Source organism: Castanea sativa, chromosome 1, assembly GCF_040712315.1.
Source record: "Castanea sativa cultivar Marrone di Chiusa Pesio chromosome 1, ASM4071231v1".
Classification (NCBI taxonomy): Eukaryota; Viridiplantae; Streptophyta; class Magnoliopsida; order Fagales; family Fagaceae; genus Castanea; species Castanea sativa.
In genome coordinates, this window is record NC_134013.1 from 2657777 (window position 1) to 2729055 (window position 71279).

The window sequence follows — 71279 nt, forward strand, 5'->3', positions numbered from 1 at the left end:
AGGCTGTACATGTAATTTATGTCATGTTGGCTCAATTTCAAACCGTATATTTGGTTCAGCCTGTTGACGCAACTAACTACCCGATAAAAGTTGGGAGAAAGTTGGTCTGGACACAAGCCATAGAACCTAAGTGTATCGATTAAAAGGGCATCCACTGGAAATCTAACCCCGCCCTCTAGAATAGACATTAAAGGGAAAAAGGCAGTATTGGAGCCCCTGTAAAGCAAAAATTCGCTCTCATGGCAATATGCCACATCTACATCCTCAAGGATGTTGAACGTTTGCCTAAAGGTGACTAGAGACGCCTCAGTGTTCAGAAGGTGAGCGAAGCCCATTCTAGACACCAAGGTTGAAGAGCAGAACTAAAGTAAAAGAGAAAGAGGTAAAAGACTTACTTCGGGCTCTAAGGGAGAGGAATATTCTAGGCTGAGGGATTAACACCAGATGAATGCTCGGCAGAGAGAGGGTTCAGAGAATGGAGATCGTAAAAACAAAGGGGGTCCTGAAGTGCCCTATTTATAGGAACCATGAGAGACGGGGTTGGTACTGATCAATAAATGGGGAGCAAGAAATCTCACTAATCCCCACTCCAACTGTCGCACGCATGCCGCTTTGGTTTACGAACCATCGCGCAATGATAAGAGTCTGAGACAGCGGTCACGTAACGCACGACTTTTTAGGGGCGCATTAAATGATTTTTCTGAACCGCTCCAAATCCTTGTCTGTTCAGTATCTCAGATAATGCTTGTCCCTTAACCTTGACCCGTGCCCGAGTCAAGGGAGGGCTAATGTATGGGACGCTATTCATTTGCGGGCCCAATACTCACTAAAGCCCATCTCAACAATGCCACGTACACAAAGCTCACGAATCGTTGGGATTCGAGTTCTAGAACTATCATGTTTGAAGATCACTTGTGAAACCGGGCCTATGAGTACCGTCCGAAAGATCCTTGGCACCTAACTTGGAATAGGGGGAACACCGATGACACGTTGTAAATGCAAAATCCTGTCTGTTCGGAGAATATGACCACCCGGAAGGTTGGATCCCCATGAGTCCAATAAAGGCTTCGAGAACATCCCTGCCGAGCAGTACAGCCATCAATGGAACCAGTTCCAATGCCACTCTCATTTCCTCTCACTCCCAACTAAACCCCCACTTAATGTTAACAGTATTGGACCCCTCTTTCCACCCACCAGGGGAACAATCATGGCCACTCCACTAAGTATGGCTATAAATAGGCAAGAAAAACTCAGTTAAGGGGACTGGCAATTCTGGGGTGAGAAGTTGTAGAGCGAAGAGTCATCACTAGGAAAAAAAAAGAAGGTACTAGAGGAAGGTTAAGCTACAGAGCCAAGCACAGCATCACCCATAGTAGAAAATCCAAAAGCCCACCATACAAATAGATTGTGAGCCCAAATACCTCTTAGGCCCACTAGTCGTATCTGGGTGCGTACAAGTTCTATTACCTATTTTGAGAAACTGAAACTAGTGTTGATTTGTTATGTTAACTTGTTTCTTGATTGACCCTGTAAATACTAGAATAAGAAATGGAATAAAAAATGGCTGATTTTTGAACTTTGTTCATTGAGTTGTTGGCTCATTGTTGGATTCAGATATGCTTTACAGTACTTGAGTGCTGGAATTTACATTGTGCAATTCAAAACTTTAATTGAACAATCTCATTGCTAAGCTGACAGTTTCTAAGGTTACATTAGTACTATCATTTATTTGCCAATAGCTAGCTTGTATTACTCTTAAAAGGTTGTTGGAATATTTTTATATGAAATACAATATTTTAAATATTAATTAATTTCTGACTTAAGTGATTTAAAATTTATACCTTTTAAATTCTTTTTATCAGCAAAATCTATCATTTGATAGCTTTTATCTTTGTGCTCAATTTAATGAGCATAAAATGCTCAAACGGTTTATCACTTTTATGGCTATCAATCCTTTAGTAATTTTCAAACGCTTTGAATACAAAAGCGTCATAAACTTTAATTTGATTTAAACATGATTTAATGACCAGTTGACACATATCTTTTCTATATATACAGCCCTATATGCCCGGCCATCATATAGAGATAGAGAAGAGAAACTTTTATCCATGTATATTTTCATGCAATAGCAAACCATCCATATATTTACTTTGGTAGTTTTCTCATCTTTGTATATACTATATTTCTAGGTAAAAGAAAAGTATTATTGAGAGCTTGCTATCCTACAAACAGTGTAGGCTTGAAGATGAATAGCGAAGGTGGTTGGGTTGTTGTATCCTAGGGTAGCACGTTGTTGATGCCCACTTTGGCAAGGAGGCCCGATAATAGGAAGAAGCCTAACAATATGGGAAAGAATAAAGAAGAAGAGTTAGTAAATTGAGAAGAAAACCATTTAGCCCAAATGGCAGAAATAATGGACCATAGGCCTAAAAAATAGCAAAATGGCTTCAAAAAAAGCAAGCAGACCAAAAGGAGCCCAAAGAAAGAAGTAGTAAACTCATGGACATTATGAGAAATGGAAAGCAAGCAAGAATGGGCAGAAGGAGCCTGAAGGAAGGAACTAAGGGTTGGTGGAAAAACTCATAAACCCCGAAAGTAAAAGATATGGTAATTTGGGTTGAGGAAGCCCAAAAGACTTAGTAAAAGCTCATGGGAATGAAGGATTGGAATGCCCAAGGAAATTAAGCTGGTCGAGAATGCCCAAAAGAATAAAATGGGCCAAGGAAGCCCAAAACAACAAGATTACATGCCCAATGATAATGTTGGGCTACTGGAATTGAGCAGAATGAAAGCATATAATAGGTCCAAAAGAGGCCTATCAAGCACAAGTCAAATAATAGCATGGTAGGAATAACAAGATGGTATGGTAGGAGTGTCGACCGACCCACAAAGAGGGTAAGGAATGGATTGAAGAAGGAAAGGCACATGATTAAGTAAGACCCAGCTCAGGAAAGAAGTAAGACAGAATGAAAGCTCAAAGACCCATCCATGCCACAAAAGGTTACGAATGAGTAGCAGAACGTGCAGACAAGCCCTCAGGTCATTGCAAACGCATGAACAACAGACAAGCTATGGACACACATGGAAATAGAGCACGCACAAGACTTAGGCGCCACCAATTTGTACCTAGCCAATACAAGAGTAGTGGGCCATGGGTTAGAAGTAAGAGAGGGTATGGTTTGGCGGTAGGGAGAAGGGAAAAGCCTATTTTGGAGTTTCTGCTTAAGCTCTTTTAGGAGGAAATGTCCTGCTGAGATAACGTACCACCCAAAAAAGGAAAAGATAAGTTGGAATCACTAGGTGCATGCCATGGGGATAGTGAGAGAGAATGCCTTCCCTTATCCGGATGGGAATGCCACGATGAGTAAGAAAATAAAATAAGATTCTTTTGTCTAGAAACGGGATGTGGCACAGCCAGCACAGGTAAGTGTTAATGGCTGGGTAGCCAACAGACTAGTGGGTGGTCTGGGAAGGACACCCATACCAGGAAACTAGATATTGAGTAAACCTTTTAAAAAAATAAAATTGAAGTCATGTTTGATTTAATTACAAGTTTGCTATAGCTTGAATTATGGAGTAGTTTATAATGGAAACTAGATTTCGTGTAATTTTTAAAAAAAATAAAATTGAAGTCATGCTTGATTTAATTACAAGATTGCCACAACTTGAATTACATGGTACTTTATATCATGGAAACTAGGTATCGTGTAAATTTTTTTTTTTTTTTTTTAAATTGAAGTCATGTTTGATTCAATTACAAGTTTGCCACAGCTTGAATTACACAGTGCTTTATATAATGGAAACTAGATATCGTGTAAATTTTTTTAAAAATAAAATTGAAGTCATGTTTGATTTAATTACAAGTTTGCCACAGCTTAAATTACATTGTACTTTATATCATGGAAACTAGATATCATGAAATTTTTTTAAAAAAATAAAATTGAAGTCATATTTGATTTAATTACAAGTTTGCCACAGCTTGAATTACACTATACTTTATATCATGGAAACTAGATATTGTGTAAATTTTTTTAAAAATAAAATTGAAGTCATGTTTAATTTAATTATAAGTTTGCAACAGCTTAAATTACACAGTATTTTATATCATGGAAACTAGATATCATGTAATTTTTTGAAAAAATAAAATTGAAGTCATGTTTGATTTAATTACAAGTTTGTTACAACTTGAATTACAAAGTACTTTACATCATGGAAACTAGATATCGTGTAAATTTTATTATAAAAAAAAATTGAAGTCATGTTTGATTTAATTACAAGATTCCACAGCTTGAACTACACAACACTTTATATCATGGAAACTAGACATCATGTAAATTTTTTTAAAAATAAAATTGAAGTCATGTTTGATTTAATTACAAGTTTTCCATAGCTTGAACTACACAGCACTTTATATCATGGAAACTAGACATCGTGTAAATTTTTTTTAAAATAAAATTGAAGTCATGTTTGATTTAATTACAAGTTTTCCACAGTTTGAACTACACAACACTTTATATCATGGAAACAAAATATCATGTAAATTTTTTAAGAAATGAAATTGAAGTCATGTTTGATTGAATTACAAGTTTTCCATAGCTTGAATTACATAGTACTTTATATCATGGAAACTAGATATCATGTAAATTTTTTTTAATAAAATAAAATTGAAGTCATGCTTGATTTAATTGCGAGTTTGCCACAACTTGAATTACGCAGTACTTTACATCATGGAAACTAGATATTGTGTAATTTTTTTTTAAAATAAAATTGAAGTAATGTTTGATTTAATTACAAGTTTGCCACAGTTTGAATTACACAATACTTTACATCATGGAAACTAGATATTGTGTAAATTTTTTAAAAATAAAATTGAAGTCATGTTTGATTTAATTACGAATTTGCCACACCTTGAATTACTCAGTACTTTATATCATGAAAACTAGACATCGTGTAAATTTTGCCACAGCTTGAATTACACAGCACTTTACATCATGGAAACTAGATATCATGTAAAAAAATTAATAAAAAAAAATTGAAGTCATGCTTGATTTAATTACAAGTTTGTCATAGCTTGAATTACACAGTACTTTACATCATGGAAACTAGATATCATGTAAATTTTTTTAAAAATAAAATTGAAGTCATATTTAATTTAATTACAAGTTTGCCATAGCTTAAATTACACGGTATTTTACGTTATGGAAAATTTTTAAAAAGCTTTATTTACAAGTTTGCCACCGTTTTAATTACTCTCTCTCTCTCTCTCTCTCTCTCTCTCTCTCTCTCTCTCTCTCTCTCTCTCTCTCTCTCTCTCTCTCTCTCTCTCTCTCTCTCTCTCAGAATCAGTTGTTTCCTGAAATCTGTGAGGTGATCACTACAAATCTTGAAGCTCAAGCAATCTTGATCAGAGCCCTGTTTAATTTTTACTAATGTTTCGGGTATCGTAGTTTCTTGAACCATATGAATGGTCTTGTTTGTTTGCTATCAATGTCTTTGTTTGTTTATCAAAAAAAAAAAAAAAGTCTTTGAATTGAAGAAGCATTTTCAATGAAATATATGATATGTTCGGTAAAATGTATTTGCCAAATTAATAAGAAATGAAAAGATTTGATGATTGCATGTGCGAAGATTTATATATAGACAATCTAAATAAATAAATAAAAAGCTAAATATATGATTATTGATCTGAACGGTACGTGGACTTTGGCATTGCATGTTGGCTTCGGCTTAGAGGCATGATCTTGGATTGACCCATCCAATGTTCAACACTACTTGAGAATAAAGTTTCATTAAAGAAAAATTTAAAGCCACTAAAGAAAAGAAAACCTTTTTCTAAGATTTTTTTTTTTTTGGTTAAAATGTAAAACTAACCATTTAAGTTTCTTCAGATTTCATTTCAATATTCTAATTTTGCTTTCGTTCATTTCAGTACTCTAATTTTCAAGTTTAATTAATTAAGTCTTTTCCATAAACTTTTAATATATATTGAGGTTTATTTTTCAATTTTTAAAATTTTTCTTCAATTTTTTTAAATTAAAAAAAATTCAAGCAATATTGAAATATAATTTCCTTTTTTTTTTTCAGAAAATTTTTACCAAAGTTGACGAAAAGACTTTAATTGAATAAAGTTGAAACTTAGAAGAACGAAATGAATGAAAAAAAAAATTAAAGAACTGAAATAAAATCTGAAGAAACTTAGAAGATCAGTTTTGTATTTTAGTTTTTTTTTTTTTTTTAAGATGAAAATTGGTTAGCTAAAATTAAGTTTCAATCAGTTCTTAGGGAGCCAAATTTTGGACAGTCTACCATTAGAGCATTTGCAACTCACACGGTATATGTCATATTTTGCCAAGATTTACAATTTTAACAAAAAAAAGTCAACAACTGGTCTATTAAAACTAAAAAAATTTGTAATACTGCTATGGTACTATCGCAAATTTATAATAATAATGCAGTAACATTCTAAATTCAAAAATTATTATTTTATTATGCATACAAAAATTTGATAATAAAATAATTTTTTAAATAATAAAATAGAATTAGATAAAATTATTGAAGGGAATGCTGTTAGAAAGATGATACGACTGGTACAAAAACTTTCCAGCTAGTGGACAAAATTTCCCACAAAGCCTTAGAAAGATGATACAAAGCCTTAGAAAGATGATACGACTGGTACAAAAACTTTCCACCTAGTGGACAAAATTTCCCACAAAGCCTATGGCCCACTCATTTTCTTTCGGTGCAAAAGGGGCCCAAGGCCCAAGAAAACTAATCACATTACACTTTCCTGTCAGCCTCTGTGTCGCATCTCCAAAATATGACCGTTTATTTTTTATTGGTAGGGTTTGTTTGAATATAATTTATTGTTTAAAATTAAAAATATTGTAATAAAATAATTTTTAAATATGTAAATAGTGTTATATAATTTATTTTTAATTTTTTTTTAATAAAGTACTTGTGGGTCTAATATACAATGCGTGAATAATGAATAGTGCTGAACAGTGCTGAATAGTAACTTTATCTCCCGCATAGTGTAATCACGTGCACGAACAATACTGGTTACTGTTTATAAACAATAATCGTAACGGTGAAACTTCTCGTAAAAAAGAAAAAGAAAAAGAAAAAGAAAGAAACGCAAACTCAAAACGCAAACTTCTATCCAAACACTCCCTTAGAATTTTTCTTTTATGTTCTATATAAGCTGAAGCAGATAGCCAGTACACAAATCAGATTAAAATTTTTATTTTTCTTTGGTTAAATAAATAATTAACCCTACATCTACAAGCGTCTTACAGTAATTTCAGAATGAGCTGGTGGTGGACTAGATCTGTTGGCGCTGCAATGGTATAAACTCCCTCACTCTTCCTAAATACACCAAGGCTTGCTATTATGAATTTTGTACACCAACACATATGCTAACCCTTTCTCCATGAATTTTACAATGAAATATGAGGAAGATTAAATTAACTTATTGTGACCACCTTAATAAAAATGTTGAACATCCTGACTTGAAAATTACAAATAGTTGGGTTCAACAAAAATAAATGTAATGCTACATTTACAACATTTTCACAATAATTTTACAACAAATCCAATGTGATAAACTGTTACCGATTCTAATTGGGCTCTGTGGGGAGTAAAAGGACCCAAGTGGGCATTTGGGCCTTTGAGCTCTAGTAAGGAGGGCCGATCTGTTCTTGAGTTTAGAATTTGTTAGCACTGCGAATTGGCCCATACGCCGAGGGTCCGAGGACACATCCGAGGGTGAGTTTCTCCTCGGACAGACACAAGAGAACTCGAAGATTCACTAGGAAGGTCAAGGCAGAATTCTGGAAAGACTGTTAGTTAAAAGGGGGAAACCCTGAACCTTCTAAATACACCGATGTTAGAAAAATATCAAGAGCAAAGGCTGTCACCTCCACATTAAAGACTCTATACCTACCTCCCTGGCCGCATTAATGCGGAAGTGACCCCTGAACAGTAGAACTGAAACTTCTGATCACTATTCAAAGACACTAAGAGAAGAAATATCTAGAGGGGGGTTTGAGCAACAGGTGGATAAAGCATCAGGAAAGGAAGTATTTAAGGGGGGTGAAGGCCAAAGAAAAGGGGAGCAGTCGGGAGCTAAGAAAGAAATTAAGAATTGTAATCTTTAAGAAAGAAAGAGAAATAATACAGAAGTAATCCTCGGCTCACGTCCGAGGAGGTCCATCTGCAATTATCATTCATCATTTACAAGTTTTTGCACCCTATAGCCCGTTATCAAGTTCTCAGTACTTCTAATCTAGATTTCAAGCCCACACTCTACAAATTTCATTGTTTAAGGCTCATTGGGCCTGAGCCCATAATAATCTTTGGGTCCAGGTGCAATTGTGCACTTACAGGCTCAATACTGATATTATTTTTTTACCTACCAACTTTTTGCATAAGATTTATTATAAAAATATTATGGACGAAATATTACTCCAAAATTAATTCTGCCCCAGTCATAATATTTAATCCCTTTTATAAAATTAAAAAAAAAACTTAAATAACAATAATAAATATTAGCCCAAATAACAACAAACATAAACTAAGCAAAAACAAGATAAGACAAAACAATAACAAGTGATTTAATTATTCAACAAAAAGTCTACCATAAAACAAAAAGATAAAAATTACTAAACATTCAAATTTGTAGTTTCTTTAACCTATCCAATAAAAATGATCTCTAATTTCATTTTTCTCTAAAAAATAGTACTAAGAAAAATAATGTGGTTTTCAGTTCTCATTGATGGTAATAACAGTTATATTTTTTTTAGCTGTGAAGTCATAACAATTTTACTCTCCTTCGTAATTCGATTCATAATTGTAACAAATATTCAAGTTATTGCTTTATTAAATTTTGTATAATTTAAATTTATTAGTAACCATCTTAAAAACAATTCTTAGAACAGCCACCAGTTTTAAATTAGTCAATATGAAAGAATGTCGGTGGAATAGTGCTCTTGTTAATCCCTTCCAACGTGGCTGACATTTCTATATTTCAAACTTGATAGTTGATAAATTGACGCACATCGGAAAGGTTTTCATTTTTCAAGAAGTTTTGCAAACAAAAAGCAATTCTGACACTCGCATGCGCAGAATATGTCGACATTTTGATCCCAATCCCCATTGTATTTAACGAAAAATCTTGGTTAGTATAGTCTGTCATGGCCTATGTCATTTATGCGGACCGTCTTCTTTCTTATTCTGGAATTTTCTTTTGTGTTTTATATAAGTTGAAGCAGATAGCCAGTACACAAATCAGATTAGAATATTTATTCTTCTTTGGCTAAATAACTAGTTAAGCTTACATATCTACAAGCCTCTTACTTACAGTAATTTCAGAATGAGCTGGTGGTGGGCTAGATCTGTTGGCGCTGCAAAGGTATAAACAACCTCACTCTTTTTTTTCTTTTTTCTTTTTTGATTTGCCCTCACTCTTTATATATACACCAAGACTTTGCTATTATGCATTTTGTACACCAACACATATGCTAACTCTTTCTCTATGTATTTTACAGAAGAAATATGAGGAAGATTATGAAGCACCACGAAGCTACCGAAGTGTAGGCTTAGTGATTGGTGTGACTGGCATTGTAGGCAACAGCTTAGCTGAAATCTTGCCACTCTCTGATACCCCAGGTGGGCCTTGGAAAGTCTATGGTGTAGCACGTCGTCCACGCCCAAATTGGAATAAAGACCACCCAGTTGAGTACATCCAATGCGATGTCTCTGACCCAGAAGAAACCCAAACCAAACTTTCCCAACTAGCAGATGTCACACACATCTTCTATGTCACATGGGCTAGTCGGCCCACTGAGGCCCAAAACTGTGAAACCAACGGTATTATGTTCCGTAACGTGCTACGTGCGGTGATCCCTCATGCACCAAATCTCAAACACATATGTCTACAAACAGGTGCCAAACACTACTTAGGACCCTTCGAAACCTTTGGCAAAATTGAACATCATAGCCCACCTTTTTTGGAGGATATGCCACGTTTAAATGTGCCCAATTTTTATTACACTCAGGAAGATATTTTGTTTGAGGAAGTTAAGAATAAAGAAGGTTTGACTTGGTCAGTTCATAGGCCTACTACCATATTTGGGTTTTCACCCTATAGTTTGATGAATATAATTGGCACGCTTTGTGTATATGCGGCTATATGTAAGCACGAGGGGCTTACTTTGAAATTCCCTGGAGGCAAAGAGGCTTGGGAGTATTATTATGTGGCTTCGGATGCTGATCTTATTTCTGAGCAACAAATTTGGGCTGTGGTAGATCCAAATGCGAGGAACAAAGCATTTAATTGTAACAATGGGGATGTGTTTAAGTGGAAGCATCTTTGGAAGGTGTTGGCTGAACAATTTGGGATTGAGAATTATGGGTTTGTGGAGGGTGAGAAAGTTAGTTTGGTAGAGTTGATGAAGGATAAAGGTCCAGTGTGGGACAAGATTGTGAGAGAGAATCAGTTGCAACCTACAAAGTTGGAAGAAGTTGGAGTTTGGTGGTTTGTGGATGTAGTACTGAAGGGAGGGGATTACGTGGATAGTATGAATAAAAGTAAGAAGCATGGATTCTTGGGGTTTAGGAACTCCAAGGATTCGATGATTACTTGGATAGATAAGATGAAAACTTACAAGATTGTACCTTAAAAGAAGAAAATGTGAATATCCTTGTTGGATAATTACTTGTAGGAATGGAAGTTTTTGCTGTCGTTTGATAATAAAATAACCATGCGATAGAAGCACTATTTAAATCCAATTTTTTATTTGTGTTTTTGTTGTGGACTTTTATGGGGGTGTGCAAATTTGTCTATAACCCTTTCGTCATAAATTTTCTTGTAACGTGTATGATATGTACAATAAAATGTATTTGCGTGATAGAAAAGAAAAGTGTAGTGCATATATGTATTGCTTTTTAAAGTTTTGTTGAGATAGTAATTTGTGATTAATCTAACATCAATTTTATAGGAGCCCACCACTGACACAATATTGTGCATGGATAAGCATGTGCTTCTAGACAATTTGAAAAGAACTTTATTCCGTGGTCACATAGAAGGAAAAGGTTTTGTGGCCAAAGGGAGGATAGGTTTTCTAGCTCAAACAAATAGACTAGACAAACAAAAGAACGGAAATAAATGAAAATTTAAAATACAAGTGACAGAAAGGTCCTATTTGATCATACTCCAAACCAACCTCCATGAATGAATTTAGCTACGATTAGGCTAAGGTTTTGGTTTGTATATGTGATGGCACAAGATTAAAACCCAAGTCTTGAATGGGGCGTATATCATGCTTTTGTAGAACATATGATATTGAGTTCTATTACCTATTTTGAGAAACTAAGACTAGTGTTGATTTGTTATGTTAACTTGTTTCTTGACTGACCCTATAAATACTGGAATAAGAAATGGAATACATTAATCCTCAAAATGGTTGATCTTTGAACTTTCATTGAGTTGTTGGCTCATTGTTGGATTCAAATATGCTTTACAGTACTTGAGTGCTTGAATTTACATTGTGCAATTCAAAACTTTACTTGAGTGCTTGAATCCCAGTTTCTAAGGTTACCTTAGTACTATCATTTATTTGCTAATAGCTAGTATTACTCTTAAAAGGTTGTTGGAATATTTTTATATAAAATACAATATTTTAAATTTTAATTAAATTGCTGACTTAAGTGATTTAAAATCTATACCTTTTAAATTCTTTTTATCAGCAAAATCTGTCATTTGACAGCTTTTATCTTTTGTGCTCAATTTAATGAGCATAAAATGCTTAAGCTGTTTATCACTTTTATGGCCATCAATCCTTTAATAATTTTCAAACTTTTTGAATACAAAAACATCATAAAGTTTAATTTGATTTAAACATGATTTAATGACCAGTTGGTACACATCTTTTCTGCATATTCAGCCCTATATGTCCGGCCATCATATAGAGATATAGAAGAGAAACTTTATCAATGTATATTTTCATGCAATAGAAAACTATCCATATATTTACTTTGTTAGTTTTCTCATTTTCTACGAAAATAATATATCTTTGTATATACTATATTTCTGGGTAAAAAAAAAGTATTATTAAGAGCTTCATATCCTATAAGCGATGTAGGCTTGAAGGATAATTAATGAAGGTGGTTGGGTTGTTGTATTCTGGGAACAACACGCATAATGTTTAGTCTACTACATTGAAAATCTCATAGACGCGTGTATTGTCTCAAGATAGTGACATTGTCCATGCCTCAACCCCGCCATCTAAAAATGTATATTAATTGACGGTAAATTATTTCTTGTTATGAGATTTTTTTTTGAGGAGGGGGGGTTATGAGATTATTTTAAAGTATCATCAAGGTAACATCTCTCCACTATTCTCTAATTTTATGGTAAATCTAATTTATGTGAATTTTAGTCATTTATATGATATGTTGAATGTAATGAAATTCAATTTATTTATCAATTATTATTCTCATGAGCAACAAAGGTTTCCAAGGTACCAATGAAGTTTGAATTCACCCAACGCTTAAAAAAAAAACTCTGATTCATTGGTGATTGTTTTAATAAAAAAATTTGTTACCTTCCTTTGCAATTACCTAGAACACTTTGTTTTTGTTTTGATCTTAATTTTATGAATTTCTCTTTTTAAAATTTTGACTGCTGAAAAGTTATTGCAATGTATTGATATTGTAAATTGTAGAGTTTGAGATACTTGTATGCCTTTTGGTATGTTAAATTGAAGTTTTCTATATGAAATATATGTTCATTGTTATGGAATAGTAATATAGATATAATGTTCAAACACATTGTATCACTATCTATTATATAGTACAGCAAATTATTGATGCATCTATGCAAGTTGATTTATTTATTTGTCCTCCCCCCCACCCAATAACCTTTGTGGTGCTATTGTGCAGTGGATTATAATGTTTGCAGTAAGTTCATCATTTTGTATCTTTAGAATTGTTCATCCTTGGTTTTGTTGCCTAGATGTTAGGTGAATGGCGTTATAGGAAGGACCTGTGGACTTGAAACTCTTGTTATTGATGTGTTGAGTGAGTATTGAATCAGTGATCAGCCTATACAATTTTCTTATTTGTTTATTTGATTGCTTGATTTATTTTTTTATTTGTTGTATTTTATTTTTACGAACCAAAAAATGGGTAGGGGGCAACCTAATTTTTATTTGTTGTATTAGACTTTCTTTTAGAGAGAAAAGGAAATTAAATCTTTGCTTGGCGTTAGGTAATGGATCGACTTCATTTGTCCATCAAATTAAATCTTTGTTTGGCATTAGAAATGTCTGTGGGAGTACAAAATATTTATCAGATGTTGTAGCTCTAATATTGGCAAGGGATAGAGACAAGTCTAGTGGTATTTATTTTTGTGCTTATATTATGTGGTACTCTTTTTTTTTTTTTTTTTTTTTTTTTTTTTTTTTTTTGTGTCCTACATGAATGAATTAATATAATAACATTTGCTATAACATGCACGCCTTTGCTTTTATGGACTTCTAATATTTTACAAACAAAGTTGTCCCTTTTTGTATGTTTATTGCCTACAAATTTGTTCTTCACCTAATGCTATAGAGATTGGAGACAGTATGTCATTAAGTAATTCAATTTCAACGTTTATGTAAACTCAAACCTCAGTCATTAAGTTTATCAACCTCATGCTCCAGAAGCATTTGATTTCCTTCGCTTGCCTCATAGATTTATGTTTGGTCTTCAGCTGTTAAGTTGGCAACATTTCTTTATTTTTACAAACAAAAATGCTGGGAACATCCAAATGATTAATTTGGGCATAAACATTGTTGTAAACAAGCCGAACCAGTATTAAAACTTCAAAGTTCGTTCATTTAATTTTATTTCAAAAACTATCTAAACTTGAACTTATTATCAAACAATATTATATGTTCAAGCTTAGTTCATTTTCTTCTAGGACAATTCGAGCTTGTTAATGAACTACTTAATTCACTTATTCTCTTCTTATGTACAACAAAGCCATGACTAAAATATTTATTCCTTCATAATTCTATAAATTTTTATTACAAATAAACTGATTAGATACCCCAAATAATAATTTGATATCATATGATTCTATTTACAAATTTTTACAATCACATTTCAAGTCTATAAAAAACATATTTTTAGACAAATGTACACAATATTACCTAAGCATTTCATTTGTCACTTAAGATCAAAGCAACGAAAATGGGAAAAAAAAAGTATAATGTTTTATAATTTAAGTATGTAGAAAACATTCTCATTAAAAATAAAAAAATAAAAACTATTGAAAACATTATATGATTTTTTTTTATTTTTTGTTTAGTTCTCATTAATAATTTCTTCATATTTAAACTATTAATGAGAACGTTTTCAAATGTTTTAATATGATGTACAACACTATATCATTTTATTTTATTTTTAGAAGGACTATATCTTATGGCTTTACCTAAAAAATAAAAAATAAAATTGAAGTCACCGCTTTAATACCGTGTAAACACTGTTTTTCTCTCTCTCAGTCTCTCGTTCTTTGCTCTGTGTCTTTAAGCATCAGAATGAGTTGTTAATAGAAATCTGTGAGGGATCACTACAAATCTCGAAGCTAAAGCAATCTTGATTCTTGATCAAGAGCCCTGTTTAATTTTTACTATGTTTTGGGCATCTAGTTTCATGAACTATATGAATGGTTTTGTTTGTTTGCTATCAATGTCTTTGAATTGCAGAAGCATTTTGTATGAAACTGAAATTTAATTACTAGTCGTCCAGTCTTGCTTTTGGTTGATTTAGACATACCTTGAAGCCCAACTTGGAGTTGGTTGAGTCATTGGGGTTTTCCAGTACTAGCCTTGGCAAAATGCCTAACAAAGACCCACGTTTGCTTGAAAGTGATGCATACAATGTGGTTGAGTGCTTTAGAACTCATGGTTTCAGAGATCAGCAAATATCAGATTTGACCATGAAGCATCCAACATTTTATTTATTCAATGCACATAAGATTATTAAGCCAAAGTTTGAGTTTTTCAAATATTTGGGCTTGTCAGATCAGAACTTGAAATTGCAAAGGTTATTTAAAACAGATTATTGTCTGTGAAGATCTTTATTTTTGGATGAATCTGTGTGAAGATCATCTGATCCATCGTAAAAATTAATAACCTTCTAATTTGTATTTTTGTCAACGTCACTAGATATGTCAAGATTGATAATTGTCCTTATAAAACAGGGGAAAAAAAAAAAAAAAAAAACTAGATATCTATGCGATTTTCTTTCCTTTGTTTAACAGGGAAACAAAAGTTTGTGTTGTATTTCAACTGACATTTTTCTTGAAGTGAAAATTTTCTTTTTTTTGTCCCGTAATCCAGTATAATATGCTTAGAGAGTGTCTGGCTTTTGCTTATTTTATTTTTGCTTTACTTTTTGTCATACATATTAATATAAAGTTACTAAAAACTATATTTTTTTAAATGAACACTATACAAATAACTTATCACAAATAAACTGTTTTCAAACACAATCTTATTATTGAGCAACAATTTTGGGCAAAATGAAGAGTTTAATTGTAAGAATGGAGATGTGTTTAAGTGGAAGCATTTTTAAATTGGGATTGAGGAGTATTGTATGGGCTTCAAGAGGAGGGTGAGAGAGTGAGCATGCAATGGTACAGCCCTAGAAGGTCTTTTTCTTATAATAAGTCTAGCCTCCGTGTTGTTATTTCTGATATTTGCAGGGCTGATTGTTCTTATGTTGTTCCTTAGTTTTTTCCGTTAATGAAAGTCCAAATTATTAACAAACAAAAAAAACTATAATTCATCAGGTCCAATCCATAAAGACTAAGATTTGGATCGGTTCATGTACATAATTTTTTTTGTGCTTAGAATGAGATATTTTGACCTATTTATGATTTTTTTTTTCAATATATATAAAAAAATAGCTATAATCTACATGAAGAATATCAGTTAAAATATCGCAGATATTTCTACATTTCAAATAACTTGATGTAACCTAGCTTGGAAAGGTTTTCTACCTGACTATGCACATGTATTATGGCTCGTGCCATTAATGTCTAGACTGTCTTCTTTTGGATTTTAGAATTTTCGTTTATGCTCTATATAAAGTTGAACCAGGCTGTGAATACGTGTTATGGCTCGTGCCATCTATATCTAGACTGTCTTCTTTTGGATTTTGGAATTTTCTTTTCATGTTCTGTATAAATAAAGTTGAACCAGATTATCAAAAAAGAAAAGTTGAACCAGAAAGCCGGTAAACAAAACAAATTCAAATATCTACAGTGTTTTTCTTTTGCTAAAAATTAAGCTTCTATGATTCTATCTAGAAGCCTCTTATTATAGTTCCCAATACCCAATTTCTTCATCCATTTCTTTTTTTATCTACAGTAGTTTCAAAATGAACTGGTAGTTGGCTAAGTTTATTGGCGCTGCAAAGGTATAAATTCCCTTACTCTTTTTATACATGCGAACACATGCTATTATGAATTTTGTACAAGGATTTAGAAAACGAAAAAGGACCAACAATAGTTCCATTAATCCATTAGCAGTTTTTTTTTTCATCGAAACTATAGGGTTTAGCTTTAATTTTTATAATTACAGGGTTTAATTTGATCACCTTGAAAGTTTAAACTTATTTAGAGTTTTGAATAAATATCTACCTAATTATTTTTGTTTTACTCATCAATTGATTTGAAGAAGAAAATTAGATGATATATCTCATTCTTAGCAAATAAACTACCAAAAAAAAAACGAAGAACAAGCCGACACCCAATTCCTTATATATAGCCACGTACTTCTCCTACGTTAATCCAACTAAAAATAATGAGCTGATTATCAGATTATGGTAACAACATTACAACAGCAAAATATCATTCTAATTCTTTCATTATGAATTTTACAGGAGAAATATGATGAGGATTATAAAGCACCATGAAGTTACCAAAGTGTAGGCTTAGTGATTGGTGTGACTGGCATTGCAGGCAACAGCCTAGCTAAAATCTTACCACTCTCAGATAACCCAGGTGGGCCTTCGAAAGTCTATGGTGTGGCACATCGACCATGCCCAAATTGGAACAAAGACTACCTAATTTAGTACATCCAGTGCGATGTCTCTGACCCTAATGAAACTCAAACCAAGCTTTCCAAGCTCACCGATGTGACCCACATCTTCTATGTCACATGGGCTAATCGGCCCGCTGAGGCCCAAAACTGTGAAACCAACGGTACCATGTTCTGCAATGTTCTATGGGCAGTGATTCTCCACGCACCGAACCTCAAACACATCTGTCTCCTAATAGGTGCCAAACACTATTTAGGACCATTCGAATCCTTTGGCAAAATCAAACCCTATATCCCACCTTTTACTGAGAACATATCACATTTGAAGGTGCCAATTTTTATTACACTCAAGAAGATATTTCATTACAGGAAGTTAAGAATAAAGAGGGGTTAACTTATTTGGTCCATAGGGCTAATACTATATTTGGGTTTTCACTTTGTAGTTTGATGAATATAATTGTTACACTTTGTGTGTATGCGGCTATATGTAAGCATGAGGGGATTCCTTTGAAGTTCCTTGGGAGCAAAGAGGCTTGGGAGAATTACTCTATGGCTTCAAATGCTAATCTTATTGTTGAGCAACAAATTTGGGTTGTGGTCAATCCTAAAGCGAGAAATGAAGCTTTTAATTGTAATAACGGGGATGTATTCAAGTGGAGGCATCTTTGGAAAGTGTTGGCTAACAAATTTGGGATTGAGAAATGAGAATTATGGATTTCAGGAGGGTGAGAAAGTTAGCTTGGTGGAGTTGATGAAGGATAAAGGTCAGGTGTAAGATGAGATTGTGATAGAGAATCAGCTACAACCCACTAAATTGGAGGACGTTGGTGTGTGGTGGTTTGTGGATTTGATGCATGTGATAGGAGATTTTGTTGATAGTATGAATAAGAGTAAGGAGTATGGATTCTTGGATTTTAGGAACTCTGAGAGATCATTGATTGCTTGGATAGATAAGATGAAGATTTACAAGATTGTGCCTTGAAACAGGGCCGGCTTAGCTCAATACAATTTGAAGCTTAAGGCAATATGCCAAGAACTTTAAATATGTCTTTTTTTTTTATTTAAATATTCCTTAATAATATTTAGTTTGAAAATAATATATCCCCAAAACATTTGGGAGCTTTCTCTGGTAGGGGGCCCTAGGCTAGGCCTAAGCAAAATGTGAATAAATGTTAGATACGCTCGTCTTGTTGCCTGGTGCGTTGGTCTCCTCCCCCTCATGATCATTACAAAGTGAACTTCAACGCAACTTTCTTTGAAGAAACCGGGTCAGCAGGTGTTGGTGTAGTTGTTCGTGACTATGTTGGACAGATTATTGGAGCTTTGTGGAAGAATATTGGCTCAGTTCAGTCTGTTGAAATGGCTGAAGCTATGGCGGCTCGAAGGGCGGTGATGTTTGCTGCAGAGTTGTGTGTGTTTAGAGTGATTATTGAAGGTGGTTGTAGTAGGGTTATTGCTGCCTTGAAGGGCTTTGGTCGCTGCCGTACTTTGTTTGGTTACATTATTGATGAATCTAAGCGAATTGGAGTTACGTTGATGAGTTGTTTGTTTCAACATGTTCGGCGTGAGGGGCATAGGTTAGCTCATTGTTTAGCTAAAAAAGCAGTTTTATTTGTAGATACTGATGTATGGGTAGAATCTCTGCCTGAGGATGTGGAAAATTTTTTCCATTTGGATTTGCCTTGAACTTGTGTTGTTTTCTTAATAATATTTCGCTTACCTTTGTCTCAAAAAAAAAATTATAAAACTCCAAATAAGCATTTATTTAGTATTAATAAACCATCAATAAAAACAAATACACAAAATTATTATTTTTTAAGATATTACAATGCAATTATTTATGAAAATGAAACTCTCTATTTTTTTAAAATCTTTGAAATCATTATATGGTTAATAATCTATAAATCATTATCCACAATAGACTAGCACATGGCAATGGTTCATGGGTGAGGTGTTACACTGTTAGTCACACAGGACTCTAACTCACCACTATAGACAAGCATTGTACACACAAGCACTCAACAACTGACCAATAAATTTTAAAATTACAAATAATCTCTTTAATTATTTTTTTAAAAAAATAATCTCTTTAACTTTTTAAAGAGAGAAATGTTAGGGACACACACTTTTGTACAATTTTGTGCCACAACTCACCACATGGTGAGTTATTATTAGTTAGAGTGTATTAGTGGGTCATGTGGGGACACAATCTAACCAATCACCACTCGCCATGTGGTGAGTTGTGTCCAAAGTGTGTGTCCCTAGCATTTCTCTTTTAAAAAACACAATCAGATGCACAGCACATGACCATGGTCTATGGGTGAGGTGTTACACTGTTAGTATCCATTTGGATACAATTATTTCAACGTTTGCGTTTTCCTCTTTTGCGTTTTCCTTTTTTTTTTTTTTTTTTGGCACGCATTTTAGGAGACAAAGGCTACTGATCATGCACTGTGCATGAACAGTAGTTGCAATATTTGACTTTTCAGCATATCAATGGGTCCCATGCACTGTTTACGGGACCCACAAACTTCACTTTTTAGCAACTTTTTCATTAAAAATGGGTCCTACGGCACTATTCACACATTTAAAAATTATTTTGCTCCAGTGTTTTCAGTTTTTAATTTTCAGCAAAATAAGTTCTATCCAAACGAACTCTTAGTCACACAGGACTCTAAATCACCATTATAGACAAGCACTATATACACAAGCACTCAACAACTAACCAATAAAAAAAAATTTGGGTTAATCAAGTGCATATATAAAACAATAAACAATAATTACAAACTGACCACAGAGGCCAAAGTATTGACAACACGTCTATAATAATACAGTCCATTCATATCAACATCAAGCAAAACATTTAAATCATTAGAGGGAGAGGTATCAAACACGACAAAAATTTCCATCATGGAACAACCCTTCTTAGCCAAAAAGTCAACGCATTTATTCGCCTCTCTAAACGCATGCCCCACCCAAACCTGCCTAATTTGGCCATGAGAGACTTGCAATCGCACAGTAAAGTACGAGTCCAAATCTTCTGTCTCATCAATTGTGCTCCACTTCATGTTCCACCAATAAAACTTGAACAACTGACCCCACTCATTAAATGAGATAACTCTGACTTTAATACTCACGTAGCTCACGTTACTAGCATTAACATTAGAATCCCTTTCTTTTTTTTCATCCACGGGTTTTGGTTTTTTTTTTTTTTTTTCATGTGGTTGACGTTAACAAGAAAGTGACTTTGAGTTTTGTCTCTTGCTGTAGCTTTTGTTTTTTATTTGGACTCTTCCCTTTTTTTTTTTTTGGTAAACTTTGGACTCTTGCTACTGCTTTCTCCCAAAGTTTTAGTCTACTGCCACAGAGGTACCTTTTGTTGAAATTCTTAAATGTTTTGTAATCTTAGTGACTAAAGTATTGGACTATTCTTTAGGCTTAATAAAGTATTGGACTATTCTTATTGGACTATTCTTGTTGGCGTTCAACTGTGACTATCTGAATACTCACAAACCTACTATACTTTGGCATCAAATCCGTCAAGCTCAATACCTTTCCTTTTATCAGTAATTTTGATTCTAGTGGTTTTTTTTTTTTTTTCCTTTAATACTATGAGTTTAAAGCATAATGTTTCTGTTTCTGCAGAATTGGTATGGTTCCCCTGTTTTTGTTTATGTAGAAACTGTTTTTCCTGCATATGATTTTTTGTTCCTGTAGAATAGGTCCGGTTTCATAAAAAAAAAAAAAATATATATATATATATATATATATATATATATATATATATATATATATATATATATATATCTATCTATTAAGACATATCTGAACTTATCTCAATTGAAACACAAAACCAAAATATATTAGTCCAAACATTCCCAGTAGATATCCATTAATCCAATCAGTCCTTATCAAATAGAGTTCGATAAAATAATAAAATCTATAATTTAAATAAAATGTTATCTATATATTCAAATCAAATTATAATCTCTACAATAAAATATATATCAGAGAGCTTCTATGGAGGAGTTTTCCGTCCCAGTCACTCATATAAGAATTTGAACAAACATTTAAGAATTTCAACAAAAGGTACCTCTGTGGCGGTGGAGTAAAACTTTGGGAGAAAGCTGTAGTAAGAGTCCAATGTTTACCCAAAAAAAAAAAAGAAAAAAAAAAAGGAAAGAGTCCAAATCAAAAACAAAAGCTGCAGCAAGAGACAAAACTCAAAGTCCCTTTCTTGCTAACGTCAACCACACGAAAAAAAAAATAATAAAAAAATAAAAATAAAAAACCAAAAGCCGGAAACAGAGAGAAGAAACAAAAGCTACAGAAGAAAAAAAAAAAAAAGAAAAAAAAAAGGAATTCTAACGTTAACGCCAATAAGGTGAGAAGTCAGAGTTATTTCATTTAAGGAGAGAGGTTAATTGTCCAAGTTTTATTGGTGGAATATGAAGTAGAGCACAATTGATGAGACAAAAAATTTGGACCCGTAAAGTGGCATAACTTCTATCAGGACATTAGTTTGAACTATTGAGCATCTCCACAGCTTGCGCCATTGCAATATTGATGCCAAGGTGACTGACCAATAAATTTTAAAGTTGCAAATATTCTCTTTGATTATTTAAAAATAATAATCTCTCTAACTTCTTAAAAAACACAATCAGATGCACGGCACATGGCCATGTCCATGGGTGAGGTGTTCCACTGTTAGTCACACAGGACTCTAACTCACCACTATTATTTAAAAAATAAAAATAAAAATAAAAACTATTAGCTTTATTTAAGAGAGAAAGAGAAGATATGAGTCACATACTCTGACTCACAAGACTCTCTCTTTCTCTTTTCTATTTTCGGATGTGGAGTGTGGAGCTCTTTCATCTCTGCCTCCCTTTCAATTGTCTTCGCAACACGTATGATCAAATCTAAGTTAATCAACAATCACTAGAGATTCAGATACGAGAGGGATAAAATATTCTAATCCTAAAAAATAAAGAGAGATTAGATATATTTACCAAGTTTGGGCCGTGCTGCGGTGGACTGGTGGTGGCATTAGGCGTGGTGCTGGTCTACTTCTGCTACACTGCTATCTGCTGTTCTGCCGCAGCTCAACTCCTCCTAGGTTTGAGGTCTTCTGCCGCCGTAAGTTAGGTTTTTTTTTTTTTTTTAGTGTCTTGCTTGCTTAGAAATCTCCCCCTTTTTTTTTTTTTTTTTTTAAATTTTATTATATTTGTGTCTTGCCGTAATTTGGGTGTTCTACTCTTAAGCTAGTTAGATCTCTTTGCTCGTTAGAATTGGCTTTGATTTTTTTTTTCTTCCGTCTTGCATGTGTTTGTTTTGGGGGTGGTGTTTGGCGTTTTGTTGTTGGGCTAATTTCTTTTATAACTTTTAAAAATATTAATAATATTGTTAAGGTAGCAAATTACAATTTTATTGAAATAAATTGTTAATAGTAATATATTATGTGTCTGTTTAGAATTCAATTATTTCATTGAAATTAAAAAATTTTTGTTGAAAATTTTGTAGATAAAAGTAAAAATTAGCCGAAATAGTACAGTTAGACTCATAAATAGTATTAAAATGTATAGTAGGACTATGAACAGTAGCAAAAATAAGCTGAATAATAAAATAAACTGACAAAAAATAAGTCATTCAAATAGACATGATATATGATCTGTTTAGGATCCGAAATAGTACAGTGAGACTTATAAATAATAATAAAAATTACCGTGTGGCTCATAAATAGTAACAAAAATAAATTAAATAATAAAATAAGTTGACTATTTTAAGTAAAGTAAAAGGCACACTATATATATATACTATTTATTTTTTTAAAAATCCCCCCGGGGCGGCGTCCAACTATAGCTCCAACGCGGGGCCTAGTACAGTATGTCATGGCTCATGTCATTTATGTTGACTATCTTTTTTCTGATGCTGAAATTTTCTTTTATGTTCTATATAAGTTGAAGCAGATAGCCACTGCACAAATCAGATTAGAATATATATTTTTCTTTGGCTAAATAAATAGTTAAGCTTACATCTACAAGCCTCTTACTTACAGTAATTTCATAATGAGCTGGTGGTGGGCTAGATCTTGTTGGCGCTGCAAAGGTATAAACTCCCTCACTCTTTCTATATACACCAAGTCTGGTAGATAAAAATAAAAATTAATTGAAATAGTACAGTTAGACTTATAAATAGTATCAAAAAATGTAGTGGAGTCATAAATAGTAGCAAAAATAAGTTAAATAGTAAAATAAACTGACAAAAAATAAGTCATTCAAATAGACACGATATAGGGTCTGTTTAGGATCAGCTTATTTTGCTGAAACTGAAAATTTTTGTTGAAAATATTGTAAATAAAGGTAAAAGTTAATTGAAATAGTATAGTGAGACTTATGAATAGCACAAAAAAGTACAGTATGGCTCATAAATAGTAACAAAAATAAATTAAATAGTAAAATAAGTTGACTTTTTAAGCTAGAACTAAAGTCACACTACCTATATACTATTTTTTTTTTTTAATCCCCCCAGGGGCGGCGTCCAACTATAGCTCCAACGCGGGGCCTAGTACAGTATGTCATGGCTCATGTCATTTATGTTGACTATCTTTTTTCTGATTGTAAAATTTTCTTTTATGTTCTATATAAGTTGAAGCAGATAGCCAGAATACAAATCAGATTAGAATATTTATTTTTCTTTGGCTAAATAAATAGTTAAGCTTACATCTACAAGCCTCTTACTTACAGTAATTTCAGAATGAGCTGGTGGTGGGCTAGATCTGTTGGCGCTGCAAAGGTATAAACTCCCTCACTCTTTCTATATGAGTTTACATTTGGTCCGTTCTTGGCGTAAAACCAAGAGTTTACGCCTCCAATAAGATAGTGACATGTTAGCATTTTATTAAAAGATGTATACAAACATTCACACACAATACCTGGTCACAATATCATATCTAAAATAATAATAAAAAAATAAAAACAAACAAAACAAAATCCAGTCCTCTCCCGTTCAAACCAGATCTCCACTCCACTCCGCCTCACAAACCATCGGAATCACCATGGATCAAAATTCGTGGTGGAGCTTTATTACTACGCCATTACATGAGCCACAAACAGTGACTGTCAAGCGCAAAATCATCTCATCTCTCTCTTCGAAATTATTCAAAATAATCAAAACCATAACCTTAAACTCCCACTCATCAGAGGCTTAGTGAGGGTCTATAAGGTGACCTGAAAAAAACGTTGCATCCATCAGATCTCGAACAAAGGACCCAGCACCATGGCCATCTTCCTCATCATTTTTGTTTTAATTTATAAATTTTATCATTTTGGTTTAAACAAGCTGATGAGATTTTGTTCTGTTATTGATATCGGTGTTTATAGATTTTTGGGTTTGGTTACTTCTTTGAGATGAGCACTAGAACTGAGATGGGTCTTATGGCTTCTTTTTTTTTTTGGGGTAAATTATGCTCAGTGGAGTGGCGGCTCCGGTGCTGTGGCAGCATGTGTGGTGGGGTGGGGTAGGGCTATGGAGGTTTGGTTTGAACGTGAGGAGGAGGGTTGAGTTTTGGTTTTGTTTTGAATCTGATATTGAAAGTCATTGCGTTTGAGTTGTATTCATATTTTGGTAAAATGATGACATGGCACTAGCTCATTGGAGGGCGTAAAAACTTGGCTTTACGCCAAATCCTGACTGAATTTAAACTGTTTCTATATACACCAAGACTTTGCTATAATGAATTTTGTACACTAACACATATGCTAACTCTTTCTCTATGAATTTTACAGAAGAAAGATGAGGAAGATTATGAAGCACCACGAAGCTACCAAAGTGTAGGCTTAGTGATTGGTGTGACTGGCATTGTGGGCAACAGCTTAGCTGAAATCTTGCCACTCTCTGATACCCCAGGTGGGCCTTGGAAAGTCTATGGTGTGGCACGTCGTCCACGCCCAAATTGGAACAAAGACCACCCAGTTGATTACATCCAATGCGATGTCTCTAATCCAAAAGAAACCCAAACCAAACTTTCCCAACTCACTGATGTCACACACATCTTCTATGTCACATGGGCTAGTCGGCCCACTGAGGCCCAAAACTGTGAAACCAACGGTATCATGTTCCGTAACGTGCTACATGCAGTGATCCCTCATGCGCCAAATCTTAAACACATATGTCTACAAACCGGTGTCAAACACTATGTAGGACCCTTCGAAACCTTTGGCAAAATTGAACTTCATAGCCTACCTTTTATGGAGGACGTGCCACGTTTGAACGTACCCAATTTTTATTACACTCAGGAAGATATTTTGTTTGAGGAAGTTAAGAATAAAGAAGGTTTAACTTGGTCAGTCCATAGACCGACTACCATATTCGGGTTTTCACCTTATAGTTTGATGAATATAATTGGCACACTTTGTGTGTATGCAGCTATATGTAAGCACGAGGGGCTTACTTTGAAATTCCCTGGAAGCAAAGAGGCTTGGGAGTATTATTATGTGGCTTCGGATGCTGATCTTATTGCTGAGCAACAAATTTGGGCTGTGGTAGATTCTAATGCGAGGAATGAAGCATTTAATTGTAACAATGGAGATGTGTTTAAGTGGAAGCATCTTTGGAAGGTGTTGGCTGAGCAATTTAGGATTGAGAATTATGGGTTTGTAGAAGGTGAGAAAGTTAGCTTGGTAGAGTCGATGAAAGATAAAGGTCTAGTGTGGGACAAAATTGTGAGAGAGAATCAGTTGCAACCTACAAAGTTGGAGGAAGTTGGAGTTTGGTGGTTTGTGGATGTAATGCTGAAGGGAGGGGATTACATGGATAGTATGAATAAGAGTAAGAAGCATGGATTCTTGGGGTTTAGGAACTCCAAGGATTCGATGATTACTTGGATAGATAAGATGAAAGCTTCCAAGATTGTGCCTTAAAAGAAGAAAATGTGAATATCCTTGTTGGATATGGAATGTTTTTGCTGCTGTTTGATACAATAATCATCCAAGGGAAACATGTTTTAAATCCTTTTTCTTGTTGTAAATTTTCCTGTAATGACATGTATAATATAATGTATTTTCCTAATAAGAAAACAATAGTATTGTACATACATAGATTACTTTCTTTTTTTTTTTTTTTTATACTTTTAAGGTTATAATTTGTGATAAGTCTACCATTAATTTTATACAAGTCCATCGCTTACACAAAATGTTCACACCAATAACAACTCACCATGATAAATTGTGAAGTTATGTGTATTTATGGGCTTTCTAAAGAGAAAGACTGTCTATGTGGTAATATAGAAGACAGGCAAAGGTTTTGAGGCCCAATGGAGGTTAAGTGTCCTAAGTCACGCACATGGACTTGAAAAACAAAAGACCATGTTACTTAAATGCATATCACACTATGATGCCATTGTTGCCAGAGTAAAGACTTCAGCTAGTAACTGATTATGCGCTTGAAAGAAATACACTTTCATATTTCTTCATCCATTAAATGTAATCCATAATTGTTAGAAGCTAAGGAATTACATTTCCTCCATCATAGATCACCTTGAGGATGAGGTACTTGCTTCCCACTAGAATTACAGCTCTTTTGAATCCATTCTCCTCTTTGCAACCAAGCCAAAGCCTATCTAATTTGCTAGTCCATCGACATGCATTAACCAAAACTTTGGCAATGATGTTATTGATCACATTGTTCAAACTCAATAGGTCTGTAATTTACTAAAGATTCAGGATTGTTGGTTTCAGGTTAAAGGATTTCGGCAAATGAGCAGAATGTAGAAAGCTAAATCAGCTACGCTCAACAAGTTGATAAAAGATAATGCAGAAAGAATTTTTTGTGATGAAATGGTTTGGTCATATATGGCATGATTCAAATAAATGTAAAGAAAATTAGATAGAGAAAAGTAGATTGTTTATTTTAGAGGATAAAGCTTTGTGAGCGTTGCACATTCCAATTGTTCAAGTGAAATAGTTGAATTGTACATAGCTTATAGCATGCTTTCCGTACAAATGAGGCTGATGTAAGATTTGAACTTATTTATACTGGACTACCTAAAAATTTCCCCTTTCTATGTGCATGGGAATTGGAGTGAAGACCTTTTCTTAAAATTAGGACTAATCCATACACACTCTTTGTGAAATTGTGTTTTGAAAACACGATTTCAGTTATAATTGTAAAACATGATTTCAACTGACATGGCATTGTGCGTCACGCACACCCAATGTGTACTATTACCATTCTAAAATTAGAGATACCAAGAGCAACCAGACGAAATTGTGTGCAGTAAAACATGGAATTATTATTGTTATTTTGATGAAAAGCCGAACGTGAGCTTATTATTGCTTTGCAAATGGACTATGGAAGTATAATCCTAGAGTTGAACTGTATTTTTTTGTGATTTCCGTGCTAACATTACAACATTATTTCAACTTTGTCTGCTCTTTTTTTGGATTGCAGGAAATTATTGAATAAGCCGTTGAAGGTGGTCACTTGATACACCTACCTTACCTTTTGGCCCTCTCAAGGGAATACAACATGAGATAGCTCATGATTAATATTAGTTTCCACTATTTTTGTATCAATGATTTGTTTGGGATTGGAGGGCATAAATATCCGTCAAAGTGTTTGCCTCCACTTCCTAGGTGGTCACTCAATACACCTATCATTAGGGGTGTCAATTCGGATTAGCATGTTGGGTTTGTGTCGTGTTGAGGTAGGGATATTTGACTAAATGGCTCAACCTTAACCCAATTCATTTAATAATCGTGTTAAGATCCTTCAACTTTAACACAACCTATTAATAAGGCGGGTTGACCCGACCCAACCCATGTGACACACTTAATAAATGAGTCGTGTTGGGTTGACACAAATGTAACACAATCCATTTTAACCTGCATAACATTAAATATAACATCCATCTAAAAATAATTTTTTTACATCCCAAAAGTAGTGCATACACTTCAAGTCTTCATCCATATTCAAAATAATATAGTTCAACAAAAATATAACATTCATATAGAAATAAGTTCTTTACACTCCAAAAGAAGTGCATACACTTTAGAGAGAGAGAGAGAGAGAGAGCAATAACTAGTTTGAGAGTTGACACTTTGAGTTTGAGAATTGGGCGTGAGAAGAGTAGTACGGCTGAAATTAAAAAAAATAAAATAAATAAGAAGAAGAAGAAGATATTTATAAGAAGGTTTAGAGATTTATGGTTTGTAGGGTTTAGAGATCTAGGGTTTGTAAAGTTTCAATTTTTAATTATATTCCTTGTAAATTTTTGTAATTACTCACTTTTAAAAAAAATTTTAAAATATATGTTGGATATAAAAGGTATTTGACAAATCTAAAATAAAATGAATATTTATTTGTTATACGAGTTAAACGGGTTGTGTTAAGTGAGTCATTTCAAGTTGACAAAAATAAATTGGCATGTCAAACGTGTCTATTGCAGGTTACATAGGTTGACCTGCTTATGACACATTTCTTATCGTGTCGCTTTCGGGTTGACCTATTTATAACCCAAACCCATTAAGGCCTAACCCTAACCTGAAAAAACCAGCGTCAGGTTCGTGTCGTGTTGCGGGTTGGGTCGAACATTGAGACCCCTACCTATCATGTTAGCCACCTTAGTTTTTCCCTCTACTGGTCAATGATATGAACTATTTATTTTTGACACTATATTAGGGATCATTTTGACACATTAAACAAACGTTATGAACCAAAATGATGGTTATACCTAAAATTAAATGAATAAACTATTAATACTCATTTTGTTTGCAACTCAACTTTCCCAAGCTTGGGTAAGCTTCATTTCTAATTTTAATAATAAAAGAAAGAACTTGAAAATCGGAAAAGTTCTTAACAAATCTAAACTAAAAAAATTAAAGCAGTAGATTTTTGTAGATTTCAATTAGCTCAATTGATAAAATATTTTAATCTCGAATATGAGATTTGGTGTTTAATGGCTTACATCAAAAACCAATTAATGGCTTGCCATAATAAAAAGCAATCATCACTTCTTCATTAATGCGGCCAGAGAGTTAGCTGTAGGGCATTTAATGCGGTGGTAGCAGCTTTCTCTTTAGATATTTTGCAATTTTCTTTTGTCCAATACCCTGGTGGTGCATATCCTTATCAACAAAGTCCCATGGGATGTTGCCTTTAGACGGCAGACAATCCATTCTGACCTCCGCTTAGCTGAGCCGAGGAAGTATTCTTCATCAGACCACCTTCTCGAATGATCATGATTAGACTTTACCTCCCTATATACCAACATGGATCCTTAGTAAGATATTTATCCATCCTCGGACTGCTTAACATCCTCGAATTGGGCATCTGGCCCAATATGTATATAAATACGTACTCTTGTACCTATCTCCCTCACACTAATCATTGTGATTATGATCTATACATGAGTTCACATATATAATATGTAACAAAGTAAGAGTTAATTCAGATTATAATGTTTGCAATGGCAGGCATATATTGTTTTTGCACTTTGAAAAATTTAGAAAAAATGAAATATAGGCAACAAGAGTGCAGATTTTACCCTGCAATTTATTAAAGTGAACGAAAATCAGAAGCATACAATGGACTGCACTTGAATTCTTGTCTCTTGGCCATGTGACAGTTTTTCCTCATGAACAAGTCCAGTAATCCTACATCAAGGGGGCAATCAACACAAACAACTAACACAAATCACTAAACCAAAATTACCCTAACCATTGTTTGCTTTATAAAACTATGGTTTTTTTTTTTTTTGCATCAAACGAGTAGCTTCAAGGATAGGGATTATTCTTTTACCAATTGTGCCTATCTTTAAGATTTAATAATATGAATATTGAATTAGCTAGGTGCACTACTACGTGTGATTTGATCAAGAAATACACTAGATGAGAGTTCGAAAAAGTGCCAATGATGAAGCTAAAGTACAGCTAGCCGAATTATATTTTAAAGTCAAAATTAACCAAGAATATCCAAGGAAAGGAAAAAAAAAGATAATGCAGCACTCAACAAAACTTTAATTAAGAAGAAAAACAGTGACTTAAGGGCAATCAAGAGAAAATTTTGATTAGACAAGAAGTTCAACCATCTTCAATATGATGCACTTGTTGGAATAAGTGCCAATAACGAAGCTAAGCCGCAGCCAGTAATATACTATTTAGGATTTAAAATTAAATAACTGCAGGTGTGTGCCAAAATATAATGCAGCAATCAGCAAAACTAAGATGAATAAATAAGACAATGACTTACAGCCTACAGGTAATCAAGAGAAAAAATAGGGACTAATTTGGATTCCTTGACTCACAGAGTATTTGAAACCATTTTCCAATTCCATCAACCGTTGAGGTCACTCTCCCTAGATTCCTGCTAATCATTGTGCTCCTCACCACATTCGAAGTACTCCTCAGAATCAGAGTCACCACGGGCCATAAATTCTACAAGCCTTTCAATCCTTTTTGGGTGTGGCACTTCATTAGAGCTTCCTTCTCCACTACGTTCTGCCCCATCATAATTGTAACGGGTTCACTTTTCTTTGTTACCTTCTGCTAGCATTGCTGAATTGTCGAAATTATGATTGTGAACACCCAAGTCCTCATAAGGAATGATGTTGGTGTTGCTACTCTGAGCCATAGTATGGTTGAGAACTTCTATGTCTTTCTTGTGTACCATACGGAGCCCGCATTTCTTCACCTCTACGTTTGAACCATGGATTTCAATTTTAATGCCAATTTGACTGAATTCATTTCCTTCACATATCTTCTGTAATTTTATGTCTTCCTCATAGTATTGAGGAAGCAAATAAAGTAGCCAACTATGATCTGATAAACCAACAGTTCTCCCAATGCCTGGAGTAGACAGTACTTTTCCATTCACTGTCAATTGACAAGATAATGAACAGCAGTCGTCGATTTGGTGATGTGGAAGAGAACAAAATACAACACATATAGCAATCCCCATCAACTCATCAAAAAAATGAGAAGAAGGTTCTTTTATATTCACTTTATCCCCCATACTTTGATAGCTAAACCACTTTGGAATCACACTTCCAGGAATAATGATGTCATATCTCCTATCAATATATTTAAGATAAAACTATCTTCAATAGAGAGTCCCTGAGACATACAAAGTAGGTTGTTTATTACACACACACACACACACACACCTGAAGGTGCTTTCTTATCACTGCAAAAAACATGTCAATGACACCTTCATTGTTAGCCAGTTTACTACAATTTGAAAAATAAAGCACTGCTTCACATAAAGAATCAGGTTTTAGTAGACCTGGTAACATTTCTAATGAGGTACAACCATGTCCCCAAATCCCTATGATACTTAATGGAAGCTTTGGCAATGATCGAAGACTCTTGTAATTCTCCAAAAATATCTTTCTCAACTTACATAGTTGACTGATGCTATTAGGAAGGCAAACAAAACTATTTTTTCTTAGATCTATTTCTTTTAAAGAGAGCAAGCAACCAATATCATTGGGAATTGCCTTGAGATCACAATTGCTTAGATTCAGTTTAGTCAAAGAACACAAACTCAATAAAGAGGACAATCTCACTGGATTTTGACTTTTTGGCCTTGTAGAAAAAGGGAGGAAATCATACCAAGATGTAGATTGAAATGATGATAACCCCTTACATCCACTGAAAGATAGCACTTTCAGATTTTTTAAGCAACCCATGGAAGAAGGCACCTCTCTTATAGCGGTTCCACTCACATCCAACTCCTCTACACTCTCAACATTCCCTACAATCTCAAGTAGTCTCTCAAGTTTTGAGCATCCGGAGATATTCACGTATTTAAGCAACTTCAAATTAAAAATGGTGCTTGGTAAACACATAAGACTTTTGCAATATCTTACATTCAATAAAGCGAGGCCGGTCAAATGCCCAATTGATGTGGGTAGTTTTGTAATAGGAGTTCCATCCAAGTAAAGTTCCAATACATGTTGCATGTTTCCTCCAAAATCTGGAATCTTTTTAATTTTTGAGCATCCAGAAAGAATAAGAGTTTCAAGAGACTCCATTTCAAATTTGTTTGGAAGAGTTTTTAAGTTTTTGCAGCCTTTTAAACTAAGAAGAGTCAGCTTGTTATGAACTCCAATTGATGGGTGCAACCTAGATTAATTTAAACAATCTTCAAGAACCAATTTCTCAAGGACTAGGACTTTGGTGAAGATAGGAGTTTCACTAAGTTTTAGAGGCTTGCGTAATCGGATGGATTTTAACCTCTGAAATGACTGTTAAAAGACAAAAATAAATGAATAAATAAATAAATTCCACAAAACCTTATAGTTTAATGAAACTTAAAAAAAAAATTGTGTTAGTGCCTAAATTACCTTTGATTGGAAACTTGATGGAAAATATTTTGAAGGGTACATGTCCCAATCAAGAATTCTTAAGCCACTAGGAAGATGTTTGGGATCATGCAAAAGGTAAACATTATCAATTATGAGCAATTTAAGATGTAGCATCTTTGAAAATGATTCAGGATTCCAATGTGCCTCTTCTAGTGTTGAAAACTTCAAACCAATGCATTGAATTGCTTCTGTTTCCTAATAATCATGTACAAAAAGGGATTAGTGACTTGCAAATGTACTGTTACAACATTTTTTAAACTATTGTAAGTCAAACTATTTTCAATAATATAATAAGGTACATGCCTAAGTTTTCTAAATAGCTGCTTACCATATTTTTTGTTAGTACATCGTCAATGTCCTTAAACAACCACAATTTGCTATGCTTTCCAGGATCTTTAGGACACTCTTGATGAACTATGTTCCTTCCCATTGCTTGTAGTAAATCATGCATCCATATAGTTTCCTCCATTTTTATGAGAGATTTATCTATAAGAACCCCTAATCCAGCATTAGGGTAAAGGCCAAGATAATCTAGTTTTTCTATTATATCATTTTTGAGTCCATGATTAAAAAAACATGCAATATGTAGGAATATTTCCTTCTCTACTTCATCTAGTCCATCAAAACTTATTTTAAGTACTTGAAGAATTTCACTCATAGGAAATTCTTTAAACCTATTTAATATAATTTTCCATTGATCGATATCTCTACTAAACAAAAAGGAACCAAAAATCTCAATAACTAGAGGAAGTCTGTTTGCATAATGCACAACCTCTTTGGACATCTCTAGAAAATCATTGGGAGGATGATCTATTTTAAAAGCTTTCAAACTAAGAAGACGAAGAGCTTCATCAACATTCAATCCTTCAACTTCGTATATTTTATCTACTTCAAGTATACGTAGCAAATGCTTATCCCTTGTAGTTATGATAACTCTACTACCAGAACCAAACCAATTATGCTTCCCAACTAACCTTTTTAACTGGTCTAATTGATTTACATCATCAAGAACAAGAAGAATTCTTTTATGATGTAATCTATTCTTGATCACAAAAACTCCCACATTAACATCTTGTATACTCATACTTTCATTTAATATGTTTCTAATAAGTTGTTGTTGCAATGGAATTAAACCATCTTTTTCACAAACCTCCCTAACATTAGAGAGAAAGCAACAACCTTCAAACTTCTCAGAAACCATATGAAAAACAACTCTTGCAAGAGTTGTTTTTCCTATTCCCCCCATCCCCCAAAGCCCTATAATGCGAACATCATTGGACCCTATAGCCAAACATGACTCCAATTCCTTCACTCGAGATTCTATTCCTATAAGGTCTTCAATATCTTCTGAGAATGCATAACTCAATTTATGTCATAACTCTCCCACAATATTTTGGATAAATTGTGCCTCAGACCTACAATGAAGAGTGAATGATAATTAGTGAGTACCACCCATAAATAGGCCCAAATTAGAAAGAAAGTAGACACCCAATGATTTATTTTGTTGGCTAAAACAAGAAAATGTAAATAACTTGGTGCAAGTAAAAATGGAAAGAAATACAAAAATGTAAATTAATTAGATCAAGTCAAAATAGAAAGAAGTGTAAACATCTAAGTCACTTTACTTAAAGTTCAAAACAAGGCTTACAATTAGAAGAGTATTTATTTGAACATTTAAAAGCAAGTAATATGTCAAATTGGATTACCTATCTAGTAGGTGCCAGCCACTGAGATTTACCACTTCTCTTAAAGCAACTCTCCAGGTTTGTACCTTCTGTATGAAGTCCTTGAAATGTTCTTCAGGTTTGAAAAAGGCTTCGGCAAAAATGCATGTTTGTTTTTGAACATTAGTTGAATCTAAATCATAAAAATTTGGAAAAACTGTTGTTTTCATCTCTTTCATGCATTCCATGATCTTTACAAGTTCATCCAAGCACCATGTTGAAGATGCATAGTTTCTTGAGAGAATGACAATCACAAATATTGATTCTTTTATTGCTTTCAAGAGCTTTGGTGAAATAGATTTTCCTTTCTCAAGCTTTTCCTTATCTCTAAAGATGACTATGCCCTTTTGTTTCAAAGCAACACAAAGATGGTCCGTAAAACTATTGCGGGTGTCCTCACCTCTAAAACTAAGAAAGACGTCATATTTTCATTGTGGTGCTGAAGATGAATATGATGACAAAGAGGAGACCTTTTAAGTGCTAATGGAAGACATTGGAAATATGTTGGCAAATCTTGAACTACAAAAAAGATTTTTGAAAAAGTACTTTCAATTAAAATTGAAAAAAAAATTACAAGGGAAAAAAAAAAAAAAAAAAAAAAAGAGAAGAAGAGAACAATTTGATGTTGAATCTTTATTTCTTTGAGTGAAAGTATTGAATAAAAGAGATGGACGTGTGTGAAAGTGAAAACTTACAAATATGAGAAATGAATTTGTAGCAGTGTTTGTAAAACTCAATATTCTAAGAGATAGTGAGCCTATCACTATCTCTTAGAAAGAAGTAACAACACAATTCAATTCCTATTATATGATTTCTTGTTTAATAAAGGAATGATCACCATTCTTTCTTTTGTTTGCGAGTTTGTGAGAGAGAGGTGGGAGGCATTACTAAAACTAAGGTCATCACAAAATTCACAACAATCTTACGACTACACTCAATTTGCTACTAACTCACACATGGGCCATTAAAAAAAAGTTATAGTGATATGCCCAAGTGACGGGTTGTAGTGAAATTGGGTATTGTAAATTCTTGTGAATTTTGAGGTGATCCTAGAATTGTTGGCCATTCACATCCCTCGATCGATCGAAAATTTGAAAAAAAATCAAATTTTTGAAAAACAATGCATTTTAATGCAGAAACTCCTCAAAGCATAGTATTTTATGAATGAAAAGCATGAGTATGAGATGAAAATTTTTTCAAAAACCCTTGAATTTAACCCTCATTATCCAAAAGTAAGATTTTCAATCAATTTGTCCTCAAAAACACTTTAAACACATTTTGCATCAAAATCAAGGTTCTTTCAATCTCAGATGGCCACAACAAGATCACACACAATAACATGTACCAAGTTTAGCAAAGAGTAACTTGCGTAATGCATGCAACTAGTAATAACTTGAGATATATGTGAGGTGATATGTGAATAGTAATCAAGCACAATTTCTACAAAATTCATCACATAAACTTGAAAGAGACTATCACCTAAAGAGTTACATCATATAACTCCCACATCTCCTAGAATAAAAGCTTACAATCATGTAAGTTTCTTGAATTTGCCTCATAAAGTACACACTAATTTTATTTGTTTCGAAACTTATTAAAATAGCCAAGATAATGTATATACCAATTTTATTTGATTATGAACTTATTATAGCCCAATAATGTACACACCAATTTTATTATTTAAATCGAGGCTACACCTTATGTTCTTTTTGTACATGTGCTACACTTTCTTGAGCACAAAATTATATGATATGCACTAAGGTGTTCATGATTGGCTAGTAAACTGTGGTCAGATGATTATTTATGCCTTTCTCATTAAGTTCAAGTCCAGCAATCAAAGGCATGTGACTTCAATATCAAGATCATGTGATAAAAAACTATAGACAATTCCCGCACAACATGCACTACAAAGCTCAAACTAGTAAAGTGCAATAAAGTAAGCTCATCCAAGTTAAACAAAGTACATAAACATGTTATGCAAAGATGGTTTGGCCAACCTTGATTTCAAAATCCAAGAAAGATAGTGCAAAACACATTTGTTTTTTCTTTTTTTTTCTTTAAAAAAAAAAAAACAAAAACAACTTAGCATGAAATGCATGAATGTTATGCAATGCAAATCTTAAAAACAAAAAACAAACCAAAACAATAAAAGAAGAATGGTCATAAAGAGTAGAAAAATTAAGCACAAGGATCATGTCAGAAAGACTCAATTAGATTGAGCCTTTTGCATCCAAAGTTTTTTAGATGCAGCTCTAGCATTGGAGTTATTATTCTGATTAGAATGATGAGCAACTCCAAGATTGGAATAAAGGTTTAAACCCTTTACCAATTCACCAATAAGTATCATAGGATCTTGTGCTTGAGGCACAAATACTTTTGGCTTATTTGCTCGCTTAGTAGCTTGCAACTTAAAACAATTTGGGCAAATGTGCCTAGACTTTCCACAAAAATAACAAACCCATGCAGGTCTATCATGCAACTTATCCTTAGGAGGGTTAGGAGTCTTAGGCTTATACTCTTTGAAATCAACCCTAATCTTCCTAGAAGGAGCAACTTCCACTGGTTTGACAATCTCACTCACGGAGGACTCAAAAGAATGAACAAAGTTTGTGAAATGTGTTTAGGCACAAAGAGGCTTTCTACAAAACCTAAACCAATTTTGTCTAATGGAGACTTCTGAACATTTAGCATGTGATCAAGTTTGGAACTAGCAGACCTATTTGTTTGTTTTCTAGCAACAAATAATTCAAGTTCCAAGTTCTTAACTTTATCAAGCAATAGCATGTTCTCATTCTTCACATTATTTAACAATTCATTAACATCAAACAATTTCAACAACAAATTTTTCTTATCAAGTTTAAAAGATACAATTTTCTTTAAGCCTAAATCAACATTCATAGCATCCTTTGTAGCAACCTTGCAAAGCTTATTATAGGCTTCTTGCAAATTTGCATCCTCGGAGAGTTCCCCATCAGAAGTGTTCTTTTCAATAGCAACACTTTCATCAACTATAGCAGTAGCTGTGAAAGCAATGAAGTATCCATCCTTATTACTACCAGACTCATTATCAGAAACTTCATCATCACTAAGGGTTACAACCATAGCCTTACCCTTAGACCTCAAGAATGTAAGACATTCTGATTTCACACGACCATACCCTCGACACCCAAAATATTGTTGACCCATAAAATTACTACAGGTTTGACATACTTTCTCTTTAGGTTTTTCAATATTATTCACCTTAGTGGGATCATTCCTCCTAAAATTTCTAGGTTCAGCATTATTTTTACCTCTTGCCCTTCTGTTATTGTTCCTCAGAAAGTTCCTAAAGTTCTTGGCAAGATAAGCAATCTCTGTAACAAAGAACTCATCATCAAATCCATTTCCTCCAACATCATCAATTGATTTAAGAGCCATTGATTTGGATTTGTTTGTCTTGAGTAGGTCTAACTCATAGGATTAAAGAGATTTTACAAGTTCATCAGCAAGAATGGAGTCAACACCCTTGCTTTCAGTAATGGCAGTCACTTTGGGTCTAAAGTCCTCAGTCAAAGATGTAAGTATCTTCCTATCAATCTTAGATTGATCATAAATTTCACCCAAATTATAAGCAAAGTTAACAATATCATTCAGTTTAGCATAGAATTCATCAAAAGATTCATCATCAAATATTCTAATACTTTCAAATCTAGAAGTTAACTGCTGTAACTTATTAATTTTGACAGTCTTTGTGCCTTTATGCACTATTTGGAAAATATTCCATGTAGTATGAGCAACCTTAACATTAGAGATTTTCTTGAATTCCTCCATAGAAACAGCATTAGAAATAACATTCATGGCTTTGCTATTAAAAGTAGCTACTTCTTTCTGAGAAGTTTGCCACTCACTAACTGAAGTAGTGGGCTTCTCCCATCTGTACTCAACAGAATTCCAAATTCTCTCATCAATGGATTTTAAGAATGCTTTCATCCTTACTTCCAGTAAGCATAGCTGTTCCTATCAAAGTGAGGTGGGATCACAAGAGTTGGGATCACAAGAGAGTGACCGTATTCCATGACAACAGTGTCAATGATCAAATCTTAGATTAAATGATCTAAACACTAGAACTAACTTGCTCTAATACTACTTATACGATTTTTAGACCCCTTAAATACAAACAGATTAACTTAGTTATTTAGCCAAGTGATTAACTTAGATAAATTATTTAGATCTAGGTTAACACAAGTAAATCATATCATTGACAAGTGCGGAAAAATAAAGAACACAACAATATGATAACCCAGAAAAACCAAACTGGTAAAAAACTCAGGGAGGATTTAACCTAACTATCCTCAAGTTAAAACAAGATCCACTATGAAAGAATTGAAATTTACACAATAGTGACTTAGACTACTAACATCTTATTGCTACCTCGAGTAGGAAACTTACTACTACGACCACGTAATAGCTATGAGTCCACGAACTAATTCTTTCTTAGATCCACAGCAAGCACAAGTACTCCAACTTGTGTATCTTTAAGCTCTTTATGCAGCAACTAAAGCGATCATTAAGCTCTTGACATAATCTTGATTCTTGATAATCCTAAGTATATGTGAAGGCAAACACCTCTAGATCTCACAAGAGATTCACATACACAAGATAAACAACCATTATAAAACGTGGTTAGGATTTTCCTTTTTATATAAAACATAAAACATAAAACCCTACACGTCAAACGGGTTTGGGCTAAGTTGAAAAATTCTGCAGAAAAACAATTTGCACGAGTTTCGATCGATCGAGTCTAATTTTTAATCAATCGAGCCTAGCAGAAAGTGAATAGTAATTTTGTTACAATTACTCAATTCCAAATTTACATTAAACATACTTTGAGCAGCATAAATCTAAATTCTAAGTTTTGATCATGGTTTGCCAACATTACACATTGAAGTTCTAATACATTTAGATCCTAAATCCTTAGAACCTAACAAATATATATATATATATATATATATATATATATATATATATATATAGATATATATATGTATATATATATATATTTTCAATTTGAACTAATTTATTAAATAATAATGTAATTCATAATCATAATTTCATTTATTATGGCGATAATCACAAATGTAATCTATATAATTTTTGTTGTATTAAAATCAAAACAATACAATTTTTCTCAAGAATTCAAAAAGTAAGTTAGTGAAAATATTAATTTTTTTAATAATTTCTCCGACTATAAAGTCGTGTTCATATTGCTTTCTGACAAACTATGAATTTAAGATTGGGCATATTCTTTTTGGAATAAGTACTCCTACACATTATGGGGTCATTTGGTATAGAAGTTTAAACACATATTTTCAGTTTTTAAACATCACTAGTCACAAACCCTGCGTGCTGCGCATGATAATATTTTTAGAGTGGTCTCATTAATATATATATTTTTCAATTTGAACTAATTTATTAAATAACAATGTAATTCATAATCATAATTTCATTTATTATGGCGACAATCACATATGTAATATATATAATTTTTATTGTACCAAAATCAAAACAATACAATTTTTCTCAATAATTCAAAAAGTAAGTTAGTGAAAATATTAATTTTTTAATAATTTCTTTATAATATTTTGTGTATCATCAAAAAGTATATAAAATTTGGAAATTATTCTTTTAATTTTAAATAAAATTTCTCAAACCCAATTTTTCTACCATACAATCAAAAACCTCGAGAAACGTAAATAAAAAAATTAATAAAACTCATCAAAACTACAATTTAAAATAAAAAAGAAAGGGAAAAATAAAAGATTGTAACCATTTTTCCTTTAAAAAAACAAAGAATACAATTCCAAAGGGTAAAAAAGTAGAGAATTTTTTTTGAAAAAGATTTATTGTATTAATGATATCATAGTCTAGTCTAACTTCTAATCCAATATGTGAAAAATAAATAGATAAATAAATAATTTTAAACACAAAATTGAATTTGTTTTCTTAGAAATCTCAAAGAATACACTAAATAAGATAAGGAAGATGAAGAATAATATAAAATATTTGTAAACACTTAAAACAATTACCCAAGCATTTAAGAACATGATATGAAAAATAAATAACAATTTACTACTAATTTACTAAACAAATTTTTTTAAAATAGTGAAAGGAAATTGCACAAAGAGCATTATCTTCAACTGAACAAACTATTCTTTATCAGCTTGTTCAAACTATCTTGTAGTTTTCCAAATAAGCTAAAACCTTACAACAACACAAAATATAACATATTATAATATGATTTTTTTTTCCAAATTAGACAACAACAAACACCATTCATTGAAAGTATTCAGTATTGTAAATAAAATGATAAAAAAATATTTTCATCAAGAAATACATATAAATTAGTCAATAACAGGACAATGAGGGTACAAACCTCTAGATGGAGATCCTCCTATGAGTAGCTATCAAGTTGTATCTTTTCAACCATCAATGATTAAGCAAGACCTGTGAATACATTTGTTATATACAATTTTTAAAAAAATATTTTTTATTCTTCATTGATTTCATTTTTCAGTTATAAGCAATCAAAAGTAGAATTCTAAAAAACACAAACATTCATCAATCTAAGGTAGAAATGCAAGAAAATAATAATAATAATAATAATAATAATAATAAATCCAACAAAAAATTTAAAAAAAAAATTGGGGGAGAGAGAGAGAGAGCCTTTTTTGTATAGGAAAAATATGTATAGAATTGAAGAGATCGAGTGGCAAATTTATAATAAGATAATGAGAATAAAAAGAGCCAAAATGAGGAAGATAGAAGGGAAAAATAATATTTAAATTTAAAACCGCCAAAAAGGAATACATGTAGACAACACTTTTGTTTTGATTTTCCATTTATTTATTATTTAGTTATAACATCAAAATTGAAATAAATGAATATGTAAAGTTCAAACTGCCTTAAATAAATTTGTAAAGCTAAAACTGCCTAAAATGAATTTGTAAAATCAATATATTTATATATTTAATTGTAAAAAATTAAATTTTAAAAATAAATATGAAAAAGACTAATAATGTGGTGGATGAGGCGGTCCAATAGGAGCGTAGCAACAATAATTGTTACACTTCAACTTTTAGATATATATAGATATAGATTATACGTATTTTCACACATTTTTCCCCCACACGTATTTTCAAAAAATACAAACAACGTTACAAAAACAACGTTATCAAACGGCCCCTATATCTTTCAAGAAAAGTGAGGAAAGATTAACTTTTTGGTGGTTAGCTATGAAGTTGTGTTCATATTGCTTTTTGACAAACTACAAATTTAAGATTGGACATATTCTTTTTGGAATGCACACTATACCTTTCAAGAAAAGTGAAAGAAGGATTAACTTCTTGGTGACCAGCTATGAAGTCGTGTTCATATTGTTTTTTGACCACTTATAAATTTAAGATTGGGCAATGGAATCAAAGAAGCAGTCACAATCACATCCAGACAGTCTCATTTGCTGTGTGGTCATCAAATTGTTGTTCAAACAAAGTAGAGGTGCACGTGGGAAGCTAATGAAAGAAAATTATTTAGGCGAAAATGGTTATATATCACTGTTTGAAAAAATATATATGAATTTATTATTGTTTGTAAAATATTTAGCAATTTACTATCTTTTTAAAATTCGAATTTATGAAACTCGAGTTTGCCGTGTAACTCGAATTCCAGAAACTCGAGTTCTTTTAAAAAAAAAATTGCCTTCAAATTTGCCGTGCTATTTTTTATGGAACTTGGGTTCTTGAAACTCGAATTACATAATAAAATTCAAAAATTTTCTATGGACCTTGAGTACCATTCCATAGAAAAATTGAGTTTCCCAAACTCAAATTCCTAATTAGCAGTAGATCCTTGCATATTTCAAAAACAATGTTAGATTGCAAAATATTTTCAAAAACAGTAGTATTTAGCTATTTTGGCCAATTATTTAACTATGTAAAACCCGAAGGAAGATAATCTAAGGAAGAGGCTGAGGCGGTTGCTGTTAATTATACCCCAGTGTGAAATTGTGTACAAAACATGATTTCAATTAGATTGTGAAATTGTGTTTTAAGATACGATTTCACCAACTGAAATTGTGTTCGTTGAGTAAAACACGATTTCGCCATGTGTGTACAATTGTGTGCATTTCCATGTGTGCAATAACAATTTCCCAGCTGAGATATCTCTCAAAACAGGTTGATTGTTCTTTAAACGATTGAACATGCGGCATGCCAACTAATTTTCTGTGTAATAAAGTCGTAAGAAGTTTCCTAATTGGACCTCCTAATCCACTTGTTGGATAATTGTCATGTTCAGCTTTGCTTAAATAATTTCTTTCTGCCGACTCCACTCGTAAAATTATATCAAAATTATGACTTTGGCCTTTGGGTCTGGGTGATTACAAACTTATCTTAATTAAAAAATTTCCCCCAAAGCATGGTTTGGGTCTAGTTCGGATTAGCATTTCAACTCAAATAACACAACTCCTTTTTAATAATTTTAAAAAATTTATGTATTTTAAATTTGTTAACTTGATTCATTTTAGATTTAGAGACTTGGTATGAATTTGATAGTTTGATTTATTTTAATATTTTGATTTTTTTTTAATATAATTCAAATATTAGGCTATATTGTAATATTTTTTTCAATAATGAATTTAAATGATTCAATGATATTTTTTTATTAGACCTTACCAAACCAAATGGCTCCAATCTGACCCTTACAGGCTGGGTTGAGTTGAATTTTAAAGCTATTTTGGGTTATGTTAGTTTGGGTAAGAAATTTCTCAACTTGATGAGGTCAATATAGAATAAAAAGTTTCTCAAACCTAAGACAATCATGTACACACTTTGTTTTTAGTTTGGTCATGTCATTTTACTAAAAGCAATGATTTTAAATTTTATAGACTAAAATTGTTTATAGGCTATAAAGTTTAAAGACCAACTGTGTATTTGACCCTAAAATCAAAAACAAAATATTTGCTTGTGCAATGTTAGGATATTTCAAATATCATGACTTTGAAATTATATAGAGACTTATTAAGCCTACGTTTTAATATATCTAACTATTGACCAATCGAACTCACTTCAGTCTTATTCGGTCCTATTCGGTCTATTTCATTGTGTTCGGGCTTATTCAGTCCACTTCGCTCTATATTTGGTTCACTTTGGTCTATTCGGTCCACTTTAGTCCACTTCAATACTATTCGGTCCATTCAATAAGCTTGTGTGATAGAAGCGTTACAATAGGTTTGCCACTGATGGAGCTGTAACGACCAAACGATTCTCGCGGTAATAACTCTTTATGTAATGTATTCCGAGTCAACACTACCCCGTCTCTCTGTAAACGCAATTGAATGAACATGACAACAGCGAAGAAGAAGTTGATGTCATCGGCACCACGTAGGGGCAAAGAAGAAGCCACAGAAGAGTTCCAAGAGGACCAAGACGATAACGATTGATGATTCCCTTGTCGAGGCAGCTACCAGGTCTCTATTTTGTGGGTTTTCTTTTTGTTTGTTGATGATTTGTGTTCCCGTATCTAAAATTTCTGGACTTGCTATATCCAATATCCTTTGTCTTCTGCAAAAGACAGCACTTTTTTCTGTCCACAATAAAGAGACCAATTAAAGAGTTTCGGCTTCTAACTCACTAGCATAAATGAGGGAGAGACCATTATAGTGTTAGAAGACCGTTATAGCTTGCATCTTCTAGGGTGGATTTTCTGCAAGTGTATATTGCCAAAATGGCCCATCAGCAGCAAAGAGTGAGACCAGGTTTACTGATGAGACTGTCGTTATCAAGTTCTGGAAGTGGTAAGATGCTTTGTCTTTTATGTATTCAATTTGATTTGGAAACTATGCTATTTTGTTTTCTTCGGGCAGAATTCCTTTTTTTATTTTTTTTATTGACAGTATTGGTTGGCTGTTAATATGATTGAAGCCTCAGTTTCATGAAGTGTGGTTATATATTTGAATCTTCCATGATTGTACATTAATGAAATTATAGCATGTTCTGTTTTCCTGTCAATTAACATTTTTATAGCTTATGCTTCATTCACCGCTTGAAGTTACAGTTTACTAGTTTACGTCTTTGTTTATTTGGCTCTCCATAATATCTTTACTCCTCTATTTTCTTAAGGTCCCTCCCCCATTTTCTTAAGGTCCCTCCCCCTTGGAGGCGGGCCATCTACATCCATTCATAATTGAGTTTGAGATATAATACATCTTTTGTATACCATATGCAGTTTCTTCACCGAGTATTCGGTATTGACACCATCGTGAATCCTTTTCGACCTGCCACGGCCTACAATGTTTCCAATAACTCAGGGACAGAACCACTAAGGGGCTGAGGGGGTCCATGGCCCCCCCACCCCCCATTTTTTTGAAAAAATTAAATAATATATAGGATGAAAAAAAAATCAATTCACCAATATTATAATTAAATAATTCATAATGAAAAAAGCTCATAGAAAAAAAAAAAATTCCCTTATGGGGTTTACAATAATTTATATGACTTTTTTAATTGATTTATAAACTATGGGAAAATAAATTACAAGATTTATATTTTTTTCAAAAGATAAAATGCCAAAATTCTTTTGGAAGCCAATATTGATGACGTAGTATTGCCAACTCTAATATTGATATCCCAATTTTTTAAAATCCTCAAACAAAGTTTTGAAAAACTTCATTAGTGTGATTTTCGGTTGCATCCAAAAGTATGTGATTATCATATTGGTGAGTTGGTCAACATGATAAAATCAACAAATTAATTCCAATTACCCATAATCTGGAGATTTGAAGTCATCTTCTTTTTATTTTTTTTCTTCTTCTTCGAAAAATGTCATAATATCATGTTGTAACTTTCAACTTTTTTTGTTCAATATTATATCCTTCTTGACTTAAATATTTAGGTGATAAAGTGCAATTTTTTGTCTACTATGATTTTTTTTGGTTCATGCTTTGGCCCCTCTAAATTCAAATCCTAGTTCCATCCCTGCAGTAACTTGAACTTCTTCACACGCATTTTCACTCAGTTCTTTGGTAAGTTTTGATTTCTTGTGCATTTTATGGGTAGTAGAGAAGATGGAAATAGTACAATTTCTATATAACAAGACAACATCGTCACTCTTAAATAGTTTTGAGGATTCCTTTTAAGTCCCCGCCCCCTCCCCTTTTCACTGAGCCTAGAGTAGTGGTATATCTGCATCATAATGAGTATGCTTGTGAAGCTTCTGAACCATTTTTAATGCATTTGGGGTTTTCAAGTCTATAATTTCATTGAAAATAAAAGTTTTAATGGGTTTGATTCCTACATCTTTTTGGACAAAAATATAAATTCAGGGAGATAGTTGTCTGTTTGTCTAGATCTCAAATAAATATATGACCAGCAAATTACTAAATAGATATTAAAATATAATTGGTTTATAGAGATTCTCAATGTCCAATCAAGTACTTTACCTTGTAAAACTTTTAAGCTCAGAATTGGCTGACATTGCACCTGAACCTCTCAATCAATATTTAATCTTGGACATATGATTGCATCCAAGTTCATTGAGGATTAGGTCATGTGATCAAACCTTTGATGGGACCCAAAATAAAATTTAGTAGATATATGGCATTTAGTTTAGTGCTTTCGATGATGGGTCTTCGTATAATTCAAAGTATCCAAATTGCGTATCGTGATATGGTTTTTGAATCTCTTGAGAGAGAGACGTAGGCAGAGAATTTCAAATATATTTAGAGCTATCTTTTTCAATATATTATGTAACAAATTATAAAACTATCTATATGTATTATTTAAACAAGTTACATGACTTATTAAAAAAGTCATGTGACTAAACCAACATATAATGGGCTGGAAAAGGGGAGCATATCACCTGCATATTTATAATGTGCAATTTCTGCAATTCAATTTAGTTTGTCCAATCAAAATTAAACACAAGTTAACTCCATCTCAACAAAACTAATATAATTTTTTTCTTCTCAATTAACTCAAGACTCTCCCGTTCATCTTCTTCTCATCACTCTCCCATTAACCCCAATGACCCCTCCCACGGTCCCACCTCCCTTGCCCTTCAGTCCTCCATAATATCCAAACCCAAACATCCCAACTGTTCAAACCCACACCAATTTCCTTGCTTCTTGACGTGTGGGTGTACATAAATCCATATAATATTGAAAATTTAAAGCATAACATTTATTATTATTACGCACCAGTTAAATCACATCAACGTAGCATTTCAATCCATTTCGATCAACATAGGTCCACTTCAGTCCATTCGGTTCAATTTGATCCATTTCGGTCCACTTAGGTCCATTCAATCTATTTTGGTCCATTATGGACTAATTGAACCTTAAATTGATTCTTTTTTTTAAGTTGCCTCTTTCGGTTTTGAGCTTAAAAATTCTTTTTTTTTTTCCTTAATTTTTAGATTGAAAAGCATGAAATTTTATTTTATTTGAGCCTAACTCTTTAGTTTTCAACTTAAAAAAAAAAAAGAAAAAAAAAAAAGAAGAGTTCTTGTGCTTAGAATTAAATGCATATTTATGTTTCACAAGTATAAAATCCAAAGAGAGAAAAATGTGAAATATTTTGACCAATTTATGAATTTTTTTTTCAAGATATATACAATATCTAAAAAAAGTTACAATATCAAGTATTGCAAATAAAAAACAAAAAGTCGATATGGAAAATATCGGTGATCCACTCCAATATCGATGACAATTCTACCTTTCAAACTTGATAACTTTATGATTGCTAAGATTTTCATTTTTCAACAAGGTTGTGCACACCAAAAGCAAATTATACAGAGTCAGACACCTGCCTTGCTGCCTCTGTGCCGCAAGTCCACATGGTCCACTGTGGCTTTGCCTTTATGTTCACGCATAACATGTCGACATTCTGATCCCAATCTCTTTTCTACTATTTGCTGAATTGATCCCAATCCCATAAGGAAAATCTTGTCCAAATTTGACTTTTAACATGCTCCAAGTTCATCCATTCACTTCCATGCAGTAAGGTCCTCGCACATTATGTCACATGGCTCTTGTCATTTTATGTAGACTGTCTTCTTTTGGATTCTGGAATTCTCTTTATATGTTCTATATAAGTTGAAGCAGAAATTCAATCAAATATCTACTTTTCTTAAACTATAGAGGTCTATAGTTCTCAACCCCATTTCCTCATCCTTTTTCTTTCTTTACCTACAGTTGTTTCAGAATGAGCTGGTGGTGGCTTAGATCTATTGGAGCTGCAAAGGTATAATTATAAACTCCCTCACTCTTTATATAAACACGAACACATGCTATTATGAATTTTGTACAAGGTACCAAACACTAAGTTGGTTAAAGCAAGAGCAATAACAATAACCATAAAAACAACAAGAACATAATATCTTTCTAACACTTTCTCTAACTCTTTCTTTATGTACATTATAGAAGAAATCCGAGGAAGATCATGAAGCACCACGAAGCTACCAAAGTGTAGGCTTAGTGATTGGTGTCACTGGCATTGTGGGCAATAGTCTAGCTGAAATATTACCACTCTCAGATACCCCAGGTGGGCCTTGGAAAGTCTATGGTGTGGCACGTCGTCCACGCCCAAATTGGAACAAAGATTACCCTATTGAGTACATCCAATGCGATGTCTCTGACCCCAATGAAACTAAAACCAAACTGTCCCAACTCACCGATGTGACCCATATTTTCTATGTCAACTGGGCTAGTCAGCCCACTGAGGCCCAAAACTGTGAAACTAATGGTACCATGTTCCGTAACGTGCTACACACAGTGATCCTCCATGCGCCAAATCTCAAACACATCTGTCTCCAAACAGGTATCAAACACTACACTGGACCCTTTGAAACCTTTGGCAAAATCGAATACCATACCCCACCTTTTACTGAGGACATGCCACGTTTGAATGTGCCCTTTTGTTATTACACTTTGGAAGATATTTTGTTCGAGGAAGCTAAGAAAAAAGAGGGTTTGACTTGGTCAATCCATAGGCCTAATACGATATTTGGATTTTCACCTTATAGTCTGATGAATATAATCGGGACACTTTGTGTTTATGCGGCTATATGTAAGCACGAGGGGTTTCCTTTGAAATTCCCTGGGAATAAAGAGTCTTGGGAGTATTACTATGTGGCTTCGGATGCTGATCTTATTGCTGAGCAACAAATTTGGGCGGTGGTGGATCCTAATGCAAGGAATGAACCCTTTAATTGTAACAATGGGGATGTGTTTAAGTCGAAGCATCTTTGGAAGGTGTTAGCTGGGCAATTTGGAATTGAGAATTATGGGTTTGTGGAGAGTGAGAAAATTAGCTTAGTTGAGTTGATGAAGGATAAAGGTTCAGTGTGGGACGAGATTGTGAGAGAGAATAAGTTGCAACCTACAAAGTTGGAGGAAGTTGGGGCTTGGTGGTTTGCAGATTTGATGTTGAAGGGAGGGGATTTTGTGGATAGTATGAATAAAAGCAAAGAGTATGGATTCTTGGGGTTCAGGAACTCCAAGCAATCGTTGGTTGCTTGGATAGATAAGAATAAAGCTTACAAGATTGTGCCTTAAAAAGAAGGAAAATGTGAATATCCTTGTTGGATATGGAATGTTTTTGCTGCTGTTTGATACAATAATCATCCAAGGGAAACATGTTTTAAATCCTTTTTCTCTTTGTGTTTACTTTTGTGTATGTGTACAAATTTGTATGTTTAAAATCCTTTTTCTTGTTGTAAATTTTCCTATAATGACATGTATAATATGTACAATGAAATGTATTTTCCTAATAAGAAAAAAATAGTATTGTACATACATAGATTATTTTTTTCATACCATTAAGGTTATAATTTGTGATAAGTCTACCATTAATTTTATGCAAACTCATCGCTTACACAAAATATTCACACCAATCACAACTCACCATGATAAATTGTGAAGTTATGTGTATCTATGGGCTTTCTAAAGAGAAAAATTGTCTATATGGTAATATAAAAGGCAGGCAAAGGTTTTGAGGCCCAAGGGAGGTTAAGTGTCCTAAGTCACGCACATGGACTTGACAAACAAAAGACCATGTTACTTAAATGCATATCACACTATGATGCCATTGTTGCCAGAGTAAAGACTTCAGCAAGTAACTGATTATGCGCTTGAAAGAAATCACTTTCATGTTTTCTTCATCATCTGAATGTAATCCATAATTGTTAGAAGCTGTCAAGGAATTACCTTCTCTCCATCACAGATTACCTTGAGGTACTTGCTTCCCACATTACAGCCCTTTTGAATCCATTCTCCTCTTTGCAACCAAAGCCTATCTAATTGTTAGTCAATCGACATGCATTAACCAAAACTTTAGCAATGATCTTATTGATTACATTGTACAAACTCAATAGGTCTGTAATTCACTAAAGATTAAGGATTTTTAGTTTAAGTTTAAAGGATTTCAGCAAGTGAGCAGAATGAAGAAAGCTAAAACATCTACGCGCGCTCAACAAGTTGATAAAAGATAATGCGAGAAAGAATTTTGTGTGATGAAATGGTTTGGTTATATAGGGCATGATTCAAATAAATGTAAAGAAAATTAGATAGAGAAGTAGATTGTTTATTTTAGAGGACAGCTTTGTGAGCGTTGCACATTCCAATTGTTCAAGTGAAATAGTTGAATTGTAGTTTATATCATATGTTCCGTACAAATGAGGCCGATGTAAGATTTGAACTTATTTGCACTGGACTTCCTAAGAATTTCTCCTTTTTATGTGCATGGGAATTGGAGTGAAGGTTTTTTCTTGAAATTAAGGCCAATTCATACACACTCCTCGGAAAATTGTGTTTTGAAAACACGATTTCTATTATAATTATGAAACATGATTTCAGCTGACGTGGCATTGTGCGTCCCGCATGCCTAATGTGTACTATTACCATTCTAAAATTAGGGATACCAAGAGCAACCAAACCTAATTGTGGGCAGTAAAACGTGGATTATTATTGTTATATTGATGAAAAGCCGTGAGCTTATTATGGCTTTTCAAATGGACTATGGAAGTATAATCCTAGAGTTGAACTGTATTTTTTTTTTTTTTTTTTGTGATTCCCGTGCTAACATTACAACATTATTTCAACTTTGTCAGCTCTTGTTTTGGATTGCAGAAAATTGTTGAATAGGCCGTGGAAGGGGGTCACTTAATACACCTACCTTGCCTTTTGGCCCTCTCAAGGGAATACAACATGAGATAGCTCATGATTAATATTAGTTTCCCCTATTTTTGTATCAATGTTTTGTTTGGTATTGGAAGGTGGTCACTCAATACACCTATCATGGATTCATGTTAGCTACCTTAATTTTTTTTCATCTACTAGTCAATGATATGAACTACTTATTTTTGACACTATATTAAGGATCATTTTGACACATTAATCAAACGTTATGAACCAAAATGATAATTATACCTAAATTTAAATGAATAAACTATTAATACTCATTTTGTTTGCAACTCAAATTTCCCAAGCTATGGTAAGCTTCATTTCTAATTTTAATAAAATTAAATAAAAAAAAAAACTTGAAAATTGGGAAAAAGAATTTACAAATCTAAATTTGAAAATCAAAGCAGTCAATTTTTGTGAATTTCAATTAGCTCAATTGATGAAGCCTCTTATTCTTGAATATAAGATTTGGTGTTTAATGGCCTACATCATATAGCAAACACCATAAATTTAAAAAAGAGAGAAATGCCAACGAATGTTTTTAAGGCTTTAGTTAATCATCCATTTAAAGAAAATTTTTATGAAAAAAAAAAAAAAACCAATTAATGTTTCGGCAGCTTTTTTCATTTCTCATAAAAGTGGTATCAAAATTTTCTTAAAATAGATTATTAACCAATATCCTAAAAGTATTCGTTAGTACGCCCTTTAAAATATTATCTTATCTCTCAAAAACAAAATTTAAGTAAAAAAAAAAAAATCAAAATGTCCCCACATGAGAACGATGAGAAGGATTGGATATTTGGATTATGGAACGAAGGATCAAATTGTTATTTTGAAAAACATGAGTGGCTATTCCCGTAATTTCATTTAACTCTTTCTGCAAAATCATAAAAACGAAAAAAAAAAAACATTAACACAGGAAAGGAAACCCTTCAATCGCAAAAGCAAATAATATTATGGTGCTTACAAATTTCAATGGAGCTGGTGTCGGATTTGGTACGTACTGTTATTTGTATTTCTAATGCATACAATTATTCAAACCGATTCATTTCACAAACTCTGTTTTTTTTTTTTTTTTTTGTTGGGTTGTTTAGTCTGTAACTAATTTTGCAATCCTCTGTGACATTCTTGTGTTCAGGTTTCGGTGTCGGTTGTGGTTTCGGAGTTGGCTGGGGTTTCGGAGGTCTGTACTAATTTTATCGCTTTCACTTTCACAAACGTTTAATTTTGTTTTTCACATTTCAGTCTTTTAGATTATTATTTTTTTTTTTTTGTTTTCTTTGTTGGGTGTGCATAGGTTATGTTAATTCTTATAGAGCATATGGTTAGTGTGTAATTGAATTTCGTTCACAAATCATAGTTATTTGGAAATATTATGAGCATATTTGCTCAGTAAACAACAACAACAACCAAGTCTTAGTCTCGTTTTGGGGTTGATTAAACAACAACAATCAAGTCCTAGACTCATTTTGGGGTCAATTATGGATCCTCAACGGACTAGTCAAGGTTGGAACTTGTATTTTGAAAAAAGAAAAGAAAAGATTTGGGCATGTTAGGTTGACTAGGCCTTATTGCTTGCCAAAGATTTAAAGCATGTGTTCATTACAATTTACAGAATATGAAGAAAAGTGTTTACTGTTGTTTTGTTTGAATTATTCTTTCTAAAGTTTAAAGCATTTTGCTTGGGGTCATTTGATTGAAATACATGTGGATGGTCATATAAATCATCATGTCTTGTAATGAGTTGAAGAAGGTTTCTGTAAATTGGTTTAGGGGGTAGTTTCGTTTTGTCTAGTATGCATATTGCAACAATGAAACAGATCATCTATGAAGCGTTTCCTTTCACTTAAAAAGGTGATTTTTTGGTGGGGAGGTGCATTTAGGCTTATCTTTCATCTCGTGATTCTGGTTTATCTCATTGGACTAATTTGCATCCCTTCTAGAAAGAATTTTTGGTTTTTTGGTCTTTGCCATTGATTCGAAGTTGTATTATCTCTTCTTGATATCAATTGATAATACTTAAATAGGTGCATTGATATCTCAGTCTTGAGGAATAGAAAATGTTAGGTGTATCAACTTATAGATGTGACTGGAAAGAATTTGTAATCAATCTGGTTCAATGGACTTCAACTCATCTTCACACTGGAAATGAAGTTAGACTTAGCTGTAACAGGTACTTCTGTAGACATAACTACATAGGAGACCTTTGTCATTTAATGTTGGATATTTTCCAAGGATAGGTGTCCAGGTGAAGTTAATGGAATCCATTTGTGGTTGGGGTCAAATGGACACTGAATGAAAGAAAAGGTAATTACAGATTTTTCTCAAGGGATTTAGATTTGGCCAGGTGAAATAATATGGGTATTTCAGTTGAAGGCAACTTAAAACTATTAGTTGAGGTATTGGAAAGTTGAGAGTTCGACATGTAGTGAAAACTAGTAGCTCAAGGTCAAGCAGCAATGTCCATTTTGTAATGTATCACTTCTATGTGGACAATTGATTACAAATTCATTCAAACAATTTTCCTAGTAAGGAGACAACTGGCAGGTTCTTGATGTTTGGCTTAGACACATATTTGCAATCTTAGATTTTAGAATGGTTTTGTTTTTCATGCACCTGTAGGATCCACCTTTTAATTTCTGTGATCTTTTCAAATGCATCCTTACTTTGAACGCAAATAATGGTTCTTATTTTGAAATTCTTTGATTATATATGTTTCTGTTACCAAACAGCTGATTTGCTGATTTGTGATATTTCTTTCTGTAGGCATGCCTGTGAATATCTTGGGCCTCGGCGTAGGTATGCAATTAACACCCTCTTGATTGAAACAAAATATTTAGTCAATCCATCATAGTTATAACTAAGTAATGGAATGTGTTGTGCTTGTTTTAACACATTGCTGTTCACTTAGTCAATGACATTGGAATTTTGTTTTAAAGGTGGAGGCTGTGGGGTTGGACTAGGCCTTGGATGGGGCTTTGGCACTGCCTTTGGCAGTAAGTATCGATCATCTAGGGTCACATTTCAAGGTATGGAATTTGACAAAAAGGATCAAAGTGATGGTGCATCGTTCAAAGAGTTATCAAAAAGCACCCAGGAAGTTCGTGCTTCGCAATAGCTTTGCATTTTGGAATCTCCTCTTTAATGCAGTGACTGAATAGCATATTGCACTCAATGTAGAAGGCTGCCAAGTGCAAATTTAGAGCTTTTCGCACCAAATTGGTTCTTCAGAAAGATTACATTGAACCGATTTTTTAAAAAGAGGAACTTGTGAGGATGGTATAAATGTATTTGAACATCTTGCGAAATAAAAATTGGCATATAAATCCTGAAGATATTGTGAGGTTTGAGTAATCCATTGTTTCATGCATGTACTGCTTCCTTGCTATCTTCAAATTCGAGGAAGGTAATGATACTTTCATAAGAGCATCCACAATGGTGGAGCTATTTTTTTTAACTATTTGGCACTACAAAAAGTTACTTTATCTATTTTACTTACTCACTTTACAAAACATTCAGTATCAGTGGATCTATTTTAACTTTCAATGCAATAAAATAATATAGACAATACAATAAAATAATATATTTGTTACAATAAAATAATATATATCCACTACCATAAACATCCCCCACAACCACCATAACCACAACCTTCCTGCACTCACAAAATTCTCATACAAACATTTACAAGCTAAAAAAATATTAAGCACAACAATCAAGTTATTAATACCATTTGACTTAGCAAAACCCAATTTCAATTAACAATCAAATTATTAATATATCCTCGGTTTTCTCAGTAACCAAGCAAAAGGGTTGCATGACGCCAACCCAAATCCCCAATCTTTTTCCTCAACCCAGACCATCAAAAATCATCAATCACAAAAACAAAACTTCAAAAAATTTAGAATCTTTTGAATAACCCCAAAGCTAAATCAACAACAACATAAACAAACACACAAAGACGATGATGGGGTGTGGCCTGTGTGGGTCAGCAATGGCTAATTACACAGAGAGCTTTGGTGAGAATAATGGATGAACAAAGCTAGGCTTCGAAGATAGGTGAGGAGGATGGTGTCGGCATGGGTCGGATATATGACATCATGGGTTGGCTTGGGACTTGGGGCTTGGGGCTTGGGTCAACGGAAGGGGTGGGTCGAAGCTAGGCATGCGAACTAGATCTATGGTGACTGGGCTCATGCGAATTGGTGTGGAGGAAGAGAGAAGCAAATGGAGAGGGAGTGAGGAGAGAGACAGAGAACAAATGAACGGAGAAAAAATGAAACGCAGGAGAAAAATAAAAATAAAAATAAAAATAAGTAAAATAATCAAAAGCAATATGAACGCACAAATATAAATATATATATATATTACCTTTCAGCTACAGTGCACAACTAAAAGTAGTTGTAGAGTCAAAATATATAGCCTTGGCTCCACCATTGTATGGCACATTTTAGTATTTAATGGTGCTAAAAATAACAATATAGCTATTTAGCACCACCAATATGGATGCTCTAACCGAAGAAACCAATATAAAACCAGATTACTATCCATGATGATTCATAGCTCTTCCTAGCTCTTCCGGAAAAATCTACAAGGGTTACAGAATTTTTGGACAACATTAGTTAGCAGATGGACCCTACTTATAGTTAGCATTGTGGTTCTGCATGGATAGTGCCAATTGCTTCAGTAGCGCTTCTTCTTTTCAGGGAGCATCAGGGCTACGGCAATAATGGAGTGTGTGAACCCCAAGAATCTTGAATCAAGCAACAAAGTGTCTTACACGCCATATATTTTGATCCAAGAAATGCTTTCACATATGCATTATGGCAAATTGGCAATGCATTGGCATAGGTGAAAAAAACTAGTGTCATTGAAGGTCAACAAATTGCGTTTGTAACAATGGAAACTACAAAATTTTAATTTAGAATGGCTCAAATTCTAATATATATTACTTAATTATCCTTTAATTAAACGTGAACTTGATAACAATAATATTAAAATGTACACTCAAGCCACCCGCTCTGATCGTGACAATTCCGAATTTCCAACAAATCATCAAGTTCCAAATCGAAATGTTTAGCTCAAAAATCTAAAGTACCAGGCACCTAAGTCTACACCCACGTGGATAATCGAACAAGTTGACTGTATAATATATCCTCACCTTGCAGTCCATGGTGCTTACCAAACCCCTCGTTGTAGTTGGGCGTGCATGGAGCATGGTGCTTACCAAACCCCTCGTTTCTTTTCCTACAAATTCCACACTAACTTCTTACTAGTTAAAATCAACATCAAGTCTCTCACAATCTCACTCACTTAAGACACATCAAAAGGACTGATTTAGAATCGTGTAAACTATGGCAGAAAGAGTGTTCACCCTCTCCCAGGTTGCCCAGCACAAATCAAAAAAAGATTGCTGGTTTGTCATCAATGGCAGAGTAACTCTCTCTCTCTCTCTCTCTCTCTCTCTCTCTCTCTCATGTGTTCAAGCTGGTTATTAGAAAGATTAACTATTTTTTCAGGTATTGAACGTGACCAAGTTTTTGGAGGAACACCCAGGAGGAGATGAGGTGCTGATAGAGTCAGCAGGGAAGGATGCCACCAAGGACTTTGAGGTTATAGGACACAGCAAGGCTGCTCAAAACTTGCTCCGGAAATACCAGGTGGGTGTTCTTCAAGGATACACTTTCAAAGATGAAGACTCCAAGGAAGTTCCCTTCAAGGAGTCCAAGAAGAAAGAGATGAGTGCTTTTGTGATTAAGAATGATGGCATACCTAAGTATGCCGCTTTTGTCGAGTTCTTTGTCCCACTCCTGGTTGCTGGTTCCTTCTTCTGTTACAGATACCTTACCAGAGCAACCCAGATCACCTATTAGATCTTCTCTTCTAATAATCAACCAATATCCATTATTATCTCTGAGTTTGTCTACTTTTGAGAGCTCTATCTACTAGAGGTTTAGCTCTTAATTTATGGATGCTCATATTGAATAAATGCAATGATGGAAATGATGATCGATTTAGAAACTATTGTGTTACTAGATGCTATCTTATGTATTTAGCTAAAAAGGAGGAAAAAAAATGCTTTCTCATGTTAATACTACCATATGAAATGCCCTTCCACAGGACAAGCATGAAAACTACATATATGAAAGAGGGACATGTATCATGCGTTAATATGGACATTCATGAAAATGCATACCCCTGGTGTGAAAGTGTGTACAGTGTATATCAGAAAGCGTGAATCAATAATTTTCCAATTATATAGCAGTGTTCAATGTAGATGCGTTGGTTTTTGGAGGGATTTTTGCACTGCACTGTCCTTTTTGGGGTTGGCTTTTCAACTCGGTGCAATTGGTTTTGTCAAAATTCATTCATACAGACATCCAATGACTCAACAACAAATAATCTAGAAATGAAACTCACAGTCTGCAAATCGCAACAAGTATTGAGAATGCTAGTTGCAGCAAACATTCGAAACCATCTCTCTACAACCACTCTAAGATATTGATCTGATTCGGACTGATCAGTTAGATAAAAGAAAGCTAACAAAAACAAATGGGAGTTAACATCTAATCCTACTAATCAATTAGATAACACAAGCTAATCAACGGTCTTATAACCTAGCGATTCTCTTCACCTTTAGGGTGAAAGTTTGAGATTCAATCCACCATTGGTGTAGGATTTTTGGGGTTAGAAAATCTTCTACTACTAGACAAAGCAAGCTAACAAATGCTAGTCGTGACCAAGTAATTGCATGCAAAACTCATCGCTAGATCCCTGGCCATCCCCAAAACGAATCCAATAAAATTGCACCAGTAGAGAACATTGATGTAATCTGTACCAACTACTAACAAGATGACAAAAATAGTTGAGTAGTCAATAGTCATGCGATGAATGGAGAGGATAAAATCCACTCATGGTAATGTTTGGCTGCTTTCTTGTTATATCAATGATCTGATGCAGTTTCCCTACCATACATACTATATCCATTATCCAATGGAAACTTACAGAACAGATTACAAACACAAATGAGGACAAAGGCATTTCAAGCTCAGTCTTTCAACTACATATTTACACAATTGTCTTCATTAAGAGTGTTTGATGTACCAACTAGATATACAGTTGCAAAAGCTACACAAACAGGGTCAGTTACAAATACAAATGCTTATATATTTTTACAACACTAAGTAGCTGAAAGCTAACTTGTTTTATATTGCAACCTTATGCCGACTTTCTTTGCCGTCTCCTTGCCTCATATGATAAACAACAGAGTTTACCCCTCATTTAAGAAATCAAAATTGGAAAGGAAAAAAATATATAATATGGCTAAATAAAAGAGTGGGGAGGGGATGTTAAAAATGCTAGGGTGTTAACTCTGAAGTAATCACCTAGCACTTGCATGTTTAAAACATGATACCGTGTGTGAGAAAAAGACAAGAACTACCTTTCATCTAGAACCAGTGAAAGCCTAAACAATGTGTATTACATTCCCGAAGATCCACCAATGCAAATACTGCCACCAACTACAAAATGCCAGACGAACATGGGTAGATCCTTCTACACTGCACGCAATGCAATTAAAACTGCAAAGAGAAACAAAAAGCATAAGCCTCTGTAAAAGGAAAGTTCCAAAGACACATCCCCCCCCCCTACCCTTTGCTAATTATAGAATTATAGAAAGCTTTAATCCAATTTTGGGTACGGAATTGCAAGGAGCATTAAAAATTTGAGCAAAAAACCAAATCCTAAATTTTCCAACAATGATAGATAACAGCAGCCTTAGACAGTCCAACATACCAAAAGGCCAAATTATAAATATTTTCAATAATGATTATAACAAACAAATTATACTGGGTTGATATACAAAGTTCAGACAATTGGAGCTGAGATTTGAGAGGCAGCAGCATCTTTGCATATCATAGTAGAAATTAAAAATCCTTGCTAATATATACTATTCTTGTGGCAAAATCTCCTTGTAGTCCATTTTAAAAGATTCATTCAGAGCAATGTGATTGAATGCAGTGCGAATTGGCTCAAATATATATGTGTGTGTGTGTGTGTGTGTGCGCGCCACAATAAGCCATTAATCACAACTTTTCCTGGACTATTACACATAAAAATTATTCCACATATGTTATATATGTTTTTCCATCACATTGAACGACTTTTCGCGTAAATATAGTTCTAAAATTGTTCCGCGCCATTGCTTGGCTTTCTCAATTTTGGTGTGTGTGGCCCCAAACAAGCTTTCAGAAATCACTCAAAAATGCATAAGAAAATGACCTTTGAATAAGTAATTATTGGTGTGAAAATGAGGAAGGCATCTTTTTTTTTTTTGATAGATAATAAAAACTTTATTGATAGGAAAAGTACAATGAGTTTACAATAGTAAACTCCCTGCAAAAAAGCAAAAACAAACAGATCAAAGGGAAAGGCTAACAGAATGAATGAAATCAAGCAAAGAAGTACAATGCGTAAAACCCCATATACAAGACCACTTAAACAAAGTCCTACTTAGTAGAGACTTCAAAAGGTCCACAATTTTTTTCGTGTCCTCAAATGTTCGGGCATTGCGTTCCTTCCAAGTTAACCACATAAGACATGCCGGCACCATATTCCAAACATTGGAAGAATGAATATCCAACCAACTCCACCATGTAGAAAGTAGAGAGACTACTATCTTCGGCATCACCCAATGAACCGCAAACAAGTAGAAGACTTCACTCCACAATGTATGGACAAACTTGCAATGTAGTAATAAATGATCCACGGTTTCCTCCTCACACCGACATAGGCAACACCAATTAACAAGAGGCAAGTTCTTCTTAACAAGGTTATCTATTGTGAGAATCCCACCCCTAGCAGCTATCCATAAGAAAAAAGGCACCCTTCTAGGGACCTTAACACTCCAAATGCATTGCCAAGGGAAAAAAACCGACGGAGCTTTCAATAATGATTTATAAAAAGAACGCACATCAAAGACACCACTACGATTTAATTGCCAAACCATGGTATCATCACCCCCCCTAGGTATTTTGAATGAGATGTGCGCAAAGAAAGCATAAAACCTTGCTGTCTCCCAAGCATAAAACCTTGCATCTTGTAAACAAGTGTTATGGTAGGCTAGGTAAACTGACTAGTGCCACATTACTCTAGCGTCTTCCTTCAACAGAAACCAGGCAAATAAACAGCACTTGCTGACAAGGGTGGAGCTGTGTTGAAGGGCAGGGGGCCATGGCCCCCCCAAATTTTGAATTTTTTAAATATATATATATATATATATGTAATTATTTTAATGTTTTCAAAATTTAGTCTATAAAAATAAGAGTCCCCCCCCCCCCCAATATTTGAATTAGTCCAATGATGCTCTTAAAAAAAATAATCGTTCTAATAGTTATAAAGATTAAAGATATAACTTTATTTTTTGCAATTCTATTTTTTATTGTAAAATGTATTCTTATATCTATTAAATATTTGATAAAGTTTGGCATCAAATATATTTGAATCTATCTTTTTTAACCAGTTATGTGGCGATTAACACGTTATTGACTCATTAAAAAAATATTGTCACTAAAACTATACATGAAATGTGTCTTTAGTTACCACATAATAGGTTAGAGCAAGATAGCTTCAAATATGTTTGGAGACTAATTTATTCCTCCTGGATCATTCATGTTTTTGAAAATTTCATTAATTCAATTGAAAGATTTTTTACTTACTTTAGTATAAAATTTGATAATTTATATTTAAAATGAAATTTTCTAAAAAAATTCACTATTAAAATGGAAAAAATGAAATTTATTTGATGAAAGATCGCCATCAAACATAATTTTGATTGAAAATACTAAACTCTTTGTTTTTTGTTAGGGGTGTGTATATATATAACTTATCAAATAAAAAAATGTGTATATATATGTGTGTATATATAATAAAAAAACATGTGTGTGTGTGTATATGTATACGGGGTTGTCTTGATAAATATATTAGTGCCGCAATTTGGCCCCCCAAACAAAAATTCTTGGCTCCGCCCCTGCTTGCTGACATGCCATAATCCATTTAATTTGCTAAATCATTGATGTGATAGATACAGATCAGACTTTAAAGTTTCCCTTTCATATCTTGCAACCCTATCCATATCATTTGGAACCATGGGAATAGGTGTTTGCAAATGACTAATCTCAATTCAGGATGCAAACTATCATCTTATAGTAGTCCTTCCTGCTAAATCATGAGTGAAGTTTGAGATAGATAAATGTACGAAAAGAAACTTAACCATGTGCAAGCCATGGTGATTTGTAAAAAAGAACTAACATGGAAACATTTTTGGTAATTTGATTACACATACAATTTTGACAACAGATTTGGCAGGTTTCAAGTTCATAGACAAGGCTTGTTAATCATAAAATATGCTTATATTGTATCATCAAAAACTAAATGGGATATCCAATAACAAAACATAAGTACCTATCAAAAAATAACAAAACATAAGAACCAAGAGGTACATGCAAGGAGAGGGGGATGTAAGTGTGTATGTATGGACATCTGAGTGAGATGAGGTCAATAACACAAGAAAATCAGTTTGTGGAAGATTCAGGAAATCTTACCAATCAAGCAGAGGAGAAAAACAACCCAAAATGCTACTTGAACAGGCCGGCTATATTGCATCAGGTACTGAGACCTTTGGAGCTGCCTCTGAATAGCTCCATACCAGCCATAAAGTTGCTTATCATAACAATCATCGCAACTATCCAGGCAACTCTTACTTCTTTCATAGCATATAATATTTCCCTTTTTGAAAAAATAGGAATTAAATCAATATTGATACAACTCAGAAAACATAGAAATCAAAAAGCCAACTTCAAAAACAGTCTTAAGCTTAGAAAAAAATTAAACACACACCCTAGGCAATTGAGGAGGTCGCAATAATGCAGTATCAGCTTCTTGTTGGCGATCCATTGCCTTCCACTTTCTGAAGCCATTCTTTGACAATTTCAACTTGGATACAGATTCCACGGAATTTAGGAATCCTGAAAAACTTGGTATCTTCCGTACAGGTAACACAGTCTGCTCATTTGACTGTTGGCATCCCTCATCAGAAACCAAAATCTTCCAAGCACCAATGTCAGCACTAGCACTAGCAGTCCTCCTATGCCCAAGTGACTTACCATCCCCAGCCTCCATAGAACCGCACTCAACTGAATGGCGTGAGTTTTTTGTAAAATCAGCTGCGGAATCTCCATTCTCAGTATCCCTTCCATGACTTTTTACATTAATTTTGTTTTCGTATGTTGTTGATGGTCCCGAAAGAAACAATGCAAGTTCAATGCTTTCTCCTTCGTCTAAACGCACCCAAGGCAATGACCCCTTGCCCTGTGAAGTAGCTGATTCCTGTAATGAATTTTCAACTTTCGAAACCAAGTCTTCAATTGCAACAATAAATTCACGGTGCCTGCCTCTTGCATCGTCATTTGATGAGCTTTTACCATAACTTGACTGGACAGCCCGCTCAAACTCCTCCAACTACATTACCCACCCAAATTTATTCAATTAGACATTGACACTATACCTATTAGGATATCCCCACCATAGAATTACAAAAGTCCTATCCATCAATTTTGCAATGCATAGATTGAATTCTTCCACATCATCAACATTTAAATCAAACATTAACTATTACAATTGGTGTAGACCACTCAATTACAAATGAATTGATAGGATAGTGGAGGAGTTACCTAGGAACTTTAGAGGATCATAATCCTCACTATACTGATACAAGTACAGCCAGAGTCAAATAAATATCCAACATACACACTCACACACGCACAAAATTGGGAGATTACCTGCCATTTAGTGGTACCAAGGACAGTTTGAAGATCCCGGCGGAGTTCTTCGGAATCCCACACACCAGAATTTTCTTTCTGCGCATGAACCCATGTTCTATACGTCGATTCCATCCTTCACAACCATAATTTTTTTTTTTTAATTAAACAAATTTACACAATTAACAACAAACAAGCTCAAACTCAGAAATTTCTGAATAAGAATCCGAAGTAAATAACCCTAAAAATGTGCCCCCCCAAAAAAAATCTTAATCATAAGCTACTCAATTAAATCTGGGGCCTCAAAATGTGCTAATTAAACCATGTAACATTATTTTTCTGCCAAAAAATACAAACTAAAACATACGAATCACAATTCAAAACTCGAAAAAACAATAATTTTAACCAAAAAAAAAAAAGTTACCTGTCGGCAGATTCTTGAACTTCTTCGGCGGCAGAAAAGAATGGATCCTTTTCCCATCGATCGAAACTCGAAGCCATTTTTTTTCTTAAAAATTAAAAATAAAATCACTAACTCCGAAATTGAAAAAATAGCTATAACAACATTAATGTCAATACGAGGAGAAACTGAAGGAAAAGAAAATCCCTAGCTAATGATGTTTTGTAACAGAATTCGGTAGTACAACATTTGAATAGAACAAATGGATAGAGATTAATAAAGTGTCTGATAAAAGTAAAGTTAGGAAAAACCCATAACAATATTAATAAGGAAAGTAGTATTTAGGTTTCGATTTTTCGACGATCTAACGAAGAAGGTGGAGAGGAAAGGAAAGTTATCGGCTCAGATATTATAATTATAGTACCTTGTTTTTTCTTTTTTTCTTTTTTATTCGGCTCGTTGTCGCGGTTTTATTAAAGAACTATAAACGTTGTCGATTTATGACAACAGTGGTGTTTCGGGACATTATTGTGGTCAAAAATCAAAATTGGTGTACAATAACAGTACAACACGCTTCAAAATTGACTTGTCTCGTGTGAATTTTCTTTTAGAGACAGACTAGTAAGGGTTGGTTAAGTGTGGCTCGACTCTCTAGATATATTAGCGGTCTAGATATATTAGCGTTGGTCAGTGCAGAGGATGTTTCATTACATATCAATAATATACTCTTAGATGATTTTGGCTAATTTTTTATTTAATGAAATATATTAGTCTTTTTGCTATAAATAAAAAAAAAAAAAGTTTTCAAGGCTTCGTTGACATTTATAAGATCTTAAGTGTAAAATCTCTTATCAATATTTTGAGGCCAGAATTAAGGAATTCATTTAACCTGCATGAAACAAGAGAATACATACAACCAATAGAATAATTAAATACTTAAAGAGATCAGGGCCGGCCCAACAAAATTTGGGGCCTAAGGCGGAAATTTTATATGAGGCCTTTTTATATGTAAACATTAATTAAATAAATATATATAATACAAATTAAATTAAGACTAATTTGATATAAATACAGAAATTGATGAATAATAATAATTAAACTAAGGTTAATTTTATACAGAGAATTGAATATCATAGTTGAACCATAAATTTAAACAAAAAGAACTAGAAAAAATATTATATTTTTAAAAAAGAAACTTACTATAACTTGGATATATAACTATGCATAGTTAAGTACAAATACCTAAATTTTAATTTATATATTATTTTTAAGAGAAAGAGATAGATAAATATTATTTGGTGCGTGGATTTGTAGGATATTAGTTTACAAAAATTAAGATCTCAAACTATTAGAGGAGATTAGTCATCATTGATGTTCTATCACATTTGCAGCATTTTTTTTGAAACATTTTAGGGTTTCAATTGGTTTTAATTTCTATTGGTCTCCTATTTTGGAAGCCTTGTTAGAAATAAACAATTGGTTTTAAAAATGTTCACAATATAATGTGATAATGGCTGTAATTGATAAAATTCAACAACTTAATTTATTTGTGTTTGAATTAATTTTTTATGTGATTGGTGACATGTTAGTTAAATTTAAACTTAAATCTATAGTAAAATTTGTAGTATCTTTAACATCACTTAAAAAAAAAGTACTAATTATTTTAAAAATATTATATTTTTATAAAATTTTGGGCCTTCACAAATGAAAATGGGGCCTTTTTTTAGTAGGGAATTTTTTTTTGGTTGTGGGGCCTTAGGCCTAGGCCTAAGTTGCCTAGGCCTTGAGCCGGCACTGAAAGAGATCTAGATATTTCTATTTGTAAAAAACAAAAAAACTTTAATTTGGTTGACTATAAAAAGTAGTGAAAAAATTGTGAATCCATATAAAAGTAACTATTTAACGTTTCTAGTTGATTATTTCATCCGATTGTAATAAATGGTGTGATCATAGGGGTGTTGGAGTTTTTGAAGCCTAGCCACCTTGAAAAGACTCTTACTTCTATTGTAGTTCACATACCTAATTCTTGGCCTTATTGGCTATTGTAGTTTGTTTAAAAACATATATACAGCATTTATGGCCTTTTGGCTAAAATCAAGTGTGTAATGTGTTCTTATCAATGTATTGTAATATATGAACGTTGTTAACATGCTTAAAAGACCTCTTTTACAATGTAGGGCTAATTGACAGTTAAGTAGTTATGTTGACAGTTGGATTCGTCCGTTCCATTATGGCTTTGGTGGTTTCGTAGCAGTTTAATATATAGTTTTATTATAAGATTGATTTGGAATCTTTTAACTATGTATAGAGTCCACATGGTATTTAAAATGTTGTCACTATTCTCAAAAAAATAAAATAAAATGTTATCACTAGCAACAAAGACGAGTATTTGAGCTGTGTACCACAAGTGTGATGGAAAAAAAATAGTCATAGTAGTATGTGTAAGCAACTTAAATGCATTAAGGGTTTAAAATATCAACAATGAGTCCTTTTATTGTTTATACTAAGATGTTATAAAATGATTCCATATGTATAGTTGTGAAGACCCGTAGAGACCTCTTAGCCAAAAAAAATGAAGACTCGTTTAGACCCATAACTAATTGTGACTCCAATCGGTTTTTGAACCCTAGATCTCTTATTTAAATTGAAACAAATGTCATAAGATGAAACTTTTTTTTAAAATAATAAAAAAAAAAAACAATAGGGTGTACTATAATGTTTTACTCAAAGTAGATTGGTTTATTGTTAAGAAATAATTTTGTCAAATCTAAGTATGTATACAATGACACATCGTTTAATATTTATTTTATATAAAATAAACACTACTAGTCAACTTTAAACAATTCTTACAATTTAAGAGCATAACTATTCCTGTATTTGGTTTGATTAGTACTTTTATTTTTATTTAGAATTGATTAGTAATATATATAGATTCTAAGGAATATGAGAATCTATATATAGTTTATTCCCAAGAATATTATAGGAATCATTTATTATTTCCAAAATTTCCTTAGATTTTAATTTTAATAATCAATGTCCTTAGATTTATAAAGACAATATCAAGACACTTTAAAAAAAAATTTTAATTTAATTTTTACAAATACTCAAAAAAAATGAGAAAAATTATATAAACTATAGTCTAACATTTCATATAATACAAAAATAATTATTAAAAACTATCATTCTTCATGACATATCACAACACCATGTCTTGTCAATAATATTAATTTACTTTCAACCCAATGGGGTTGGTTGAGTGATTGGGCACTCGATCTTAAAGCAGGCTATCTCGGTTTGACTGGGAGCTCTCCAATTCAAGTCTAGATACCAACACTTTGATAAAACTTCTTGAGTCAGCGATTTACCCTGTTATGTGCTCACCTGTCGCGAATAATGATTAGTCGCTGGTTGAAAATTTTGAAAAAACACTGTGGAAAACCAAAAAAAAATAGTATTAATTTACTTTCTTTTGGCATTTAACCAATTGCAAAATGGAGATACAAAGAAATAAAATATCACATTTCATTTTATTTATTTTTTGGTTAAGCAAGAATAGTTTTATTTTTATTGGTTAAAAGTTTTTTTTTTTTTTTTGAAGACACGTAGATGAACGGGATAAAACTGTTAATTTTATATAAAATACAAACTTTTTTCAAGGCTGTGGATACTTACCTTTTCAAAAAGGAATCTACATTTCTACAAATTAAAAGCAAAAATCCAAATACTTATAGGCATGTAAATTGGTTTCTATAATTTGCAACAAAATATGAGAATATTTAGTGAATCTTTCAACATTTTTTGGGATTTAATTAAAACAAATGGTAATTAAATCCATAACATGAAACAGATCTTTATTAATTCCACAAAGAAATCAGGAGGAACCTTATCCCTATTATATAGGTAAGTTAAGATTGACAGTGTATTTTATGACTGACTCAATTTTTTTTTTTTTTTTTTTTGAAAAGTGACTGACTCAATATTGTAGTTTGCAAACACCTTATATTAATCAAAAACTCATTTGCGTTGAACCACGATGCTGAAACTAATATTCGTTCATGGTATGATAGAAATGGTTAGCGGTATGAACGAAAGAAGAGAAGAGTTGAGGTGCTAAGAACGAACAAGCTGCAAGCATAACATGTGCAAGAGAAGTGTGCAAGACACAGTACATAGTAGGAATGAATAAGATGAATGATGATAGGATTACATTTCATGAGATTTGTAGTAGCAAATGAATATGAATCTTCAATCTCTTACGTCGGTTTGTGTGTTTCAACAGATTAGGAGAGGAATGATGTATATATTAACACATGAATGCAAATCCTATGTATCACTTTTTGTGTATTACTCTATATTTGATCAATTACTATTTACCATATGTATGATTGCTTTCCATTTTAAACTTTAGTTATTTTATAAGGAAAGTAAAATCAAAACATGACATGTAGTGATTGGTGGAACATAGAGTGGTACACAAAAAATAATACAGATGATTTGTATTCTTAACATATGAGATACTCACAATAAGCAAAAAAAAAAAAAAAAACAAAACAAAAAGAACAAATTATAAGGGAGGTAGTGAAAAATTGAGACAATGGTAATAAATAATAGGTAAAAATCCAAAATTGACCCTCTAACTTTCAGTTTTTTTCATTTCAGTCCGCTAACTATCAGTTTTGTTATTTCAACCATCTAACTTTCAATTGTTGTCAATTCGGTACTCCATTAAACTCCAATTATGTCCTGCCGTTAATTGAGCCAAAATGACGTCGTTTTAGTTTTTTTTTTATTTCGGAATTAAAAGAAAATTATAAAAAAAAAACTGATATTAAAAAAAAAAACAAAAACAAAAAAACATTTAGGCGTCATTCCCCTTACCTAAAATCAAAATCAAGGAAATACGACACCCAAATGTTTGCAATCAATAGAACACATTACAATTGAGAAGCTTCAGACCAGGCAAGAGCACTGCAAACTTACCAAAAACTCTCACCGAGCTCCTTATCCCTCACCCTAAACCCATGCTTTCTCTCTAATCTCTAAAACTCTCTCAAGCCGAGCCTCCATCGGACCTTCATGGCTTGAGCTCATCATCATAGATCAGCGCTGCCACCACAAGCGACAAATTGCTCCTCATCAAGAACCGTCACCGAGCTCTCCCTCTTCGAAGCTCTCTCAAAGTTCTCATATCCCTCTCCAATCTAAACCCAGGTGGAGCTTCCTTGCTCCACCGTGACAAACAACGAACACCATGAGGGTGCTTCTCAATCTCCTTATAGGTCATCCCACTCTGAAATCACGACTAAAACCTAGCTCTCTTCTAAACCCGAACCAAGGTCTCACCGAGACTTCACTCTCAAACCCAACAACCACTCTTTGATCTACAAGTTAATAGCACCTTGAATGACGCGTGAACCACAAAGAGTGGGTGTGGAGGTGAAGGGCCTCACAGGTCTGCCAAACACCAAGACAGTGGTGGAGCGAGGATGAGTGTGTGGGGGCTCCCCTAAATGTTTTTTTTTAATATCAATTTTTTTTAATTTTCTTTTAATTTTGAAATATATTTTTAAAAAAAAAGCCAAAATGAAGTCGTTTTGGCTCAATTAATGGCAAGACATAGCTGGAATTTAACGGAGTACCAAATTGACAACAACTGAAAGTTAGAGGATTGAAATGACAAAACTGAAAGTTAGAGGACTGAAATGAAAAAAAACTGAAAGTTAGAGAACCAGTTTTGCATTTTTGCCTAAATAATAACATATATTTTTATCATTTGCAAAGATTGTGAGGACACAAGATGTTAGGATGAAAAAAAAATTCTTTATTAACACTTTGTTTGTTTCGGCAAAAATGTTTTTTAGAAAATGAGTTTTTTCCAAAAAAATATTTTCTATAAAACTATATTATTTTCCTATGTTTGGTAGTAACATTAAATGAGTTAAAAAATAATCTTCAAACTTCTCTTATTTAGCTTGCTATGAGATAAAGTTGTATTCCTAACAAAAAAATTGAGTGAAAAACAATCTCTAAAAATAAGTCATATCTTTTTATGTTGACTAAAAATAGTTTTCTATTGACTATTTTTTTTATACTATCAAATATTGAAAAACAAAGAAACTATCTTTACATAAAATTTTCTATCAAAACAAACAAAACCTAATTGTTCAGTAAAGTTATCAAAACAAACAAAACCTAATTGTTCAGTAAAGTTAGACACAAATTTTTTCAGAAATGAATGATGCATATGTTCGAAATATGAGATATGTTCTCATTTTAATTTTTAAGTGCTAAGGTCTACACCAAAGTTTGTTGGTTGTTCATTATTAAAAAAAAAAAAAAAAGGTTTGTTGGTTGTTTGTTTTTTGTCCTATTTTTTTAATTATGAGAATCTCACAGGCCCATGGGCCCAAATCAGCGTGGCAGACTTGAGTCCGATTAGTGCATCCGACACATGATCCATGATCCACTTAAAAATGTGGTACTTAACGCAACCCAAGTACCCAACCCACCAGTAGCTTCGAAAACCAACCATCTTCGTTCTTAGTCTAACCGGAATGTAAAAAAGTCCACCCACAAAATGGACACGTGGCGAACACCCAGTACACTCCTCACTTTTACCACCACAGTAACACTGTAAAATATTGTGTCATCCCAACCTAAGATACACACAGACACACGTTCTCTCATTTCATTCAGCTTTGGCCGCCTCTTTGACCTGAGCTAACAGTGTTGGTACCAGTCGTAGATCGCTTTCTCTTCCATCAATGGCGGAGCCACAAAGCGACAAAACCCCAACTCTGTCAGAGGTATCAGTAACATTCTCGTCTTTTGTCTTCCAAACTCTCCAATTGCTTCACTTGTTTCTTTTCTAAACAAATTATTTAAGGTGGATCTATTTTTGTTTGGTTAAGTTTGTGTCCATTCAAGCATAGATCTTCATTTTTTTTTTGCAGTGGCTTGTGATTTCAATTGATTTTTGTGTTCATTATAAGATTTTTTTATGTGGGTCAATTTTTTTTTAAATTTATTTTCTTTTTCGTTTTTAAGAAAGTGATGTGATTGATAAAGATGTAAGCTTTAGATATAAATCGGGTTGTATTTGTTGTTTAATATGAACGATGAAGCCTAATCTTTGTCCTGGATTGTGAGCTTTGAGGGACCCGTCTTTTCAACATGAAATGCACTTAATTGTTATAGAATGGTGAAAAGGAATAGACTTGATCCTTTTTTTTTTCCTGATAGTACGATATATTGTTCTTTGCACCTCAGTGAGATGTCATTAGAGATTATATCAGTGTTTGCTAGATTACTTTGGATTATAGAAGAACTAATTTTGTTGCTTTTGGGAAAAAAATGGAAATTTATGTTGTTCATGCTCAAAAAGCAAGGGCAATTATATCAAGCAGCCACTTAGAATTATATAAGAATTTTTTTTTTTTTGGCTTTTGGGGGTGGGGGCGGTGGGGGTGGGGGGTGGATGGAAATTTATGTTGTTTGAGCAGCCGTTCTAGGGATAAGCTCATAAACAGACTGTGGATTCCTAGTTAGGATAACCGATAATATCACCTGTAAAGAAACCAACTAAAAAACAATGCATTGAAATAGTTTGATATCATTTGAAGACAATAACATATGAATGAATTGTAGGACAATGTATTGATTTCAATCTGTGTTAGAAAGATTAAGGTAGAGTGTTCTAACACCAATGCATATTGTAATAGTATTCTCAAAATGTTCAGTTAGTCTCCCCAATTTAGAATACTTATCATGATAGCTTTTGCACTGGTTTCCCAGCCCATTACTCCAGCATGAATTTAGAAGCGCTGATTAAGTGGCATTTTGGTACTGTAATCTTGTGAGCCAAATGCTTAAACTTCTTTTGTTTGGCTGCGAGTTCCAGAGTGAGCTTATTGAAAATACAGTAGAAAGTACTGCATTTTATGTAGTGCCCTTTGATACAGATACTGATTGAAAACACACGTTTGTAACACAAATTTATGTTTTTGCACAGTGGTTTGGGTTTTATGAATTTAAGTGAATTGCCTAAAATACCCTCACTCAAATTCACTAATGACCAAAAGCCCTTTTGTGAACCCATCTCATCTCATTTCTCATCAGTCAATCCTTGTTCTTGCTCTGCCCCTTCTATTATGTGACACACCAAGCCTCCTCAACCATCTACCCCATGGAATCACTGGAACTGCACTTCTTAAATAGAATTTCTTCAAAAGGCTTTACCAAGTGGAGTCAGTGGACCCTATGCTTACTGGGCTTTCAGCTATCTAAGCGTCCCTTTAGGATGGTAATTTTTGCATTTCTGTGGAGGTTGACATAATATTTTCAGGCCCTGCCATTCCCATTTTGGGATGTTTATAAAATTCCATCTATTTGTAAAATGACTAAAGCTTGTTAGGGTGGTAACATTTGTGCTAAATGCTTTGACTTACAGCATTACCATTTAAAAGAGAAGGAGAAGCCAGATGTGGGTACTAAATCCGTGGAAGTAAAAGAGGTTGAGAAGCCAGTAAATGCTGCCTCTGATGAAGTCGTATCTGAGAAAGCTGAGGGTTCACCTGCTGCTGCTGAAGAAAGCACTGAAGTTATCCCAGTTGCCACTGAAGAAAGCAGTGAAGTTAACCCTGCTGTTGGGGAGAGCACTGAAGCCAATTCTG

At 33.4% G+C, this 71279-nt stretch overlaps 8 protein-coding genes and 2 pseudogenes across 9 annotated transcripts in view; 8 read left to right on the forward strand and 2 right to left on the reverse strand.

The window, feature by feature from the left end:
• Window positions 1-9121: 9121 nt before the first annotated feature.
• On the forward strand, window positions 9122-10788 carry LOC142642276 (3-oxo-Delta(4,5)-steroid 5-beta-reductase-like). The gene is made up of 2 exons (XM_075816622.1): window positions 9122-9409; window positions 9546-10788. Exons 1-2 carry the CDS (start codon window positions 9371-9373, stop codon window positions 10677-10679), a joined length of 1173 nt encoding a protein of 390 aa, XP_075672737.1. The 5' UTR covers window positions 9122-9370; the 3' UTR covers window positions 10680-10788.
• Window positions 10789-16428: 5640 nt separating this feature from the next.
• Window positions 16429-18072, forward strand: LOC142642283 (3-oxo-Delta(4,5)-steroid 5-beta-reductase-like; annotated as a pseudogene).
• A 187-nt stretch (window positions 18073-18259) lies between these two features.
• On the forward strand, window positions 18260-18776 carry LOC142621681 (uncharacterized). Its single transcript, XM_075795018.1, has 2 exons — window positions 18260-18287; window positions 18352-18776. The coding sequence occupies exons 1-2, from the start codon at window positions 18260-18262 to the stop codon at window positions 18774-18776; spliced, it is 453 nt and encodes a 150-aa protein (XP_075651133.1).
• A 3123-nt stretch (window positions 18777-21899) lies between these two features.
• LOC142608674 (3-oxo-Delta(4,5)-steroid 5-beta-reductase-like) lies at window positions 21900-26184 on the forward strand. Its single transcript, XM_075780572.1, has 3 exons — window positions 21900-22229; window positions 23837-23885; window positions 24878-26184. The coding sequence occupies exons 2-3, from the start codon at window positions 23847-23849 to the stop codon at window positions 26009-26011; spliced, it is 1173 nt and encodes a 390-aa protein (XP_075636687.1). The 5' UTR covers window positions 21900-22229; window positions 23837-23846; the 3' UTR covers window positions 26012-26184.
• A 4238-nt stretch (window positions 26185-30422) lies between these two features.
• Window positions 30423-34693, reverse strand: LOC142626837 (TMV resistance protein N-like; annotated as a pseudogene).
• Window positions 34694-47224: 12531 nt separating this feature from the next.
• LOC142607241 (3-oxo-Delta(4,5)-steroid 5-beta-reductase-like) lies at window positions 47225-48978 on the forward strand. 2 transcript variants are annotated; one of them, XM_075779750.1, is made up of 2 exons: window positions 47225-47452; window positions 47635-48978. In XM_075779750.1, the coding sequence occupies exons 1-2, from the start codon at window positions 47414-47416 to the stop codon at window positions 48763-48765; spliced, it is 1170 nt and encodes a 389-aa protein (XP_075635865.1). In that variant the 5' UTR covers window positions 47225-47413; the 3' UTR covers window positions 48766-48978. The 2 variants fall into 2 exon arrangements, with proteins under 2 accessions (XP_075635865.1, XP_075635138.1); XM_075779023.1 differs by having other exon boundaries at window positions 47229-47452; window positions 47632-48977.
• Window positions 48979-51222: 2244 nt separating this feature from the next.
• On the forward strand, window positions 51223-53745 carry LOC142622075 (protein TRIGALACTOSYLDIACYLGLYCEROL 5, chloroplastic-like). The gene is made up of 4 exons (XM_075795503.1): window positions 51223-51387; window positions 51530-51574; window positions 53158-53190; window positions 53331-53745. The coding sequence occupies exons 1-4, from the start codon at window positions 51348-51350 to the stop codon at window positions 53507-53509; spliced, it is 297 nt and encodes a 98-aa protein (XP_075651618.1). The 5' UTR covers window positions 51223-51347; the 3' UTR covers window positions 53510-53745.
• Window positions 53746-55668: 1923 nt separating this feature from the next.
• LOC142622074 (uncharacterized) lies at window positions 55669-56483 on the forward strand. Its single transcript, XM_075795502.1, has 2 exons — window positions 55669-55826; window positions 55911-56483. Exons 1-2 carry the CDS (start codon window positions 55746-55748, stop codon window positions 56262-56264), a joined length of 435 nt encoding a protein of 144 aa, XP_075651617.1. The 5' UTR covers window positions 55669-55745; the 3' UTR covers window positions 56265-56483.
• Window positions 56484-57417: 934 nt separating this feature from the next.
• Window positions 57418-63046, reverse strand: LOC142622073 (uncharacterized). The gene is made up of 5 exons (XM_075795501.1): window positions 62632-63046; window positions 62229-62343; window positions 61288-61908; window positions 60993-61176; window positions 57418-57971 (listed from the first exon to the last, which is right to left on the reverse strand). Exons 1-5 carry the CDS (start codon window positions 62706-62708, stop codon window positions 57946-57948), a joined length of 1023 nt encoding a protein of 340 aa, XP_075651616.1. The 5' UTR covers window positions 62709-63046; the 3' UTR covers window positions 57418-57945.
• Window positions 63047-69120: 6074 nt separating this feature from the next.
• The window catches only part of LOC142608942 (cytochrome c oxidase subunit 6b-1), a 6173-nt gene continuing 4014 nt past the window's right edge, over window positions 69121-71279 (forward strand). The window contains exons 1-2 of the mRNA XM_075780596.1: window positions 69121-69413; window positions 71057-71279. The exon at window positions 71057-71279 is cut by the window's right edge and continues 116 nt beyond it. Coding sequence (XP_075636711.1) covers window positions 69372-69413; window positions 71057-71279 — 265 coding nt within the window. The 5' untranslated portion in view covers window positions 69121-69371. The remainder of the gene's footprint in view (window positions 69414-71056) is intronic.

Coding starts and splice junctions, on each gene's coding strand:
- LOC142642276 (XM_075816622.1), top strand. CDS start 9,371: ATGAGCTGGTGGTGGGCTAGATCTGTTGGCGCTGCAAAG. Junction 9,410..9,545: donor GATCTGTTGGCGCTGCAAAG/GTATAAACAACC, acceptor TGTATTTTACAG/AAGAAATATGAGGAAGATTA.
- LOC142621681 (XM_075795018.1), top strand. CDS start 18,260: ATGTTAGATACGCTCGTCTTGTTGCCTG. Junction 18,288..18,351: donor TACGCTCGTCTTGTTGCCTG/GTGCGTTGGTCT, acceptor CTTTCTTTGAAG/AAACCGGGTCAGCAGGTGTT.
- LOC142608674 (XM_075780572.1), top strand. CDS start 23,847: ATGAGCTGGTGGTGGGCTAGATCTGTTGGCGCTGCAAAG. Junction 23,886..24,877: donor GATCTGTTGGCGCTGCAAAG/GTATAAACTCCC, acceptor TGAATTTTACAG/AAGAAAGATGAGGAAGATTA.
- LOC142607241 (XM_075779023.1), top strand. CDS start 47,414: ATGAGCTGGTGGTGGCTTAGATCTATTGGAGCTGCAAAG. Junction 47,453..47,631: donor GATCTATTGGAGCTGCAAAG/GTATAATTATAA, acceptor TGTACATTATAG/AAGAAATCCGAGGAAGATCA.
- LOC142622075 (XM_075795503.1), top strand. CDS start 51,348: ATGGTGCTTACAAATTTCAATGGAGCTGGTGTCGGATTTG. Junction 51,388..51,529: donor TGGAGCTGGTGTCGGATTTG/GTACGTACTGTT, acceptor TCTTGTGTTCAG/GTTTCGGTGTCGGTTGTGGT. Junction 53,191..53,330: donor TATCTTGGGCCTCGGCGTAG/GTATGCAATTAA, acceptor TTTGTTTTAAAG/GTGGAGGCTGTGGGGTTGGA.
- LOC142622074 (XM_075795502.1), top strand. CDS start 55,746: ATGGCAGAAAGAGTGTTCACCCTCTCCCAGGTTGCCCAGCACAAATCA. Junction 55,827..55,910: donor GGTTTGTCATCAATGGCAGA/GTAACTCTCTCT, acceptor CTATTTTTTCAG/GTATTGAACGTGACCAAGTT.
- LOC142622073 (XM_075795501.1), bottom strand. CDS start 62,708: ATGGCTTCGAGTTTCGATCGATGGGAAAAGGATCCATTCTTTTCTGCC. Junction 61,177..61,287: donor GACCTCCTCAATTGCCTAGG/GTGTGTGTTTAA, acceptor TTTTTCAAAAAG/GGAAATATTATATGCTATGA. Junction 57,972..60,992: donor TTTTCTCCTCTGCTTGATTG/GTAAGATTTCCT, acceptor TTCTCTTTGCAG/TTTTAATTGCATTGCGTGCA.